Source organism: Primulina eburnea, chromosome 4, assembly GCF_022965805.1.
Source record: "Primulina eburnea isolate SZY01 chromosome 4, ASM2296580v1, whole genome shotgun sequence".
In the NCBI taxonomy this organism is placed as follows: Eukaryota; Viridiplantae; Streptophyta; class Magnoliopsida; order Lamiales; family Gesneriaceae; genus Primulina; species Primulina eburnea.
In genome coordinates, this window is record NC_133104.1 from 6,905,641 (window position 1) to 6,977,729 (window position 72,089).

Below are 72,089 nucleotides of genomic sequence, written 5' to 3' on the forward strand. Positions count from 1 at the left end.
GTTGCTCCCAATAGTGCGGCATCAATGGAGATGGATGTATCTCCTTGAGAGTGAACGATCTTTCCTTCATGCACAGTTGCCTTGGCATAGAAATCCAGAAGAGCATTTTTGTATATCACAGCTGGTGCTTCCAAGAATTTTCGAAGTCCTGATTTCTCAAGGACTTGAAACATTTTAACAAGGTTCTCATCTTTGACATTGAGAACTGAAGCAAAGTTGACTTGATATGCATTAAGAGTGTATGCTCCGGTCATTTCTGTACGAGGAAAGGATCAGATAAAATTTGCAGTAGATAGAAAATGATTAAGAGAAAGCAGTAGTTGAGTAACAACAGTTTTGAAACGGTAAAAGTGAAAAGTGAGAAGGTAATATTTTAAAATGAATGTACATCCGTCAAGTAAACATAAGGACACGTGTCAGTATGTTTATGGTTGAATGTTTGAAAAGACTTGCAGAGTTTGTCAGAGACGCGAATGATTTTAAAAATTTGAAATAGGCGAGCTGTCCAGACGGTTACTAAGAATAATCAAAAGAAGATTTGTCGTTTTATGATAACGTCTGCTGGAAGTTTCAGAGTGCTGAAATATTTGAGCACTTTGACAAAACCAGCAGACTCGTTGTTTTATCGAAAAGACAAATATTCTATCTGTTTTCTGAAAAAGGTATAAAAATCTTAGTCTGACTAAGATAATGTTCTCCCTCGGTAAATGCAACTAATAAGTGGATATTAAACACCAAGCGACTCTTGGCAATCTCTCAATCTGAACCGTTGAAAATGAACAGTCGCAAGGGTCTTTGTTTCTTCCGAAGATTACTATAAATTGCCTGCACATCTTAAACAAAGTTAAACATTCATAATCTAAAATGAAAGCTCAAGTTAAAGAAGAGTTAGAGTCTGATCCAGGAGCCAAAGTAAAAAGGTTCAGAAGGAAGTTTGTAGATGTCATTTTTCACGTAATGATCCTTGGATCAAACTCCTGGAGTTGTAATGTCAACAATCAAGAAGATTTGTTGCTTCCATTTAGTCTGAGATGTAGCATCGATCTTTTCCAAAAGCTTTCTAATGCAATAAGAGAGTGCTGGTTGATCGATGATACTGATATCTTCAGTTGTACCCCTGTAAGGCTTTTTCTAATACATTAGTGCTAACAAGACCCAAGCTTGCTAGATTCTTACTAGACCCAAGCTTGCTGGAATCTCTTTGAAGAAGACCATCCTTTTCCTGCTGAAGATACTACGATCTGCTGATATTACTGAATGCAAAAGTTTAATGTAAAGCTTCTTGTTAAAGAGCATTTTTTGATCTACTGCTTTTACTTCTGCATCGTTTAATGTACTGGAATGGTTTCTAATAAAGTTTCAGTTTAAGTACTTGATATTTCATTCTGCTTTTCTGCAAATAACTTACTGTTGGCTAAGTAAGATAAATAACTGATGAATAATGAATTAATTCAGAAGAAGAGAGGTCGTCTGTGATAGCTTCTACTGTAAGATAAGAAAAGCCCTGTTTTGTTAATGAAACAAATTACTTTCTGCATCTGACAGAAATCTCATATAATCAGAAAAATGTTCTTTCTAAATTAATGATAATTTTGATAAATGAATTGTCAATAGTTAGACATAGGACGTTTCAGTATCCTTTACTACGGGTATGATTATCTCGATTTTTGGTGCTTCTTGAGATCTATAAATAAGAACAAAGGGTTAAGCCAAATAGTCACAAAACAAAATGTCAAAAGAAAATAGTTCTGATCTGGCCGAGGAGTTCATGAAAGAGGTGACCGCTGCACGGAAACAAGTGATCGAAGACAAAGTGCTAGAAAAGACACTTTCTACCTGGACTAAGATCCAGGAGCTTCAGTCCGACTTTGAAAGTGGGTTGTGCGCTACTACCAAGCAGCTGGTAGTAATGGAGAAGTATTATCGACGTCTCCATAGTGCTGACATCGCAGATGTCTTTTCTGATAATGGTGTTTACCTCCTTATGCTCTTAAAGGATCATAGGACTCTGAAAAAGATTGCTTTTTCAGAGGAGTTTTTGCGTACCTCCACTGGAGAGCTAACTACTTGGTTGGCCTTCTGGAGAGAGAATGTTAAGGATGAAGTCACGATTGTACGCCCCCGCCTTTATCGTTAATGAAGTTTTATAATTTGTCTACTGATTTTTCTTTTTCATGTCTTTTATTTTCTGCAAAATAACTCTAAAGAAACATAGGAAGTCACAACACAATTTTGAAGATAACAGATAATTAATTTAAGTCTATTAATCCAAGAGAGTTTCGAAAATAAGAAAACTTATTTTCCGGCAAAGGTGTGAAGATATCTGCTGTTTGTTGATCAGGAGAAACATATTCCAGACGAATGTTCTTCTTCTGTACATGATCTCTGATGAAATGATGTCTGATGTCTATGTGCTTTGTTCTGGAATGAAGTACTGGATTTTGTGTGATTGCAATGGCACTGGTATTGTCACAGAAAATAGGTGATTCGGAGGCTTGAATTTCATAGTCTTTTAACTGTTGCTGAATCCATAATATTTGAGAGCAGCAGCTTCCAGCAGCCAGATATTCTGCTACTGCAGTAGTTGTGGCTATGGAAGTCTGCTTTTTACTAAACCAGGATATCAGCCTATCACCAAGAAATTGACAAAAACCACTTGTGCTTTTTCTGTCTAGTTTGCAACCTGCGTAATCAGCATCTGAATATCCAATGAGATTTAACGATGAATCATTGGGATACCATAAGCAGACATTTTGAGTTCCTTTTAAGTACTTCAAAATACGTTTAGCAGCAATATAATGAGATTGTTTCCGGTTAGATTGAAATCTCGCACTAATACAAACAGAAAACATGATATCTGGTCTACCGCAGTCAGATATAACAATGAACCAATAAGACCGCGATACTGAGTTACCTCTACTGGAATTCCATTTTCATCTTTATCAAGTTTAATAGATGAGCTCATTGAAGTCGAAGTAGCAGAGCATGCTTCCATAACGAACTTTTTCAGAAGCTCCTTGGTGTACTTGGCTTGATTTATAAAAATTTCAGTATCAAGTTGTTTAATCTGTAATCCTAAGAAGAATGTTAGTTCTCCCATCATGCTCATTTCGAATTTATCATCCATCAATTTTCCAAACTTTGCACACAATTTGGGGTTAGTTGACCCAAAAATAATGTCATCAACATAGATATGTACTAAAAGTATATGCTTATTCTTGACTAAAGTAAACAGAGTTTTGTCTACTGCTCCAATTGTAAAGTCATGATTAATAAGAAATTGCGATAAGGTCTCATACCACGCTCTAGGTGTCATACCACGCTCTAGGTGCCTGTTTTAGACCATATAATGCTTTGTGTAATTTGAATACATGGTGAGGTGAGAAATGATCGATAAAACCTGGAGGTTGTTCGACGTAGACTTCTTCTTGTAAAAGACCATTTAGAAAAGCACTCTTCACATCCATTTGATATACTTTGAAATTTTTGAAAGCAGCAAAGGCCAAAAATATTCTGATAGCTTAGAGCCTTGTTACTGGTGCGTAGGTCTCATCATAATCTATTCCTTCTTCTTGTCTGAAACCTTGAGCTACCAGTCTTGCTTTATTTCTGATCATTGTGCCTTCTTCATTGAGTTTGTTTCTGAATACCCACCAAGTTCCAATGACAGCTTGGTGAGATGGTCTAGGTACTAGAAACCAAACTTCGTTTTGTTTGAATTGATTCAGCTCTTCTTGCGTAGCTTCAACCCAACTAGGATCCAGAAGAACTTATTCAATTTTCTTTGGTTCATCCTGAGAGATAAAAGCAGCATGCATGTATTCATTAATCATTTGCCTTCTGGTTCTCAAAGGCGCTGCTGGATTACCAATAACCAATGATGGAGGATGAGATTTTCTCCAAGTAAAAGGATTTATAAGGATATCTTCCTGATTTGATATGTTGAGATTGTTCTCGACGGAACCAGTAGTAGGTTCTTGAGTGTCTTCTGCTGGTATTGGCAGATCTAATGTCTGTACTTCTGGTTCCACTATCGGAATCTCTGGTTTTGGATTTTGAAGATCCTTGATGTTTGCTTCTACATCATCTTCACTGTCCAGTTCCAAGTGGATCCTGTCTAGCATGTTACTTAAATCTGACGTGTTAGATATTTCAGGAGCACTACTGTCTTCATCGAAGATAACATGAATCGACTCTTCAACATTAAGAGTTCTATTGTTGAAAATTATAAAGGCTTTGCTTACAGCAGAGTAAACAAGAAATAGTCCAGCATCTGATTTTGAGTCAAATGCAGTTAAATGATTCTTGCCATTATTTAGTACAAAACATTTGCAACCAAACACATTAAAATAAGATAAGTTCGGTTTATTCCCTTTCCATATTTCATAAGGAGTTTGATTGTGCCTTTTGTTGACCATAGTTCTGTTTTGCGTGTAACAAGCAGTGTTAATTGCTTCAGCCCAAAAGCGCTGAGAGATGTCTGCATCTGCTAGCATTGTTCTAGCTGCTTCTTTTAGAGTTCTATTTCTCCTCTCAGCTACTCCGTTTTGTTGAGGTGTTCTGGCAGCTGAATATTCATGATGAATCCCCTGTTCATCTAAATATAACTCAAGATTTTTGTTAGTGAACTCAGTACCCCGATCACTTCTGATTTTAATGATGGAAGAAGATTTTTCATTTTGATTCCTTTTCAGAAGCTTGATCAGGAGGCTACTGGTTTGATCTTTTCCTGCGAGAAATATTACCCAAGTGAATCTAGAAAAATCATCAATAACAACAAGAGTATATTTCATTCCCCCTAAGCTCATGATAGGGATTGGACCAAATAGATCCATATGCAGTAATTCCAGACATCTTGAAGTTGATTTGCTATCTTTGTTCTTGAAACTAGAACTTATCTGTTTCCCAAGCTGACAAGCAGAACAAACATGATTTTTAACAAAATTAATATCAGGTAAGCCATCAACTATATTCTGCTTTTTGAGATGATTGATTGATTGACTTGAAATTCAGATTATTCAATTTCTTGTGCCATAGCCAGTGTTTATTACTAAGAGAGGCAACTAAGCATGTAGGAGTGTTGACATGATTTGAGTTCCAAGAGACTCTGTAGGTGTTTCCTTCTCTCTTTCCAGTTAATACAGTAGTTTCAGCAGAATCTCTAACTATACGCGAGTGCTTCTGAAAAGCTACAGAATAACCATTATCACATAGTTGACTAATGCTAATTAGATTTTAACAAAGGTTGTCAACTAATAACACATCATTAATGGTTATGTTACCATGGATAATCTTATCTTTACCCACGGTTTTACCTTTTGAGTTGTCTCCAAAAGTTATCTTTGGTCCAGTGCAACTCATTATCTCGGAAAGTAGGTTTTTCTGTCCAGTCATGTGTCTGGAATATCCATTGTCCAAATACCATGTAGAGTTACTGATTTCTGTTTTCTTCTGATGTTCCTGCAAACACAAATTTTAGTATCTGGTACCCAAATTTATTTGGGTCCAAGCCTTATCAGTCCTTTGGGGACCCAAATTTGTACAATTTTTGTACTTCGGGTATCCATGGAGGTGTGTGCAACAAAGGGTCTGTTGTTTTTAACATTGTGCATCCTAGTATGTTGTTCTTCCCTTCTGTTTCTGTTGTCCAGCTTGTATCTGTTCTGAACAGGTTTAGAATTGTAGTACTGGTAGTTTTTAACCTTCATAGGAGGTTGTGTTCCTGAGTTGAATCCTCTTCTGATTCTAGAACTCTGGTCAACTTTTTCCTTAGGTTCAACATAACCCAGACCATAATGCATTCTTTTGTTCATCTGATTTACATTCCTTTCTATTGAAGCAGTAGGTACATCTGGTTTCTGTACCACGCTGGATTTCACAAAGTGAATATACTTCCCTTTGCACATATCCAGTTTTGGCTTAGTATTTGATTCAGAGGTACCTTCATTATTACAAAAACTGAGACCACTCATGTCTCCAGATTGTTTTTGTAACTCTTGAATCTTTTCCAGTGAATTGGAAGACTTGTTCCAAGCATTTACCAGTAGTGATAACTTTTGGTTTTCAGAAAGCATCTTCTGGTAATATGCTTTTGCTCTTTCATTCTCCGTTTTTAATTTACTCATCTCAACTTGTAAATCATTACAGCTGTCTACTTGCAAGCAAGTGAACTTACTGTTCTGATCCTTTAAGTCCTGATTTTCGATCTTAACTTCTTCAAATGATTGAGAAAGTCTAGAATACTCTTCTACCATGTCATGTAATGCATTAATCAGATCAGTTCGTGTGAATTCGTTAGAATCAAAATCAAATGCATCTCCAGATGTCGAGGTTGAATCAGTGTCTGCCATGAGACATTTGACTTCTTCTGTATCACTGTCACTGGAATGACTATATGAATCAGATGACTCAGAGCTGGAGTCCGCCCATTTGGATTTGCTTTCTTCAGCAATCATTGCTTTTCGATCTCTTATGGACTTTTTGTCATTCCTCTTGTGATCCTTTCTCTTCTGGTCATCCTTCTTTGGTTTAGGACAATCAGCAATGAAATGACCTATTTTTCCACAGTTAAAGCATCCCATATCACCAGGTGGTGAATCTTTCTTGAAGTTGCAATTGGGACCCTGATAAGTTCGATGGTTCTTTTTCATGAACCTGGAGAATTTCTTTACAAACAAGGACATAGCATCACTACTGATTTGTTCAGCAATCTTTTCCAATGTACTGTCAATTATCACAGTAGGTAATGCTTGAGGTACAGCTGTAGCATCAGTAGAGGAGGTAGTAGCAGTAGCAGTAGCAGCAAGAGCCTTGGTAGGTAGACTTGAAGGCTCTTCTCCACTTCTTACCTCTAATTCGAACTCGTATGCTTTCAGATCTGCAAACAAGTCGTGCAGTTCCAACTTGTTTAGATCTTTGGATACTCTCATAGCCATTGTTTTTACATCCCATTCTCTGGGTAAGGCTCTCATCACCTTGAGAGCTATTTCTCTGTTGCTATGCTCTTTACCCAGAGCTGTTATCTCATTTACCAAGCTACTGAATTTTTCATCGAACTCATTTAGAGTTTCACCAGCTCTCATTTTTAGATTTTCGAACTTCTGCATTGCTACAGACAGTTTGTTATTTTAATCTTCCTAAAGGTGTTCTTGTCGAGAGTTTTATATAATATATCATTTGCAACATTATCAAGGTTGGCCTTCTTCTTATCTTCGCTGGTCCATTCACTTCTTGATTTTTCAACCATCTGTGGTGCACCCTCAGTAACAGCAACAGCTGTGTTAGGCTTTAATATTTTTAATGGACCATCTGTGATGACATACCACATGTCATCATCTTGTGCTGCAAGATGAGCTTGCATTCTAATCTTCCAATCATCAAAATCTTCCTTAGAGAACATAGGGATCTTGCTAAAGTATGCCATATGTTGTAGTTTTTCACGAACAAGAATAACCTGCTCTGATACCAATTGTTGAGGATCGAAGTTGAGTTTAGAGGGGGGTGAATAAACTCTTCTCGTTTTTTCTTTCTTTTGTAAGGTACTAAAATCCTGTTAGAGATAGTAGTTTATCTTGTTGCGTATACTTTCACCTAGATTACAATTATAGGTGCGGAAACAATCTGAAGAAGTAAGTGAAAGACAATAATAACAGTAGGCAGTAGTTGTTTATGGAAGTTCGAAGATGAAATCTTCTACGTCTCCCCTTCTCCTGTTTCCAGAAGGTATAATTAAAAGATTTTGGATATTACAGTACAACTCTTGTACACACCCACTTCAGAAGGACTTATACCTTTGCCTACTGAAACTCTTAGTTACTCGACTCAAAAAGAACGTGATCCATAAAGTTCTGAAAAGACACTTTCAGATTACAAACTCTTCCTGATAAAGTATAAGTGTTGTAAAAGATTGTGAAGAGTGTAAGAATCAGTAGCACAAGATGATCTTCAAAAGATCAGATATTTGCTATGAAGCGTGTGCTACTTTTCTTTGTGTTGAACTCAAAGTTATCAAGGAATTTCGAGGTTGTCTCGTTGAGTGAAATAGCGTTGATCCTTGAAAAGATATTATGCGTAGAGTGTTCTTTCTGTAAGGGTTTGTTCCATGTATATATAAGCGACTGAGTTCAACGTTTATGATCAGAAGATGTCTTCAGATCTCTGATAGAGTCAGCTTTATTACCCAAAAAAGGTTCCTGCAGAAAAGCTATAAAACAATCAGTCATGTTTTATACTAAACTCGGTAAAGTGAATTAAATAACTCCGTATAGTATTTAATGCTGCAATTAATACTAGTACTTGGTAACTTTAACGGTAACATTTAAAGTAGTCACGTTTGGCAACATCTTTTACTGATTCTGTTTTTCTATCCTTTCTACTGCTTTGTTTTACAAGACCAGTAGTTTCTGATTTTCTTGTTGTCTACTGTTTTCTTAAAGAGTGCTGCTGGTCTGCTGGTTTTTATTTTCATCGCCACAATTAATTCATGTCTATCAAAATCTCTTTTATTTGGTAATGGATGCTTTATCCATTTTAACGCTTTATTAAGCGGTTTATAATTGATAACAAGTCTTGGAGCTCCTCTCTCAATTTCTGCTGCATTTTCTACATAAAATGCTGGACAACTCCAATGACTATTACTTGGTCTTATCAATTCTTTTTTAAGAAGACTATCAATTTCTTCTTTGCAATAATTTAAAGGCTAGGTCCCATAGCTATAGGCCTAGCTTTAGTAGAAATTTTATCCTCAATAAAATCATTCGTATAAGGTAGACTAACTTGATGTTTCTTCCTATTCCAAAAGGCATTAGGAACATCAGCACAAATTTCTTTAGATATATTTTTTGAAATAATTTTATTTTTTCTTGAATTTTCTCAGAATTTATTTTTTATTTAATATTTTAAAAAAAACTTCATCTTTTAATGAAGTACAAAATTTTCTTTATTATTTACTATTTTTTGTAAAATATTAATAGATTTTGAAACATGTATAGTAGTAAATGGGAAAAATAAATCATTTCTTTTAATATTAGTATATAAACCCTTTTCATTAATTTTATTAATAGGAAACAACATTTGGAAAAATGGGGTTCCTAGAATCACAGGAGTAGAGATATTTTTAATGAGAATAAAAGTACTATTTAAACAAACTTCAGAATTACATATAGCTACATCAGACAATTTGTAATTGACTATAAGAGGTTGTTTATTAGCAGCTGTTATAAATTGAGTAGTCTTTTTATAATATTTAGAAGGAACAATTCCTTCACTGATGTAATTTATATCAGCTCCTGTATCCAGAAGTGCTTCAATAGTAATTTTATTAATAATTAATGTTACTTTTGAGTACCATTTTTGAGAAATGATTTGATCAATTTTATTAACCCATACCATTTGATTTATTTCATTATCATCTTTGGGTAAAATATTTTCTTCTTCTTCTTCATCAGAAGTAGAATCGTTTTCCCAAATATGATCATTTTTAATACTAAGAGTATTTACTCTTTCTTTTTTTAAATATTTTATCTCAGATTTTATCTGATCTATCTCTCCTTTTAATTCAGAGATAGTAGGCTTTCTTTCTTTTTGTTTTGCCTTTTCTAATATTTTATTATAAAAATATAATTCATGTTCTTGTACAGTATTTTGTACAAGTTTAGTAGGCTTATGATTTGCCATATTCAAATAATGTTCTATAGCTTTTCTTTTTTCTATAGGATCTTTTATTTGATCTATAAGATCTAAAATGAAAGTTTCTTCATTTGATATTACATTTATTTCTAATCCCATAAAGTTTATGAGACATGTATCACAATCACAGTCTGGATCACATATTTTATTTTCTGATATTTCAGAATCATTATCTGAACTACTATTAGAATATTCAGATAATCATCAATAATGTTGATATAAAAATCTTTTTGTTTATCTTCTTCTTTATTAAGAAGAATATTTATCAATGATTCTTTTAAATCATTGGTTATATTGAGATTATTAATCTTTTTCTTGACATAACACTTATTAGCTTTATGTCCAATCTTTCCACATTTCCAGCATACTGGAACATTAGTAGAATCATTTTTTATAGGTTTTTTATACCTTTTCTTAGAATATTTTTTAGATTTTTTTTATCTTTTAGATAATTTTTTTTCTTTTTAAAAGGAAATCTTTTTCTTTTCTTATCTCTTCTAGGATATTGTATTGGTTGAAAGCCTATTTGCTCGCAAAAATCACCAATAATATTTCTATTTTCTTCTTTTTGCATATCAAGTTGTCTTTTTAACTTGATGTCATTACAAAGAGTTATACCTTCTGCAGTTATTTCTGGAGATAAATCTCCATAAGTAAGAATACTCCAATCTATAGAATTTGTTGGAGATTTAGATTTTAATCTATTTTTAACTCTTTCAGCAAATAGAACTGGAAGTCCAGAAATAAATTTTTCTTTCCAAAAATTTGCATTACAATCATTTCTGGTTAAAATTTTTTCATAAACACATCTTTATACCATCTAAATTCAGATAGTGTTGGACATCTCAAATTCATTAATTGTTCTTGAGATCTATCTAATTGAAGTTCATTAGCTCCAATAAAATTAGATAGAATGGTATAAATCAATATATTAACGGCATCAAACTCTTCTCTTCCATTTAAATCAATTATAGAAGAGTTAAGAATTTTATTCTTTGCATCTTTTGAAAGATAAAAATCCCACCAACCTTGAAGTTGGCCAGTAAAACCAGTAATAATAGCTTGAGCAATTTGCCTATCATTAATACCTTTTATTTTTGCGGCAGAAGAGTATATTAACATTTGTTTAATTACAGTTTTAATCTGATATTCAGACTTTCCATCTATGTTCCATTCAGTAATGGCTTCACCATTAAACTGAACGTAATCTTTCTTTTCTTCAATCTGAAGATCTATAGGTGTTGCTTTTTTATAAAAAAAAAAGGTTTACAATTGATACTTTATGCATTTTATTAATCTTCATTTCATCTTCAGAATAACTTGAAGAATTTTCAAGTTGTTCATCTTTGGTAATTACCGAAATAGAACCTTTTTCTTTGATATTTATTTTTGGTAATCGGCCTATTAGACCTTCCATAAAATCTTCATCTTTTTTGGAACTTAAAAGAAATTTTTCTTGCTTAAGATTAGGGGGAGGTTTTATCATCAAAGTTTTCGAACTTTCTCCTCTAGAAATTTCTTGTTTAGATTTAGAAAGGATTTCTTCTATTCTAGTGGTTTGGTTTCTTAAAGAATGTAAAGTGAGATTAGTAAAATTATTTTGCTGAATTATATGGTCAAAATTACCATGTCCTATTTCAGATTTTATGGGAGTAGCATAAATCTCTTTATTACCCCTTTTAATTTGTAGAGTAGTAAATGGAGGATGAATCTCAAAGGATTCTTCTCCTGTTTCATGAACATATAATTTATATGTTGATTCAAGAGTATTTATAAAAGACTCATCTTTGAAATTTGGAAATATTTTATTTCTAGCTGGAAAATATAATTTTTCCATCCATTTGAAGAAAACCAAATTTAATTTAGTTTCTTCAACCCATTCGGTATATCTTAAAAAATATAGATTTTGTTGTTTTGAGTTTAAACAACTTAAAAACCATTTTTTCTTATTTAAATTTTTAACCTTTTCTAAACTTTTTTGAATAAGATTATTATGATTAATAACCATAACATTATAACCCATATCAGAGAAAGTAGGAGAATCTGATTTTCTGTTATTAACAGAATAACTTCTTTGAAAACGAGAAGTGCTAGATTCAGGAAGATCAACCTTATATTCTTGTTGAGATATATTATCCTTAGTCTTTTGAATACCAGATATACTGATTTTTTCAAAATCAGATATAGAAGAAGTAGAATTTCTACTTTCTTCTGGAACTTTAATAAATTAGCATGATGAGCTTATACTCTTACAAGCTCATGTTTCATGCTCACGTTACATTAATCTCATCATAATCCCGACAATCCAATATCATCGATATGACAATTTCAACTTCTTTGTCATTATGATGCACACTTTAGTTTCGAGATCACCAATGTCTAAATAAGGCATGTTGTAAGGCCCAAGAATTTAATTACCGTAATCTGAAAAGATTTGAGTACAATTACCGTAATTTAAGATTGATATGGAAAGATTTATTGATCAATCGACAAGATTTGGATTAATGAAGGTTATGGGAGCTCAAGTGACGAAGCCGGGCGTTGGTGTAGTTTACACCAAGATGTTGGACCGAACATCTCAAGATGTTCGACCGAACATCTCGCGCCCGAGCGGTAGAAAAGAACCGCCCGACCGCCAATGTTATTTTTTGGACAGAACATTTGGCACTCGAGCGGTAGAATATTACCGCCCGAGGCTGAACATCTCGACAGAATATGCCGCGCCCGAGCGGTAAAGATTAACCGCTCGAGCGCGAGTCATGCAACATGAAAAATTGCCACTTGGTCTGTATATGCGCGACGTGTATATATATACATATATCATACATATCAAACTTTGGTAAGAAGGGAAAAAGGGAGAAACGAAGGAACCGAGAAGGGAAGCTCTAATCCTTACGCCTTTTCACTTCAATCCGCCCGTCTGATTTTGAATCCGACTTTAGCACAGAGTTTCTATCAACGCAGGCTACAACTGGACGTAAGTGTTGCTACGTTTTGACATGTTTTGAAATTATGTCATTGTCAGAATTGAATAGGATTCATATATGATGTTCTTGTCATGTTAGACATCATAGAATCGAAGTCAGATTAAAGAACGGACTGTTTATGTAATTGTTATGATTTTCTGGAGTCGATTTGACTGCGAATTCATATCAGATATGTATGGTTATTGAGATTATGACTAGTATCGATATTGATTAGGAGTTCTGGTATTATATCTGTGATGTTTGGACTGACGGGGTTATCGAGACAGTATTGTTATGCCGTCGAAACATCAGTTGATTGAAATTGATCAGAGTCGGTATTGATTTAGATTGTATTGGTATACCGTATGTCGATTGACATTGATCAGATGTTATTGTGATTTGATAGTGATCAGAACAGGTATTGAATTGAGTTGTTTATTGATATTATATCTGTTCGATATTGTTATTACCAGATTGGGACTGGACCGAGATAGAGTCGGGATTTCTTCTTCTTCTTCTGAGCGAGAAGATAAAGGTATAAATTAATGTTGAGTTGGGATTGCACAACTCGAGGGAGGTTTGACTCGAGTTTCCCTAAATCACATACTTTACCTTATTGCATTGATATTTGCATTAAGTTGATTGATGTACTTGTTCTCTTGATATTAGATGACAGGTATTAGACGATTTATCTTGTGACAGAAGTGCCGGATAGTGGTGGTATCGCCACGGCACATTGCACGATGTCTCAAGATAGGATATTGGCGATAGAGCTACAGTCCTTGACGGTTAGGTCAGGACACTGGATGTTTGGTTATATCGAGTAATGGAATCTATTACGGAATTCGATATAGGAACACCATATTTGGTTATATCGAGTAAAGGGTATTGGAATTCTTCTATTACGGAATTCGATATAGGAATACCAGGGCACTGGTTATATCGAGTAATAGAGATTATGGTTCCATCCTTTACGGAATTCGATAGAGGAATACCACATCTGGAAACCGGGATCCCTAGACTAGGATTGAGTCTAGTCTAAATCGTAGAGTCACGAGCTTGAGTGACAGCTAGATTGAATGGTATTGATTAATACTGATTTATGTTCCTGATATTGGTACATGTTTAGAATAGAAGTATTCCTGTTATTGATTATGTTCCTGATATTGGTACATGTCTAGAATAGGAATTATTCTTGATATTGATTATGTTCCTGATATTGGTACATGTTTAGAATAGAATTATTCTTGATATTGATTATGTTCCTGATATTTGGTACATGTCTAGAATATGAATTATTCTTGATATTGATTAGGTTCCTGATATTTGGTACATGTTTAGAATAGAAGTTATTTTTGATATTGATTATGTTCCGGATATGGGTACATGTTGAGAATAGGAATTATTCTTGATATTGATTATGTTCCTGAATAGGACACATGTTTAGAACTTGATTTAGTATTGTATTGGTTCATGTTCTGATTTGATACATGTTAGAATTATCCGTTATATGCTTTTATATTGTTTATATGATTGCATGTATACATGATTTATACTGAGAATGTAATTCTCACCGGAGTTATCCGGCTGTTGTCTTGTCTGTATGTGTGCATGGCAACAGGTGGGATAGAAGCGGGGTCAGGACGAGAACGAGGCTGGACTAGATAGCGTGGAGATCCGGGCTTTGAAGCAACGTAGGATTCAGTACAGACTTGTAGTTGAACCTAGACGGATTTTCGTAGATCATACAATAGTTGTATGTGATATTTAATATGTAATTTGAATTTAATTACATTATGTTTCCGCTGTGTAATTTAGAAAAAAAAAATTTAGACCCTGTTTATTATACTTGATTATTTATTCTTAAAGACGATTAAGAAATGAATTAGCGTCCGGGTCCCCACAACAGGTGGTATCAGAGCTGTAGGTCCTTGAACTGTAGGTTCCTTAGCACTGAGATAGAAAAGAGTGAGCGGGGTAGACTGAGTTTTCTTTCCTGCTTTTGATTTCTAGCATGTGATATAGTATTATGTTGATTTACATTGAGTATGCTAGCATGCCAGCATGTTTTACTGCGTTTAAATGTATGTTACTTGAATATCTGAATTGATTTGGTAATAAATCTGATTTGAAAATGAATCAGAACCAATTCTTGATCAGAAGGTAAGCTGATCAGAAAGGGATTGAGATTGATTATCTCCTGTGATTACTGACTCCTGTGATCATCAGATATACCTCGTAGAAGAATTTCAGAAAGGGGTAGTACATCATCTGATCAGATAAATGTATCAGAAATTCAGATGAAAACTAAATTGAAAGAGTTTCAGTTATTTCAGCCGCCGATTCTGAGTGGTATCGGGACGTCTGAAGAGTATGAGAACTGGGTTGATGACATAGAAATACTGTTTGATTTACTCGATTGTACAGATGAACAGAGAGTTAAACTGGTTTTCCCTCAGTTACGAGAAGCTGCCAGAAGTTGGTGGATTACAACCAAAAGAGTACTAGAACAAAGAGGTTCCCGAAGATTTCAGGGAGCAGGATCATCTGGGTGTGGTGATCAAGGAACAGACCCAGGACACACTTGATGGTATAGTGACAGGTACTGATCTTTTATGATTAGATTGCATATGTATTGATATATACGAATGCATTCTTGATGTTTATCTTTGACTGAGTTGCATTGATAAATATTGTATCTGTTGGGTCTGTATTACTGTAGTATTGATCTTTGTATCTTTTGGGGAAAGAATTTGATATCAGTGATATTCCGTGATATATTGTATACTGCGGTAAGTTGAAAATGAGATTGAATTAGGACAGATTGTACTTGTATTGTCTGATGATGACTGCCTGATTGATATTGAGATATCGAACAAGTACAGAGCAATTATAGAGTCTTGCCAGGAGAGGGTAAGATTCGGACCTGAAATGGCCAAGGAATGAATGATATACGGTAAGGGATTTAGATTTTGAATTCCTTGATATCCGTATTATGTATGATTCGATGATTATCGAAAGGAATGGAATAATCCCTTATGTATTCAGTTGATGACTGAAGTTGAGTCTATCAGGGATTGATTTACTAATAGCAAGAAGTTTGCTATAGTCTTTCAGATGAGATTTCAGGTTGTCCTGTATCAGGGAAAGTGATTTCAGCTTTGATTTGATTCCAGGTATTGGTTTCATTTTATAATTTCTTATAGACTGATACTGATTGAATTGAAAGAATTGAGAAATCAGTTGAAAGAATTATTGTCTAAGAGTTAGAGTTACATTTGAATATATGTTTCTCTGGAAAGTACTTCAGTTCCAATTATTGGTTGATGGATCCTGTGTTCAGCAATATTCTGAAGACCTTATGCTCGTTTTATCTATGACATTTTGATATATTCGTAGCGTATGATTGAATTGAATATTCTGGGAACTGAGATTGTGGTATACAGAATTGTTCAGATATGAATCTCGATTGTGGCAGATTTTGTTCAGAGTCAAGGATATCTGAAGATAGTATACTGACTGAATTATAGTACTGTTGAGACAGGGATCAGTGACTGAGAATGACATTGAATATGGCAGAATTTCCGAGATGTCAGAAATGTCAGAGATTGTGTCTTATGCAGTCATTAGATCAGCATTGTGTACTGATATTCTGAATCTGATATGATATTATTATCACTCTGAGTCTGTGTTTGACATCGATTGTTATGAACCGTTGAGGTTATATACAGTTCAGTCGAGTCAGAACTGATTTTGAATATTAAAGCAGTTCAGAAGTTGAATCAGACTGTTCAGAACTTGATTTTGATAGTCAGAACAGTGTGTCAGAGCCGAATACCAGGTAGGTAATATTTTATTTTATATGATTAGCTGATTTATTTGTGTCAGATATTCGATTTGAATGACAGGTATTGTCAAATGCACACAGTAGTAGATTCAGTACTATTCTGGTAACAGGAAATGTGTGATAATTCGAATAGACAGTTGTGATATAAACAGATAAAATCAGTTATGTCAGAATTTGTATGGAAATGTCTAAATCGCTGACTGATGAAGACAGAAAGATAGAAACCAAGAGATTGATTATCTTGATTATTGATTTTTAAATAGAAATGGGAGTACATTTCTATGGATTTGATGATGGAATCACCGAAATTTTGCAACATTGTACCAGTAGGTGGTTATGATTGAACGATTGTTCAAATCTGCCTATGTCATATGGTACATGATGACGTACTGATATGACCAGACGACTGAGAGGTATGTCAGAAACGGAGGTCAGATTGTATTGAATGTCAAAGTTGATTTTATCAGACTGTGATATTCGTTTGATTTTGTACTTTTGGCAGAATAGATATAGCATGATTTTTCATCTATGAATTATAGATTGAAGGATAGTCGGAGCGAACTATCTAAATACTGGAGGATATCCAGGGACTGTAGTGCTGGATTTTAGCACTAGTTGACATGATTCATTGTCACTTGTGAATTATTGTACAATAATAGCTATCAGATGAATAACGCAATAGCTTTAGTCGAGATATTGTACAATGAGAACTGCGGATTTCCTTCGTATGGGAATGATATTGCGGTAATGCCTGAGATTGGATTTGATAAGATCGGGAATCTGATAAAGAAAATGAAACTGATTCAGAAGAAAATGAGAATAGCTCGGAGATTGACGTAAAATAAGCCAACGTCGGACGATGACTGTTGGGATTTGAAGCCGAAGATTGAATATATTTTGACTAGGATTAACAAATTTGGTAGCAGATGTCAATACTGATTTGTTATGAACTGGTGATTGGCATATACAGATGTTGTATAGCCATTGTTCTGAGATTGATTTTATCACGAGTGATTTCGTTGATACGAAGTTATTGTAGTTATATGTATCTCCTTCTTGAATCCGATTTGGTATCTGATATGATTACCATGATATATGAGTTGTGATTGCTTGTGATTTCGGGGACGAAATCATATCTTAGAGGGGGAGAAATGTAAGGCCCAAGAATTTAATTACCGTAATCTGAAAAGATTTGAGTACAATTACCGTAATTTAAGATTGATCTGGAAAGATTTATTGATCAATCGACAAGATTTGGATTAATGAAGGTTATGGGAGCTCAAGTGACGAAGCCGGGCGTTGGTGTAGTTTACACCAAGATGTTGGACCGAACATCTCAAGATGTTCGACCGAACATCTCGCGCCCGAGCGGTAGAAAAGAACCGCCCGACCGCCAATGTTATTTTTTGGACAGAACGTTTGGCGCTCGAGCGGTAGAATATTACCGCCCGAGCGCCAGGAGATGTTCGGCTGAACATCTCGACAGAATATGCCGCGCCCGAGCGGTAAAGATTAACCGCTCGAGCGCGAGTCATTCAACATGAAAAATTGCCACTTGGTCTGTATATGCGCGACGTGTATATATATACATATATCATACATATCAAACTTTGGTAAGAAGGGAAAAAGGGAGAAACGAAGGAACCGAGAAGGGAAGCTCTAATCCTTACGCCTTTTCACTTCAATCCGCCCGTCTGATTTTGAATCCGACTTTAGCACTGAGTTTCTATCAACGCAGGCTACAACTGGACGTAAGTGTTGCTACGTTTTGACATGTTTTGAAATTATGTCATTGTCAGAATTGAATAGGATTCATATATGATGTTCTTGTCATGTTAGACATCATATAATCGAAGTCAGATTAAAGAACGGACTGTTTATGTAATTGTTATGATTTTTTGGAGTCGATTTGACTGCGAATTCATATCAGATATGTATGGTTATTGAGATTATGACTAGTATCGATATTGATTAGGAGTTCTGGTATTATATCTGTGATGTTTGGACTGACGGGGTTATCGAGACAGTATTGTTATGCCGTCGAAACATCAGTTGATTGAAATTGATCAGAGTCGGTATTGATTTAGATTGTATTGGTATACCGTATGTCGATTGACATTGATCAGATGTTATTGTGATTTGATAGTGATCAGAACAGGTATTGAATTGAGTTGTTTATTGATATTATATCTGTTCGATATTGTTATTACCAGATTGGGACTGGACCGAGATAGAGTCGGGATTTCTTCTTCTTCTTCTGAGCGAGAAGATAAAGGTATAAATTAATGTTGAGTTGGGATTGCACAACTCGAGGGAGGTTTGACTCGAGTTTCCCTAAATCACATACTTTACCTTATTGCATTGATATTTGCATTAAGTTGATTGATGTACTTGTTCTCTTGATATTAGATGACAGGTATTAGACGATTTATCTTGTGACAGAAGTGCCGGATAGTGGTGGTATCGCCACGGCACATTGCACGATGTCTCAAGATAGGATATTGGCGATAGAGCTACAGTCCTTGACGGTTAGGTCAGGACACTGGATGTTTGGTTATATCGAGTAATGGAATCTATTACGGAATTCGATATAGGAACACCATATTTGGTTATATCGAGTAAAGGGTATTGGAATTCTTCTATTACGGAATTCGATATAGGAATACCAGGGCACTGGTTATATCGAGTAATAGAGATTATGGTTCCATCCTTTACGGAATTCGATAGAGGAATACCACATCTGGAAACCCGGATCCCTAGACTAGGATTGAGTCTAGTCTAAATCGTAGAGTCACGAGCTTGAGTGACAGCTAGATTGAATGGTATTGATTAATACTGATTTATGTTCCTGATATTGGTACATGTTTAGAATAGAAGTATTCCTGTTATTGATTATGTTCCTGATATTGGTACATGTCTAGAATAGGAATTATTCTTGATATTGATTATGTTCCTGATATTGGTACATGTTTAGAATAGAATTATTCTTGATATTGATTATGTTCCTGATATTTGGTACATGTCTAGAATATGAATTATTCTTGATATTGATTAGGTTCCTGATATTTGGTACATGTTTAGAATAGAAGTTATTTTTGATATTGATTATGTTCCGGATATGGGTACATGTTGAGAATAGGAATTATTCTTGATATTGATTATGTTCCTGAATAGGACACATGTTTAGAACTTGATTTAGTATTGTATTGGTTCATGTTCTGATTTGATACATGTTAGAATTATCCGTTATATGCTTTTATATTGTTTATATGATTGCATGTATACATGATTTATACTGAGAATGTAATTCTCACCGGAGTTATCCGGCTGTTGTCTTGTCTGTATGTGTGCATGGCAACAGGTGGGATAGAAGCGGGGTCAGGACGAGAACGAGGCTGGACTAGATAGCGTGGAGATCCGGGCTTTGAAGCAACGTAGGATTCAGTACAGACTTGTAGTTGAACCTAGACGGATTTTCGTAGATCATACAATAGTTGTATGTGATATTTAATATGTAATTTGAATTTAATTACATTATGTTTCCGCTGTGTAATTTAGAAAAAAAAAATTTAGACCCTGTTTATTATACTTGATTATTTATTCTTAAAGACGATTAAGAAATGAATTAGCGTCCGGATCCCCACACATGTACACTTCCTTTGACTGTCTTTAGCATTCATGCTCTCACTATTTCTATAAGCTTTTATAAACTTTATTTATAAGCTTATCGATTGATCATATCTGTCAGGGCCCATGCTCTTAATTAATATTTAATTACCAAACAACAAGGATTAAATGGTGTAAACAGCGAAAACGAGTTTAAAACGTTCATTTGAGCCTACAGAAATTTTGGTTTGATGTGAGGCCCCGGGTTCGACATTAATACTAATAATTATAAATATAACAAACCCAACGATTGAGTAAAATACTTAATTCGTGGTACACAATCCACATAAACATCGTCAAAATAATTTAAAGATCACAAATGTTTGAAATATAAATTTTACATGCCAAAAATAAAGTAGTGAACAAAAATAATCCAAACATCATCAAATAGCTCCTAAGACCCGAGAATCCCACTCTAACTCGTATCTCCTCGCCTGGAACTGGACTCTGGCATCCCAAGCCTCGCCTCACCTACCGTCAAGCACATGAAAACAAGATGTAGCCGACATGCCGGTGAGTATAAACCCAGTATGATACAATCCATAACATATGAGAATTTAAAATTTCACATAGTTTATATAAATTCATAAAGATGCAATATAATGCAATGCATGATCAGAAGCTGTGGGCTATCAATAAATTTCAAGATCAAGTGAATCATCTGGTCATAGGGTACCCGAGAGAATAGAATCATCCAGCAACATCCACCGACTCATCCACTCGGGGTGGGGTGCTGTGTTCTACAATCCCAGGACTATGGTGCGCCTATAGAGAGTGTTCAGGCCATAGCAGCGACCTCCGCATACACTATGCCAACTCAACTATAGCCCCATACATCCAACAAATCAATAAATCAAGGCGACCTCCGCCATATAAAATCTGAATCAAAAAGTGGCTCAATATGCAATGTAATGATGCAAATCAATATCATCATTTCGATATCAAAATCAACTCATCTCAATACAACAATCATCATCAAATCACCAATAGTTCATCGAGCCATAGAGTTTAAAATAAAAATGATACTTTTACCTCGTATGTTACAGACCGTAACATACCTTTCAAATATTACCAAAGGAAGATCGAAATGTGTAGGTGATAAGTCTTGAACCTTTGAATTCTACTATAACTCAAGAACATTGATCATCTATCAAAACAGAGTAGTTTCTGTTCAAAATTCATAATTAATTCAATACTGCTTCGAATCAAGATCCGTAAATTTCTTAACCGTAATATGCCATAAAAACATTTATTGAATCATTTTGTCCAACACGTGACGTGCGTTCTAAGGAGTTAGCACCTTTACTTTGCCCTTATCTTCAATTTCATTTTAAATTCAAACCAACACAATTACAACATCTCCAACATCTCAATATCTCAAATATCAACTCAAATATCAATTCTAACTTCAACCCATTTCCAAACATTAACAAAAATCGGAAAAACTTACATCCTTGTAAAGCCTGTGATGAGAGGATCACAAATCTACCTTTATTTCATAATTTTCTCGAACAAATCTTCCATAGATTGAAGAAGAAATGTAGAAAATGGAAGGAAGGAGGGTTCATTGGAAGAGGAGGAGGAGAAATGATTGGAGGAGGAAAAAGGAAAGAGAAATGATACAAAAACACTTCCCAAACCATATTTATTCATTCCCAAGCTCAAAACACGTTTTTGCACTATACAGGGCACTGGGGCGCTCGAGTTTTACCTCCCTAGCGCGGAACTCACTGTCCAAAACCAAAAAATACAGACCCAGGGGCACTGGGACGGTCAAACATTACCGCCCTAGCGCAGAACCTTCTGTCTCAGTACGCGCTCTGCAGTACGGTCAAACATTACCGCCCTAGTCTCAAAAGATTGCTCCGGAAATACCTCGTCCCTTCATAATTTGAAAAAGTGGTAAACTACAAAGTTGTAGCCCTATGTCTTTTCTTGAATCTCCCCAAATTGCAGGTCATTTGGATGTCGGAGTAAAAAGTTATGTCTATTCTCCCAACATGTGTCATTGTAGGAACGACGATACGCACGACACACTTCGGGGCGCTTTTGGCTCGTCTTCCCTAATGATTTGAACAAAACTCAAAACTGGAAAGTTATAGCCTTATGTCTTATCTTTCTAATGAAAGTGGCGTCACATCAATTGGATCAATATACAAAACATTATTCTAAAAACCACAACTTGTGCCATATTTTTCATACCGTTTCTGCACTTCCATTACCTATTTAGCTCAAATTCCACCTTTGATTCTACCCATCCATTATCTATTCCATTCTGTAACATCATTAGCATTCATATCATAACGTAAAGCCAAGAACCATCACAACTACTGCCATATTATATCAAAATTCGGGCATTACATATGACCTCCCCGTAAGTATGGCATCCCATGTAACGTCCCGAAAATTTGAAAGTCCACGTGAACCACATGCATGCAAGTTATTAAATTTCTTTGGTATTTTATTTAATTCATTTAAATCATTAAATGCATTTTTATTTCATTATTTTGTGTTTAATTATTTTGTGCATTTTATGCATAATTCATGCATGATAGGATTTAATTCATGTAATTTTAAAGGTTCACGCATCAGGGTTTCTATGTGCATTTCACGTCCGAACGAAGATCGGAGACCGGTGAATTTTGAGAAATTATTTTAAGTATAAGATTTACTTTATAAATTAAGTCGAGGTGTTTTTAAGGGTATTTTCCAAAATGGGAATTTTTAGGTATTTTTACCCGCATGATTTTATTTTTTAACGGTACGCAAATTTCATCGAATCGGGGGACTTTTTAAGGGTTCGGCCATTATTTTCAAAACCTTTTCAACACGAAATATTTTTCGAGTTTGTTTTAGGGTTTAATGGGCCTAATTTTAAGCCCATTGGGCTTAATATCATTTTTACCTTTAATTGATTAATTAACTATTTAAATATTATATATTAGCCCCTAACCTAACCCGGATCATCTTACAACCAGCCGACACCCTCATTCATCACTCCCTGCCCTCGGTTTCAGAAACATCAGCTGAAGGCCTCAGCTTTCCATTGTTTTGCAAAGGAAAAACTTCATCCGGGTTCTCTCGCATTGTTCTTGATCTTCGAACTTGCAAGGCATGCTTCATATCACCTTTGCTGCATCATTCACGTAGTATATATCTGATTTGTATGTATGATGCATGAAAGAATTCGATCTGTCCAGGAACATGAAGGAAGTTTCGATTTTCATCCATATTATGCATTCTTTTTATTTTACTCGCGCTTTTCCCTGGTTTTTGCAAGGTGCTGCGACCTAGGGTTGTTAAGAGATTGTTAAAGGTATCGAGGTTGATCCTGAAGGCAACACAAGACGTTGGTTGCTGTGAGTGGTAGGGGCAAAGGGATGAATCGTGGTAGGGGTTCGGGTTTGCTTGTATTGAGGGTAAAGGGGAGAACCATCGGTGCTATGGTGAGCCAGGCGGTGGATCTACTTCTGGTGGGTCTGATCCACGTCCTTGGAGGAACCTAGCACTGCTGGTCCGATCCTTGGAGCAGCACACGTGAACTGGATGCAAGGGAACACGGGTTAGGTGATGAACTTCTAGCGGGTAAGCTGTTGGTGTAGGGGCATGCATGGGAGCGGTTGTTTGAGTCGGTTGGGTACCTTAGGTTCTGATCTAAGTCCTTGGTGTGTGGGCTTGTGATTGGTGCGTCGGTTTGAGGGTATATGCGTGAGTTTTGGGCAAGAGAAGTGCACGAGGTGGGCAAATGGGATAGGACCGAGAGTTAGTAAATTTCTGGAAATGATTAGCCGTGTGTTAAGGGGCTAATGACATGGTTTTAAGAACATTTTAATATGTTTAAGATATGGTAGAAAGTTGGGAAGAATTTAGTAGATTTTCGAGCCGGTTCGGTTTAAAACCGGGACTCCGGTCCAAGTTTTAAAACGAGTCGGTTAAGTTCTGATTTTGGCTCGGGGTTTATGTCTAAGAACACTTTTAAAAATGTTTTGGGACATTTTAAGGAGTTTGGTAAGCTTCGAGTCAATTTTTAGAGGTTCAGGGTTGAAACGAAAATTTTTGGGTTTCTAGGTGCAAAATGAAAAATTTCTAGGGCAAAATGGTCATTTTGCACCCGCGGTGAGATTTTGGTCTTGGCAGCGCCCTGAACACAAATTATGATATTTTAAATGATTATGATTCATGTTTATGATTTTTATGCAATTATGATAAATACGTTGCATGCTTGGTTTAAAAGAAAAATTACGTATACGCATGCTTTTATTTAAGTGATGAAGATGTTGACAGGTTTTGAAGGAAGTGATTTAGTTGTGACTAACATGATGACACAATGACATGTAAAGCCCGGACTCAGTGGGCGGGTAATACCGTCGCTGATGATCCTCGCCGTCGGGTACAGCGGTTACACGTAGATGGATCCATCGACTGACATAATGACATGATGATACGAAAGTCACAGCTAATGAACGGAATTCAAATTAAGAAATTTAGCACGTATATGCTGATACGATTATACGTGCTATGATTTTTACAATGCTTTGACATGGCACGTTTATGTACACGATTTTACTGCCGACATTAAATGTATGTTCATTATGTTATTTACACTGCTGTGTGCTACGTATATGTACTCGTTATTACTGGTACAGGTGTGTTGAGTCTTTAGACTCACTAGGCGTGTGTGGTGCAGGTGAGCATTTGAGCAGGAGACAGGAGGTGCTGAACTCTGAGTAGGCATGCGGGATGTTCGGTGACACGACCCGGGGACCATTATTTTTCTGCATGTTGATTCATGTTTTTTGAGAGGAGTTACACATTTTTATATGTTGATGATATTACGATTTTTATACGTTTACGTTGATTTTGGATGACGTTAGTTATTTTTAAACTGCGTCATTCTTGTTGGCAAATAAATACGATTATTTTAAATGTTATTTTGTAATTGCGAGCTTTAAAAAAATAATAAAATATTTTTGCACTTTTAAAACGGTAGACGTTTCATCCCAAAAATTTAAAAACACAACAACAACAATATACGCTCAAAAATAACATCAAGTTCACAATCAACCAAACAAATATCCTATAGCCGCACTGCTAACACTAGACACAACATATCACAACTAAAATCCAAAACAACATAAAACATCACCATACAGCTACACAGGGCATCTCCCTGGCAAATATATCAAAACAGTATAATATATAGATATCTGGGAACTTTGACACAAACCAACTGACTACTGTGTACCACTCGCTGACGCTCCACCAAACGCGTCAAATCCCCTGGAATGACCTGCTATGGCATCAAAAACAACCACAACATAAAAAAAACAGGGGTCGGACCCCAATACGACAAACTAGTAAAATCACGACGTATATAAAAGACATGTAATAATATCAAGTAAATGCAATGGCATGCGATGCATGAATGGTGACAATGAAATAACAGATACCAAATGGAATCCAAATGGATAACATCACCAACAGTAACAGTGGCCACCCGTGCCAGGAATGCAGCATCAAACCGCCGCTCGTCCATGCACGTAGCATCGGGAATGCGAGTAGCTAAGTCCCTCGTCCTTGACTGTCATCTGGGAATGTGGCTAATCCTAACCCACTCGTCCCTCTGATGACTCAATATATCTCAAGAGAATCAATATAAATCGCCATCAAAGGAGTCAAGGCTCAATATGTTATGCCAACACAATTTATGCATGAATGCAACAGAATAAACATTCAAGGCATTTAATAGCAAACAACATTCACCGAATATTCTTACACGCCAATATAAGCGTCATAATTATATAGGTTTGAGCGTACCTCAACTACAACTTACAATACCACAATAATTTCTTAAAAACTTCTTGATGAAACTTCTAACGTACCGTACTTTTACTATTCAAAATTTGCGGAAAAATTAAAAATTTTCTTACATAAAACGCGAGCCTTCAAAATCCGATAAAAATAAACTGTATGTCCCAAAAGTTGCAACTGAAGATAAAGTTTGACAAAAGTATTTGAACATTTTCATAAAAACTTAAAACATGGCGGTCATCAGGTTTAGCCTCCCGCACAGTCCAAACCAGCTCACTGGTCCACATCTCTCATCTCCTCAACTGCGTCCTCACCTGCATCGATCAAGTCTAGTGAGTCTAAAGACTCAACACATATAAACTGGGAGCAACAAGTACTACATAATAAAACCACATGCAACTTCAAAATAGAGCATACATAACTTGAAACTTGAACTTGCATTTAAACTTGAACTTACATACGTACATACGTAGACGTGCCATAAACATAAAATTTTTCTCAAACATGCTTGCATATTTGTACATACATGAACATACATAAACTTCATCATTTTGTCGTAGAGGCATGTTTCAAAGCAAGTGACCCATAACATAAATCGCCTGATCAGAATAAACCACAGTACTGAGCTGACAGGGAAGAATCCACTGCCACATACACGAGATCTCCGTTCATGTTTTAACGGGTGGATTGGTCCCCGTTCATGCTTAACGTTTTCCAATCCTGCTCTAAACCCGTTCATGATTTAACGGGGTGGGTTGGTCCTCGTTCATGATTTAACGCTTTCCAACCCCATACATAAAAATTGGTCACAAGACATTTAGCATACATCAAAAACTTGAAAGTATTTTCTTTGCACGTCAAACATACTTACTTGACGTTGAGGAATTCGTTGGACAAAACTTGTGTGAGACGGTCTCATGGGTCGTATTTTGTGAGACAGGTTTCTTATTTGGGTCATCCATGAAAAATATTATTTTTTATGCTAAGAATACTTTTTATTGTGAACATTAGTAGGGTTAACTCGTCTCACAAATAAAGATTCGTGAGACCGTCTAATAAGAGACTTACTATTTTAGTTTTATATCTTTCAAATTTTTGAAAATTTTAATTATATCATAAGGTACACATCACTGTCACATATAAACACTACAAAAAGATGTCGACAAATAATTAAAATTATAAAAACAAAAAATATAATAAATCAAGATTAAAATATAACAATATAATAAATCAATATATATATATATATATATATATATATATATATATATATATAAAAGCAGAGTTTTTGTCAAAAATAATAATTTCCCGCCAAAATGTCTTTTCTAAAAAAGGAAAGATTTATGATTAATATTGACATATGTGTACTGCAATAAATGATCACTTCAATTATTGTTTGCATTGATTATATCAATTCATTTAATTCAATTTTGAATTTAATTAATTTTTATATTAATTCAAATGTAATTTATGTATTATATGTTTTTTTATTTTTTTACTCAAATTAAAACTAAACTCTATTGAAAACATAAACTATATTAAAAATTTTGTATTGATTATCAATCAGTTTAATTAAAAACTGTATAAATAAATTTAAAATATAAATGATTACAATGTTCAGTATCACTCATGAGGTAAATTATTCAAAAATAAATTTTTCTGTTTTAAATAATTTCCTTCCCAAATTACTTACAAAAAAAGTAATACAATATCTAATTAGTTTATTTAATTTTTCTAAAAAATAAAATTGGTTGCGTGTTAAAAGTTATCACTACAACACGGTTTTCCAATAAAAATTAATTTACCATTTAATAATCATAATTTTTTTTATCTCAAAAATATATTATTTCGAAATTAGTTTAATTTGAAAGAATTAATGTGTTGTAGTTTTTTTTCCAAAACCATATTTATATTGTATATATTGAATTGTCTTTTTAAAAATTCAAATAAGATAGCACAAAAAAATTAAAAGAGATAGATTCAAAAGAGTTTCAAATGGACATTAAATTACTCTTAATAAACATATATATTATACTCAATAATCAGAAATGTTTGACACCCAATACTTAAAATGATAAATAATGCAATATTGCATATTATATTAGAAATCAATTTTATTCTATTTATCTTACTAAATTTATCTGCTCCAAAATTGAATTCTGGAATGACTCGTTTTTTCAGCACCATATATGAGTTGAATCTTTTCAAGATGTAATATTCGTTTAAAATTAGATTTTCTTCATTGTTATGAACCAACTACATATGGAAACAACGAGAACGACGAGATACTTTGAAATCTGTCTTTCATGATCAAAAAGTAAAATATATTATTCATCTATTTGTAAAAAAATTTAATTATTATGTATTACTAATGTGATAATTTTTTTTATATTACAAAGTTCACGGATAGATGGTAGTATAAAATTTCCTGGAATGGAAATGATTAAACCAATTCTAAAGAAAGTAAGTATCTTATTATAAGACACCTTATAAAATTTACTGACATTCTTTTGGAATACACATAATAACTGTTAATTAAATAACTTTTTTGATTTATACATAATTTACTTATGATTTCATGTTTCATTTTTCTTCGGAATAATAGAATGTTGTGTATATTATGAAGATATTTTGTAAATAAAATCACAATCTATTTGAATAAAGATATTGATGAAACAATTATTATTATCATTCAAACGTATCAAACATGTGTCATCTCACAAAATTGTTTGTGAATGTTGATTTAGACGAAATTACTGAAATTTTAAAAACGTATTTCTCATTAATTTTGTTGAATATGTGTTAAGGTTGGTGGCCGACATCAATACACTAAATACGATAAACATCATGTCATTGCTTTAGACTAACACAATCTAAAATTTTAATATATTATAGAGATTATTAACCAAAAAAATTAATCGACATACGTTCTATTTAAGAAATTTTTTAAAATTAACAAAATATTTTATTTTTATTTTTTATAATTATATTGTTTTTTTTCAATTTAAAAATCTATTTATTTTTAATAATATTAAATACTAGTTATAATTAATTATAATATAAAAAAGTAAATATTTAAGATAAATATTACGATTTTCGATAAATAAATTTATCCATTTGGTATACCGCCACTGCTCATAAATAAAGTGAATTACTAGCATGCATTGTAACCACAAAGAAACTATATTTAAATGGGCGAAGGAAGAATGAGACAGCGCGGCATGGTATGTAGGTGCCACGCATCGGGGACACATACGCTCAATCTCCTGCGTATATATCCTGATCCACTATTCAAAGCCTGAAAAAGACTAATCAAATCATTTGTCTTCCGATCCATTTACATCTTTCTTGATCTTTTCTAACTTCATCATCGCCTTGCCTCCAAGAAATGGGTAGCCAAGTTATATCCTCACACGCATCAAAGATCCAGCGCCGCCTCTCGCCATATCTCCCCGTCTCCATAAGGGTACGTTGATCAGATCCAGATTTCCAGTTACCGGCCTTGAAGTTTAATGTTAATCTGCAAATGAATTGAAATGTTTTATGGGAATATTCTGATATATATATATATATGCAGAGATTCAGCGAAGGGAGCAAAACAGACATCAAGAAGAGTGCGCATGGGAAGTTGATCGATGAGGAAAGAGCACAATCGACGTCTGAAGTGTTCAGGAAGGTGGCGGAGGAGAGAACCGGGCGAGGAGTTTCGGGAGACCGGAAAGCGGATAAAGCTGAATCTGGATCCGACAACGAAGCTGTGAAGGAAGCTTACAAGGAGCCTCCTGGGAATGTTGTATCTGGGTGATGTATTTCAAGTCATCCTTTCGATTCTGTCGTCTGATATTGCTAGCTATTGGTTTTTATCTGTAAAATGGTAATGGAAGATAAAATAGTTTAGTTTGCTAGAGTATGTATGTACGGATCTTTCTTGATTTTGAATCTTCTAAACATCGTTTCCATGATATTACGCGAGTTTCTGAGATGTTTTTCCATTGTCAGATGATGTTAAGCTTTTAGTTTGGATTTTGTGATTCGAGACTACTTCGTACGAATTGTTCCTGTTGACTGGTAACCTGTAATCAAGGAAAACTACCAATAATTTTCTCGCTTTTCTAGTTTTCAATGTGATATTCAATTTACGGGTTAATTCAGAGTTTATGTTCCATCAGTTTTGGTGGTGAAAATCGAAAAGACTGATTGATAACATAATCCAAATAATGGAAAATGGTTGTAATAGTAAATATCAACTTTTTTTTTTTAATCATGGATCATGCTTCTGCATTTCTTTTATGACATGGTAGATGTATCAAGATTCAGCTGTCTCCGCACATTCTGGCCTAAGATGGATATGTTGAAACACCCCAAAAATGGTTGAAATATTTTGGAGTTCCACAATTGGTATCCTGGAATTCTAAAGAGGCAACGAACATGACTTGGTAGGCAGCATGTCTCTAATTTCAGTCATGAGTCTTCATTTGAAGGGCTCCAGACAGACTAGAAGAACATCTTTGTTCCAATGTTTTACTATACGTACACTTTCAAGATGCTACTTCCACCCTATAATAGTGAACTACTCCTGTAATTAAGTCCATAGTGATGATGGTAAAAGTGATTAAAGGCTGTTTTACACATTTTGGTATCAGTATTTCTTGAATGTCTTGGGATTGTTTATATGTTTTTTCATGTAAGAATTTTGACATTATACCGAGTCTCAAGTCTTGGAACTGTATTGAAACAAGGTCCACGAGCTGAGCATAGTGTGTAAAACATGAGCTGAAAGAGAAGCTTTAGTAAAATAAGTCTGAAATCAAAAACCATTATACCAAGTTTTCTCAAGGTATCTAGTGGAATATATATGTATAACATGTTATCGACTATATTTTAGAGGCAGCATGCAGCACAAAAGTTATACATATCTCTAAAAAACATTGTGGAAGGGTATATTTGTGAAGAACAGGATTCAAGAAATCCAAAATGCATGGTCATACTTGAAAATTTAAAGAAACCAACTAAGTATCATGATGACTAACAATTCATATACCTAGTTGAGTGGATTAAATAAGAATAGATTAATAGTCAAATATTTATCTTTAAAATTTTAAGATGTTTTAATAATCATTTTGACGATTTCAATTTTATAATCAAATAGTTATCCATAAAGTTGGGATCTTAAATCGGGTCAAAATGATTATTAAAACAACTTAAAATTTTAACGATAATATTTGATTATTATATCTTATTATACATACTAGGTCAATACGTCATAGATAAAGAGATGAACAACATTGTCTCATATAAGTTTATGCTCCAATTACAATGTTTTTTCATGTCTTGTTTCGAATTATGTTTGTTTCGTGTCTCGATTCATGTGCGACATGTTCTACGACATGACACGTTTGAACTCATATTTATGTCTATTTCAATATTTTTTGTGTGTATGATTGGTCCTCATATACTGAATGTTTCTTCAAACACTCCCTTTACTTCTTTTTCCATAAAAAGACAAAGATCAATTGGAAGATGATTAACAACACATGTTTTGGGGTTGATGATCAAGTTCGAGATATGAAGTTTCAAGCATCAGTTTTAGATTTATTTTTAGTACGTTATCGCTTCCATATTTATGGTATGCACTGTAAACATAGGCATGATTTATGTAATAGACTTGATTTTTGTTATTTTATGTATTACGTGGTTTATTGTTTCATGATTTTAAATTGTTAAATAAAGCTGCTATTATACGCCTCGGTCTAAGACTAGGAGTGTGCTTGATTGGAAAAGCCAACATACCAAAAAAAAAAAAAAACTTTCTTACAATGCGTGCTTTTTAAATAAAACATTAAAAAAAATAAACTTATTTAAGTGCTTGAATCCTTAAATCCCAAAACAGACCAATTTAAAAAATTAAATTAAAATTTTCCACTAAGGTACAACGATACGGCACATAGTCCACATCCATAATGTAATCAAACAATTACCAAACAAAAGCAACCAAATGCAATCATTTTGAGCACAACATGGTAGACACCAAATACTAGCAAGCATTGGTCTGCGGCACCTTGTGCTTGGTCCATAGATGGATCTATATCTTGAAACGTATGCTCAACATGCCTTGTGGTGGTTACCTACATGCATACTCTTAAACAGCCACATATCCATGTATAATTTGTACCAATCTTATTTGAGTTAAAAATGATTTGAATCCCCATTAAAAGCTCTCAACTAGTTGATTTCTTCATGCTAACTGTTCATGCTTTGAATCTTTTTCAAAAGCTCTTATTTTATCTTTAAGATGTTATATTTATAAGTTCCAACAATAATATATACGTTAGATACAAGAATATGACCGTTGGGAAAGTTTTTGTCCTGTTTCTGAAATTCGTCTTGCTGGATTTTTTCATGAGCTTAAACTGGTCAATTCAGGTGGTCGTTCAGTTCAGTTGGTCAGCAGCTGGTTCAGTTCAATTTCAGTTGGTCAGCTGCTAGTTTAGTTCAGTTTTAGCTGGTTTGCTGAAATCATTCTTGCTGATTTTAGTTTGTGCATAACTAGGAGCTTCATCGTCGTTTATCATCTTAAGTTTTGATTCAAACTTTGACTTCTGAAGATGATTAATATATCATCGTCTTATCTTTCCAGCGCATACTGAATCACTTCCTTCCAATAATCATGCTGAGATATGACCAAAATACGGCAACTGCTCATACCCAACTGATTGTTGTTTCGTGCAATCAGTTCGGTCATTCAGCGACCCGTTTGACCTAGATAACATCTTATTTTGCCCAACAGATGTGAAATATGACTTGTTTCAAATTGAGTTTTCTGATTAGTCAATTTGGCTGATTGTCATTTGAATCATCCAATTGGGAAATATCATCAAAATACCGAAACTCGTCAGAAATTCAGTTTGGCTAAATTCAGTTTTAGTTTGTTTCTTGTGTTTGCAACTTGGGTAAATACATTATAAATACAATAACAAGTTTTGTTCAAATCAAATCAAGATTACGAACATGAAATATTCCAACAGATAAAATCTTTGGTACTAATTGACCTTGTCATAAAGTGCATGGACAATGTCTTCTTGTGCAAAATTAGTTGAGCTAAAATCACATACCTACTCACTAGTAGATTTCAGCTCAACATCATTAATCATCAAACACTTCACTTCATCATCAATGGAACTAATTAAACATAAATAAAGATGAAAACTCACTTGGTTTATATCCTATCCATATAAGATATAATCATTTTGCTGGGTATTGCCTATTGGTTATGCGGTGTTTCCAGCATCTATTCAACACCCGTTTGGTTATTTGAATCAAGTTCTACAGAGAAGAGATGTAATAAATCATGTTATTCATATTTGTTGTTTATACATTCTTCGTCATTGTATTATTTCAACCAAATTGTGTCTTCGAATTAAAAAGGAAAAAGAAAAGCTCAGGTAATTTTATTGATTCTAACATGAATTCTACATTTTTTCGGGTTAGAACAACTCCAAGTTCCTCAACCCAAAACCCGGGCATGAGGAAAAGATTACAATCAAAGAGTACTCTCTCCTAAGCCAAACCAACAAGTTTCTCGCTGACCTCCCACACTTTTCGGGCTTTGTCGCCGTCACTGGCTTCTTGAGACAACTGGTTCTCGAAGGATGCCGAGTCCTTGTTCCAGCTCCAGTACACACCCGACTTTGTCAAGCTAGGATCACTCACAACCTGTATTATATATACATGATTCAGAAACAATTGGCATAAGGTTGCACATGTTATATATACACAAGAATTGTTTTAGTACCTGTGCAAGCCTCTTGCCAGAATCCTCCTCTGATACGAATCCCTTGGTGATGTACTTCTGGAATGGAGGGAAAAGGAGTCTGAACAAAGGAATGTGCTCTCTGAATAGCCCTGTGGTGGCTATGCACCCGGGGTATAGGGAAGCGAATACGATACCGGTTTCCTCGTGGTAACGGCGGTGAAACTCTTGCATTGTGAGCATGTTGCAGACCTTGCTGTCCTTGTATGCTTTTGCACCAGTCGAAGCGTCCTCCATCTATCATGGAAGAGGTGTTGAGGCCAGTCAAACCACCCTGCAGGCCCCTCAGGTCCCCAAGATTGGCCTTGGGAGGCACATTTCCAGCCAACGTGTTTGTGTTACCTGAACATATATAATTTTGAATTTAAGATTTCTATATTGATTGGATGAAAATGATAAGGGGTGGGTCTATAATTACTGTACCTGTGATGGAGCCAACAATTATGAGTCTCTTTGAAGGGTAGTCGGATTTCTTCATCTCATCAAGAAGCAATCTTGAAAGAAGAAAGTGACCAAGATGATTAGTGCCGACACTGAGCTCGAATCCCTCGGCCGTGAATGATGCCTCGCTGGCTGTTGGTTGATAGACAGCAGCATTGCAAACGAGGACATCCAGGGGTCGGCCGGAACGCTTGAAGTTCTCAACAAATTGCCTCACACTCTCGAGGGACGAGAGATCCAAATGCATGATGGTGTAGTTTTCCTTTGCCATTCCAACGGATTTAGCTGCTTTCTCGGCCTTGAGAAAGTCCCTGCAAGCCATAACAACGTCCCATTTCCCACTCTCGGCCAAACATTTAGCCGTGGCAAGGCCTAAACCGGAGGAGGCTCCAGTGATCACCACGGTGCCCTTTCTTAAAGTTTTCTTCCCTTGGGGTGTGGAGGGGGTGACAGTTGGGGTGGTTGTGGCAACTGCCTTAACTCCCAATGCGGATAGCATTCTTGACCCATATTCTCTCTGCATTAATAAATCCAACTGTCAGAACAAATGAACAGTTGTTGAAGAATGAGTCATTAAATGACGGTTAGTGGTTACCTTGGCAGAAGAGCTATATTCAGCTTTGACATGGTCTGCGAATGAGACTCCAAAGAGGCTAGATTCCTTCAAACTTGCACTGATTTTTCCCTGCAGTGGCAGCATAAAAGCTTAGCCAAGAACAAAGGCAACTGAATCCAGAAAATTATGTTAATTTATCAACATACCTCCTTATGAATGGTGAAAGCAGAGGGAACAAAAGCAACTGCCTGTAGAGCCATTGAGTATCGAGCGAGTAATGGCTGTGGATTTTACTTTTTTGGTTGCTGCAAATCCAAGAAACACTTGATACTTTCGAGTTTCTGTGCAGTGCCACTGATAGCAGTATATATAGTGAGGATTTTGGATGATTTTTGACAAAGATCTACTGTTGTACCGGTACAGGATAAGATAATATTTTGTGGAGGTACATGCCAATTGGACTGTGAAAACCAATCAGATTCTGTGGTTGAGATTTCCCTCGTGGTATTTTTAATACCTTTTTCTTATACAGCCAAGAAAGAGCTAGTGTGGGGGTTATTGGGTACATTCCCCAACGTGTCGTTATGGGCTGGGATATGGAAATGTAGATAATGGGATAATATTTTGTTAAGGATTATGGCTACATTCTGGGACGCACAGAAACTGTTTACAGTTCTTTTAAAGTCGAGAGTATTTTTTACATCTATGGAAGCACAACTCAAAATCCGTATTTTCAAATGTTAATTTTCCAACAATATGGACACGATCCGTATAGTTTCCATGGCCTATAGCAACAAATTTTTTCACATCTCATAACTTCAGAACAACCAATCATATATTACTTCTAGGAATGTAAATGAGCCGAGCCGAACAGTATCAGGCTCGGGCTCGGGCTCGTTAAACTATTTGCTCGGCTCGGGCTCGGCTCGAGCCTTTGGTTTGAAGCTCGGGCTCGGCTCGTTCGGAAGTTATGAAGCTCGGGCTCGGCTCGAACTCGGCTCGTTAATGGCTCGTTTATCTTGTTTAATGAGCCTGGCTCGGGTTCGGCTCGTTAACAAGCTCGTTAAGCGAGCTTGTTTCTGCTCAGACTCAAGAATGGGACTAATGGGGTAGTGCGGCGCATATGCGCGAGGAGGCCAGTAGCTACGATGCGAGAACAGAGGCACTCGCGCATATGCGCTGAAGTGTGCGCGCATATACGCGAAAAAACAGTCGCTATAAGCGACAGATTGTTTGAAAAACCGTCGCTGATTAAATCAGCGACGGTTTGTTAGCGACAAACCGTCGCTAAATGTTCAGTATAGTTTAGTTTCTTTTGTTAATCTGCGCGGTTCATCTTATTACTCCAGCATGAACTTATTTTTCTTATTTTTTTACTTCGTCAACATTGATATGTCGAAGTAAAATATAATAAAAAAATATAGTGAAGCCCGTGTTTTTAAACATCCGAAGTAATCGTTTGTGTTATTACTAAAGTTATTGGTAATGTATTACTTCGTAATTTATTATTGCCGAAGTAAAGTCTGCCAAAGTAAAATCCGATTTTTCTACTAGTGTTATAACATTGTAATTTCTGTAAGATACACTTTAGAATTTTGAATAAATGAATATTATTATATATATATATATAAATGAATTACGTGGGCCCTATATAATTTTGGACCATATCATATTATAATATGATACTATTTAATGTATCACGTACGTGGCCTTGTATTTTTGGACCTCACAATGCTAAGGTTTCTTCTATGCGGCGACATTAGATATCTAGTCGGTTGTCTTTGATGTCTGATATTCAGTTTATTATATTAAAATATTTTAATTTTTTTTATATATTTATTTTAAAGTATAATTATTTTCAAACCATGATATTTTTAAATAATAAGATTATATACGTATAATCATATGTAGAATTAATTAGGAGTGAGAGTGCATACGCTAGATTCATTGCCGTAGCAGCAATAACAGATTGAAACTTTTGAACTTTTGTCTCTACATACGCTAGAATTAATTTCTACGGAGTGAAAGTGCATACGCTAGAATTAATTTATATCATTGCATTAACAATCCAACAAATATGAGTTTCTTAAGTAGACTAAATTCATTGTCGTAGCAGCAATATTCAAACACACCTGAGAAGCTGAAACTTTTGAACTTTTGTCTCTAATTGTTTTGTCCATTGTATTTGGAGATAAAACCATACCAGAATCAGAGCTAGGGTTCGCGACCTATACGATCTCCAAACTCTCGATTCACGCCTCAATCAAAGTTAACCCAGACGGTACAAGGATTTTCAACCCTCGGTGCCGGCGGAAAAACGGAGAATCTTCGGAAATCGTACGCGGTTTAGAGGTGGATGGGAAAGGGGTCTCGCTACCTATACATGCTCAAATCTACCGATTTCTGCTTCGATAATGGTTGATCGGACCTGGGCTACGACCGGAGACCCTCGGCGACGGCGGGCGGAGGTCGGGAGGCGCGGATTCGGGGGGAATAGGTGAGGTTACGGGAATAGCCGAATAGGGTTTGGGATTTGGAATAGTTGACGATGAGGTTACGGGAATACGCCATAATTGCCATAACATTCACATTTTTAATATAATTTTTAATTTATTATTATTTATCATACATAATTATTTTAATATTATAACTCATTAATTATCTCAAATTCGAGCTCACGATCTGCCTAAACGAGCCGAGCTCGAGCCCGAGCTCGTGAACCACTTAAACGAGCCGAGCTCGAGCTCACGAGCCAGCTAAACGAGCCGAGCTCAATTTTAAGCTCACGAACCTATTATCGAACATGTTCACGAGCTAACGAGCCGAACATCATTAATCTCAAGCTCGGCTCAACAAAATTGTCGAGCCCAAAATAAGGCTCGGGCTTGGCTCGATGAGCTTAACGAACGAGCCCGAACGAGCTTTTTAACGAGCCGAGATCCGAAAAGCTCGCGAACAGTTCGATTCATTTACATCCCTAATTACTTCGAACTAATCAAAAAGTAAAATAACAACAAAGAGAGACTGGCCATAGAAACAGCGCTTTGTAGAAGAGCATAAATCATAATCACTCTTGCCAGAATCAAAATCAAGTCAAGATACTTGCAAGACCACGATCTAAAGAAATCTTTGCCTTTTTACCATAGCCAAGTGGTCAGCAGTCCATTAACCATAGTTTCCTCGGAGAGCAAACCAAGTCTGGTTAATGGTGCAGAAGATAAAAGACTAAATATTGCAAAATATAGAAACGACCATGTCATGAGAAAGAAAAATAAAGAGATGTCACAAACCATAAATAATATACTTCTTTTTACTTCCGAAAATTTCAAATCAAGGATACACGTATAAATAGGCGATGAAACTGCCCATATCTTTAATAGCAGATATTCCACTTTCTTTCAGCCTTACCTCCAACAATATGTATACAAATTACCAGTATAAAATTGAATGAACTTTAACGAATTTTGTATATATTACGACATTCGTCACTCTACACTTGCCCCGATAACAGAAACAAAAAAGTTTCTAAATCTTTCAACATCTTCTTTGCTCCTCGCCGCCAACAAGATGCTCTAACATTACCTTCTCACAGAATCTGTACAGTTTAGGAAATGTTGTCATTATGAATCCATTAGGCACTTCACTTAATCACTGCCTTTTGAATCCATTGCTGCTTAATTTTGGCATAGTTCTAAGCTACACCAGGTGGTAAACACCACGTGTATTGACATTGTTGAAGCATTCGTTTGACAATGATAAACCATTCGGAATTTACGTAGAACCTATGAAATCCGACACTGATCAATAAACACGTCAATATACATCACGAGGTAATAACCCTATATTCGAACTGGCAACCCGAAATTCTGAAAAATCCTGATCTCTCCTCTAAGACCTGCAGTTACTATCACCATACCCACGGCTGACCTGTTTTGGCAAAACCCATTGGAGTAGTCAACACTAACACGAGGACTATGGTACTTAGTAGCTGTGAAAAGTTTCTCCTCGGACCATGTTCTTGAGATTCTATCAAAAAGGTGATTATTTGTAGCACAAGATGGAGTTCCATTAAATGGGCTACTACTTCGATCAGATGCTAATGGCGAGCTCTCACTACCATTAGCTTCTTCAACAGGTGTACTCAGATGATTGACTGTTGCATCTTCCTCAAATCGATCAACCATACCATTTTGCCCCCCAGAACAACTATGTTGAACCTCAGATTGATCCGACATGCTAGGCCAAGGGATTGCCACAGATACATCTAGACAATGGAAAAGCTCATAAGATTGGGTAACGGAAACACCTTTACTTCTGTTTGGTTGTGATTCAACTTCATGCCTCCAAACATAAACAAAGGAATCTTCACTCGCTGAGATGACATATTTCCCATTAGATGCAAGGGAGGCTGAGATTTGACTGTGTGTGTTGCGGAAACCTGTCAGAGAGTATTAATTTCTTGGCGATAAAAAAATTATGCAATTTAAACCAAAGCAAATGTTTCGATTAGGTCTACGATGTTAAAGATCAAATGATAAGGCAAATGCTAACCCTCATCAGGGGGGCGAAACAAAGAAAAATGGATAGAAGTCGCCCCGAATCAAACTTTAACGTCGTCCATTTATTTGTTGACTTTTCAACATGATCCTTCTAATAACTTTTGCAATGGTTTATTTATCATGATGAATTGATAAAATACCCTTGTATTAAATAGCATACACATTTAAAAGCTCATGCATCATCTAATTGAAGTAACCTATTTCAACTTTCAAGTATTAATCAATGCATACTAACTGGTAAATGAATTTCAGTAATATTAAAAAAATACTAAAAATGTTTGGTTTGCAAAGACAGGCAGAACAAAAAATCAATATCCCGATACAAAAATATCGATAAAGCAAAAATAAAAATTTGTATCCCACAAAAAAAATCTAACAACATATGTAATACTAACAGAATAATGATCAAATCTTCTGATTTAACAAATTCCAAATAGGTGTCATGCATTCCATATTAATTTTTCTGATAATTAAATTAGGATATGATTTGGCTGGGTCGATCTTCTACAAGTTGCACGTCACTTAGGGACTCCATGACTCCTCCAACCCGCGTAATAACAGTAACAAGTGAATCTTCTCAACCAATTTTCATCTCACAACTTTTCCCGTCATCTACAACTTATCCTCCAAACCTTCAACTCAAGCTCCACCGAGTTGATGTATCACAATCATTACAAGGTTTTAAAACTTTCGAATCTCCATCCAATAGAAGTGGTTCGCTTCCATAGCCGACTACCGCAATTTAATAATGTCAAATTCTGTATATTATTATCTTTATTTGAGTATTTGAGTGTGTAATGGGGAATTCATGATTCTTATCAAGGTTATGATAAATTATCACCACTTGAAGATAGGAGTGTGATGCAGAGATACGGTAAATTACACAGGGCTGAGGCCTGAGAGATTAAATTCGGGCCTAAAACCAAACATGAGATGAAGGTTATTTGTATCAATCCTTTCTATCAATCACACCAAATGCCGCCTTATACAAGTTTAATTATATTGAACTCAAACGAATTATTACTTTTCACAAAAACTGCAAAATAAGCATTTGGTTAAAAGGGTTAAAATTCATATTCATCCCTGTATTTTCTTTCAACCATCAAAATTCAAATCCATCCATGTCCATGTCCCTATAATTTTTCTTAAATTTGAGAAGGAAATACATACTTTCGGATATTCTTTAAATTTTGGTGTTAAAATTAATAGAATTAACACGACAATTTTCACTATTTTTTAGTAATTGTGTACTATTCAGATAAATAAAAATAGTAAGTCAAAACTTGAATTTGATAGACTAAATTACATGTGTTCCCATAATTAGAGGGGTATTTTAGTAAATTAATTTAAAAAAATCGCACGTCATATCATAATGACATGCATTTGTGTAAGACATATTTCCAGTTGGCATTTATAACAAGCTCAAGCACAAGGAAATCGGTCAGTCTTAGAGTTCTCATGAAGATTGGTCTTCCAAATTACATGAATATCTCCAATATTTTGAACATCTTTGATATCTTTGACTACTTTTAAACAGGCTAGCAGTTTTCTTCCAACAATTAAAACTCAAGGACGAGTTTTTTTTCCTAGAGGAAGAGCTTGATGCAGCACAAGTATAAATTTTCCACATTATTTATTTTCTATTTTAAGATTATTTTATTTTTGATATTAGGATTTCTATATTTAGTTTCATTCGCTCGTAAACATTAATCAATTCAACATTAATAATATTCCAGTTTTATATCGTTTACCCTCAATTTCATTTTAAACACCACATAAATTTAATAAAAGGATTAAATTGAAGAAATATAAATGTAGGAAGAATTTGAGGAGTGGAGGAAATGTGAGGGATAATTATGAAATTTACCAGTCGAAAAAGTGCACTGGCAGACACTGGGAAATAAGAAAGAAGTAATACTTTGGCAAGTACTTTAAAGCGATACCATCCAGAATTTAATAGATCAAAATCACAGTCTTCATGAACTTGAAGGATTGCTAAGACACCCGTCATACCTTTGAATTTGTGAACAAGATCAACACCATCTACGACTCGAATTCTTGAATCGGCAGATGTGACAAGCACTTCAGATGTACTTCCAGGTGCAAACTACAAAATATATGAAATCAGAATCAAGTTTCTAAAAAAAAAACAAAAGCTTTCCAAGGTAGAGATGCTTCAACAATTTGAAAAAAAAATAGAAGAGCAACCGGCAGTCCCCTCCTCTCTCATTTCATTTCCCTGAATAAGTGGACAGTGGATACATAGTTGAGTGTGTGTTTTTCTGCAGTTACTAATGGCAAAGTTTACCTGGAAACCGGTTATTTTCTTCTGATGGGATTTCTTCTTCTTATTCTGCAAGTTTATCTGGTTTTTTGGTTGCAATTTATTTTCTGGACACAGAATGTAACATGCATAAAAACCTAATCAAGAGAAGTTTGTCTCAGCTCTTATGCAACTAATTTACTGTATCATACCAGATGTGTTGTATATGTGGCAGCTACCCTTGTATGAGCCAACTAGAGCCCCCTACAATAATTTATAAATTTATTTTATAGAACAAATTGAGTATGCGCAAAATCATATGAATTTCTCCATACTATGCACTAAAAAAATGAAACAATTAAAACTACAGTAATAAATATAATATATGCAAGACCTGTCCATCTGGTGTATAGCAAGCTGCAGTAACCATTTCATGCAAATCACTCCAATCAATAACTTGGCGATCAGGGATGCTCCATATGCGTACCTTAGCATCCAGGGATCCACTGATGAAATATCTATCATCGACAGGATTGAACTGGATGCAGGTTACTGTTAAATCCAGAAGATTTGTCAGCAGATTAACAATATTTTAACTCTTTTAATTAAAAGAAAGTGCTTGAACTCAGATATCGAAAACTAATACGAGAGAACAGACAACTTTCATATGCACTGACCAAACAACCCATGAACAAACTGGTCGATTACACTAAATCAATAGTCAAGCAACTAGACTCTCAACCCCCCAAGAGCAGCTTCCTTCCCTTACCCACATTGTTAGCCATATCCACGCTCTCTTACTGATTTGATTTTAATCTCATCATAAACAATCAACCACTTGAACATATCTTTATTGTTAATTATACATAAATTGCTATACTTTCTCATGTGCATCCTTTCCATTACCCAGTCTAGTACAACCATGCAGCAGATTATGACAGCAAGGCTTGTTTCTAAGAGGTTTTACTCAATGGTTCAACAAAAATTCCATGTAGAGGGTAGACTAAAATCACACATGGCCATGAGATCCCTTTGTATGCTTACGAAGACTACCGCAACGTCTTTTAAGGGAATCAATTAACACCAAGTCCAATTTTGACAGTCCTCTCAGTTTGCCTATTTCTGCCGTTGTCCTTCGCCTTCCCTACAGTCCTTGTGTTCCATCCTTTATTGGCCCAAGCATTGATTAGTGTTATCCCACCAAAGTCAACCAAACTATCATCTTTGCTCCATAAAGATTCCAGCCTAATGCAGCTAGTCAGTTATCAAATGCAGCATAACATGGCGAATTGGTGGTTCCATATTTAGGAGCTTAAGCAGTAAATTCATTCAGATTTAGAGTGGTATATTGATTCAAGAAGTCCCACAATCACAACCAAAAAGGAACTCTAAAGGCATTCCCGTCTCCAAAGTGGATAAAGAAGTTTGACCAAGATGGTAACACGAATATAAAAAATTACCATAGTCGCTGTGTGAAAAGATCTTTAAGCAACGCTTGGTTGACAAATCCCATAGCCGCACTGTTTTGTCCATTGAAGATGATAGTATTTGCTGAGACAACATAGGACGGTTTGACATGTGTTAATTTAATGTCTTAGTTGCTAAAAAAATCAAATGCAAATGATAAATCTTTACATGGCAACATAGATTGGTAAAAGATTACAAGAAAGAAAAATTCGAGATTGTGACCGAAATACTTCTTAAAAATATTTACAACAATATAGATTAGAACTGCAGTAAAGTAACCTGAGTAAAATTTCCAAGTCATTAAATATGTAGAACAAAAGACCTTGCAAGTTCCAACATTTCACTGGAAAACAAAGATTGGGTCATTAGATTTTTACAGGGTTAAAAATTTGACCCTCATGTCGCTTTGAACCATCAAGAGAAGTAGCTCTGACAGTGAATAGAAGCAAAAAAAATGACCCACATTCATCCTTTTTATTTATAACTCGAAGAATTTATCAAATAACATGAATTTTATTAGCTTGTCACTTATATGGAGAACTGTTCGGATATATGCTGCTCTCTGACTTGCTGCGTCACATACGTGACTAAGATAAAATCTAGGGATCACGATCTCAGAGGGTATCCCAACCACAAAAGGAATTGAAAAGGAAACATGAGAAACTACTCTCTTCCGCTACAGGCAGCAATCAAGAGTAATAGTAAAAGATGTACACTGCACATTTGGTGTCACAGAATTATAATCGTAGAAATCTATCGGTCACAGAAGGAAGAACGGTCTTACATGAGATTTGGACCATGAGAGATCAAGAACATCATCTGAATGTCCTTGAAACGTACAGATGGGCTTATCTGAAAGAGAGAAAAGGGTCTCTGGTACCAACACTTGCTCAACACTCAATGATTTTCTACTTACAGATGACCTCCCTCTTTTCTTCTTCTCCGAGTGACTATCTATAATCGGTGACATTGAAGAGGGCTCTGGAGAACCATTAGCTAGAAACAGTAAATTGAAATTCCCATCTTCAAATTTATCAAGCATGCAATCTCCCTTCTTCTCCGTTTCCACGACCTGCCACACATGAACCACACGGTCCTCACCAGCACTAGCCAAATACCAACCATCCAAACTAAACTTAATTGTCCAAATTGACCCATTGTGCGCCTGTATCTCCTGGCTCTTATACATTGCCGTAAGCTCTTTAACTGTCTTGCCATACTGCCTGACACGAACTCTTTCCGGCCCACGAAAGGAGACATCTTGGCTATCATCAGTGGCGGAGCTTGATCTCCTTCCACCCTTCTCAGAAGAAGTCTCCCTCTCATCACTGCTCCGCCTATCCTTAATCCCTGCAACAGAACTAGCCATATTCTTGATATTCCTCAACCAACTTCCTCTTCTCTTCATCTTAGATCCACTCCCACAGCTACCATCAGTCTTAGAATCCGAACCTTCCTTGTTCCTCTCCTCGACATTCTGCCTCCTCATCAACTCCTGGACAATGGGTGAAGTCCCAACCGACATCTCAGAGGAGAACTCCTCCATGGTGAATTGCCTCCCAGTTCCCACTTCCTCGATTTTTTCCCACATCCCATCCTCCCTCAACTCATTCACCACAAATTCCTTCCCATTATCCAGGTTCTTTATCATACAGACTCCACTTTCGTCATCACACTCCAAACTCTCATACAACTCGTTCTTAGAAGCAGGCATTGGACTATTCAAACTCCCGTATCGTGTCCCATCCACGTCAATCTTTTTCGGCAGTTTACCTGGAGAACTGGAAATGTTCACCGGTGATTCACAGCCACTACTCTGATTACCATTATTTACAGTAGCATCAATCCCACCAGCAGAGTCATTGCCAACGGAATTATCGCACCGAGCTTCCAAATTTTGACCTGATTCGCAGTTTGCATCTGACTTCGATCGCACAATTCCAGTAACAGATACTCTACTACTAAGATCACCGCTAATAACGTAATTCCGAGAAGAATCGAGGGTATTGGAAATATCACCACTAAAACTCGGAGATTTGTCACCAGGTTTCAAGTGATCGGGTGAAAGTAAGACAGTTTGTGAGGGGCAGTGGCGCAGGAGAGAGGAGTTCCGACTGAGACCCATCTGGCGGAGGAGGTGTAACCGGCGCTCCTCCACCGACAAGGGTTGGGAGGTCCAAAGGTCATAGTTTTCGCACACGCCCATAGGGAATCTTGGAACGGGGCCGGATTGAACGGCATTGTGATCTTCTGAGCTGTAATCAGGGTAATGATCATACTCTTCCTCGGGCTCGGAAGAGTAAGGCGAGCAGGAACATGAAGTGTTGGAGGAAGAAACGAGGCGATCGAATGAGTCGTGGAAGCACTCATCATCATCTCCTTCTTCCCAAGATTTGCTCATGGTTTACCTTCTCCCATGGAAAAGCGACAGCCCGAATCACATTCCCTAACGGATCCGGCCGGCCACCGGCTCTCGCACCCCACCCCCCCAATCCCGTACGAAAAAAGCGTGAGGTTGAGTGCAAATGGGTTCGGCGAGTGCGTGTTTGCAGAGCTGTTTAAGAAAGTGCAGATCCGATGATGGGTTGGAGAGAGAAACAGAAGAAGTGTAGAGAGAAGAGAGAGAGTGAGGGAAGCAGACGGTGTCGTGTAGTGGCGGTGCTGGGTTTTTGTGCGTGTGGGAGGGAAAGAAGATCGGGGGGGAATTTTCCCTGGCTTTGGCAAATTCAAGGGTGAGGAATAAATAAAATAAAAAAAAATCCATCTTTGAGAATAATGCTCATTTTATTATTATATTATATTATATTATATAAAACTAATAATCTTTTTTACGAATTTTATTTTTGATTATATTTTAAAAAAAAATCATTCTATAATTATATCATATAATTCGACATTGTCAATAATTATATCATATATTTCGACATTATTACAATTTTTAAATAATATGTTTTTTTAATAGTTTCATGGATTTTTATATATAAATAGATTGATTTGATTCATAATTATTATGATAATTAATATTTTTTAACATTAAAAAAATTATCATTTTTTTGAGTTAAGTCGGGCCGAAGATCCGTCTCCCGAAATTGACTCATAAGATGGTTTCATTAGAATTTTTGTGATTTTTAAATTGTGCACTTTAAGAACATTATTGAATATACAGTGTAATATATTTGTCACGATATAAAAAAAATAAATGTCGTCGTGATTAGCAAATATAATTATTATGATTTATCAAAAAATCAAGTATTAAGTTAAAATAATAAATTAGTCGGATCCACAACTAAACATGAAGTTTTGTTTCTCAAAGTTTTATGTAGATTGGTGTTAACTTTTTAACAATGAACGAAAAATTAAATAGATTGTGTATTGAGCTTTAAATCACATCATTTAAATGGTTAACTCGACCCTACCCTGTGGACAGTGCCTCCACAGGATCTCAGCCATTGATTTTACATGGTGATTAAATTTAGGCCTTTGATCACCTCATGGGGTGTATGTGTGTTTAAATCTGGGCCTTTGATCACCTCATGGGGACAGTGCCTCACAAGGTAGGGTGAAATGAACCGATTTAAATTAAATGATATATATATATATCATAAAGTGAGTTTCAAATGACTTTTGACTTTCTGAAAGGTCAAATGACTTTTGATATACCAAAAGTTCAAATAATATTTGTTTTTTTGAAAGATTAGATAACATTTGCTTTTCTGAAATGTCGAAGAATCTTTGTTTGTTTGAAATGTTAAATAGCATTTGTTTTCTGAACATTTGACATTCGACATTCTGAAAAGTCAATATTTTTCCTATATATACATATCTATCTTAATTTTTTTAAAAAAAAAAAACTTTGAAAGAAGTCTCTCAACTTTCTTCTTCTCTCGACTTTTGTAAATGTTACTTTTTCTAAATCGTGTAAAGTTTAGGTATTATTCAGTTCGTCTGTATCGGACTTTGTGCTAAGTTGTAGTAGATATCACCATTGTATCCACATTGAACCTCGGAGGAACGTAGGAGAGGGTGAATATATTTTAAGGAAATTGTAACATTTTACGAGTATCGGTTTGATTTCATTTTCATTTAACTTTATTTCTGTAGCATCGATATCCATTGGTTCAAATATTATACGAAATATAATTTATTTTACTCTTAATTATATTGTAATTTTTAATTGTTACACAAGTTCATCTATCATCAATGTTTCGATAAATATCCCAATTTCCCCCCACAATTTTAAAACATATTTTGTTTTTGAAATATTTGCTATGCGATTTGTGTTTTAGATATGGCAAGTGGTTCAAATGACTCGAATGGACCAAAAGTTACTCCCTTTATTTCTAAGGTCACTGGTCTGCGATGCCAGTGAACCATGCTGATAAACCAGATAAGTTCGATAGGTCGAATTTCAATATGTGCCAATAGAAGATGTTACACTATCTCACTACCTTTAATCTAACGATGATTATGACTGAAGATGCTCTCAACTCTACTGAGGGCGAGAGAGATATGCAAAATATTATTTTTGCTGATGCTTGGCACCATTCAGATTTCATGTGTAGACATTATGCAATGAATGGCCTTGCTGATACATTATATGACGTGTTCAGCTGAAAGAAAACAGCTTGAGATATGTGAAAATAGAGAGATAAATATGGTCCAGGCCAGGTGTCAAGAGGTTTCTAATATAAATCTATGTTATATTATTTCTGAAGAAAATTTATCTATGGATAGATTGACCTGATTCATAATTCTTATGAAAATCAATATTTTTTAACATTAAAAATTATCATTTTTTATGAGTGAAGTCGGGCCGAAGATCCGTCTCCGGAAATTGACTCATAAGATGGTTTCATTAGAGTTTTTGTGATTTTTAAATTGCGTACCTTATGAACATAATTGAATATACAGTGTAATATATTTGTCACGATATAAAAAAATAAGTGTCGTCGTGATTAGCAAATATAATTATTATTATTATAATTTATCAAAAAATCTAGTGTTAAGTTAAAATAATATATATATATATATATATATATATATATATATATATATATATATAAAGTGGGTTTCAAATGACTTTTGACTTTCTGAAAGGTCAAATGACTTTTGATATACCAAAAGGTCAAATAATATTTGCTTTTTTTGAAAGATAGATAACATTTGTTTTTCTGAAATGTCGAAGAATTTTTGATTGTTTGAAATGTTAAATAACATTTGTTTCTGAACATTCGACATTCGACATTCTGAAGAGTCCACATTTTTCCTATATATACATATCTATCTTATTTGTTTTTTTAAAAAAAAACCTTGAAAGAAGTCTCTCAACTTTCTTCTTCTCTCGACTTTTGTAAATGTTACTTTTTCTAAATCGTGTAAAGTTTAGGTATTATTCAGTTCGTCTGTATCGGACTTTGTGCTAAGTTGTAGTAGATATCACCATTGTATCCACATTGAACCTCGGAGGACCGTAGGAGAGGGTGAATATATTTTAAGGAAATTGTAACATTTTACGAGTATCGATTTGATTTCATTTTCATTTAACTTTATTTCTGTAGCATCGATATCCATTGGTTCAAATATTATACGAAATATAATTTATTTTACTCTTAATTGTATTGTAATTTTTAATTGTTACACAAGTTCATCTATCATCAATGTTTCGATAAATATCCCAATTTCCCCCCACAATTTTAAAACATATTTTGTTTTTGAAATATTTGCTATGCGATTTGTGTTTTAGATATGGCAAGTGGTTCAAATGACTCGAATGGACCAAAAGTGACTCCCTTTATTTCTAAGGTCACTGGTCTGCGATGCCAGTGAACCATGTTGACAAACCAGATAAGTTCGATAGGTCGAATTTCAATATGTGCCAATAGAAGATGTTACACTATCTCACTACCTTTATTCTAATAATTATTATGACTGAAGATGCTCCCAACCCTACTGAGGGCGAGAGAGATATGCAGAATATTATTTTTGCTGATGCTTGGCACCATTCAGATTTCATGTGTAGAAATTATGCAATGAATGACCTTGCTGATACATTATATAACGTGTTCAATTAAAAGAAAACAGCTTGAGATATGTGAAAATAGATAGATAAATATGGTCCAGGCCATGTGTCAAGATGTTTCTAATATAAATCTATGTGATATTATTTCTGAAGTAAATTTAGTGGGTTCAAACCCACGGGAGTGGTAGATTGATACTGGTGTCACTCACCACATTTGCTCTGATAAGAAGATGTTTGTGAATCTTGATGAATTAGAAAATTGTGAAACAGTGTACATGGAAACTATGTTACATCTGATTTCAAGGGTCAATTCCTCTCATCCGTTGAAAGAGAACTGATATCAAAAATCCCTAGGACAGTTTCTCATTGATATCGACGAGGGGTACTTAATCCATATCAAGGGTAAATCTCCCTGACCAAGGACACAACCCTCCTCATCCGTTGGAAGAGGTGGTTATCGGCGATCCCGAGATAGTCTTGCTTAGTGATACCGACGAAGGGGCTCAAGACCCCATCTGAGAGTTCTTTTCTTCCACCTGGGTTACCACGGAGCAGCATCAACCCAGCCTCCCAGGATCCCAGGCCCGATTTTTGCACGAAGAGATCTCGATAGGGCTACGGACGACCTCGGAGGCAGCTTATCAACATTGGAGGAGGCCCTAACGAGTCTGAAGAAAACCCAAGTGGAGGCTAGGGCTTCCTGCACCAGGAAATATATTATAAAGTTTGAGTTGGAAGCTTCTAAAGCGATGGCCCGAACGGCTATCGAGGAATCCGAAAATTCAAAAGCTTGGGTTGATGAAGCGACTGTTGCCCTGGATGCTCGTCTGCAATCCAGGAGGCATGGCGGGCTTCCTTACTCATGCCCAAAGAGTTCACGGTGGCAGTTGAAGATAAGGCTTACTCCTTCCATACTGATGTTGTGGGTATTGAGGGTCAGAGCAATGTAAAATAGACTTACAAAATTTGATATATTTTTTTGACCTCCAAGTCTTGCTTTGTACTTTCCAGATGTGTAAATAAAATTTTTTTCCCAAATTTTTCCAAGTTTCCTCTGTTTTTTATAATATATAAGTTTACTAAACTAAAATAATCACCTTCCCAAAAAATTTGAAGTGATGAAAAGTAACCGAGCTTTCTCAAAGCCGAGATTACATAACTCAGACATCTTTTTAAAATTTGTGAAAACTTTTTAAGTGTTAAAAGACAACTTAGGCAGGTTTAGCCCACTAACACTTGGTTGTATAAGAGTAAAGTGGTTCTATAAGAGTAAAGTGTTGGGACCTTGAAATCCCAAGCTTTCGTACGATAAGACGCAGGGGCCTCGTATCTCCCGGACCTTGATATGATAAGGTGTCGGGGCCTCGTATTCTCGGGCTTTGATAGGAATCCGGGGCCTATAATAAAATGATGGGGCCTCAAATCTCTCAGTCTTAATGAAGATGAGTTGCAGGGGCCTCGTGTCTCTCAGGCTTATATAAGATAAGATTTTTGGGACTCGTATCTCATAGTCTTTGATAGGAAGTCGGTGACTCATGCCTCCCTGACCTATATAAAACAAGTTGTCTAGGCCTCATATCTCCCAAGCTTAAATAAGATGAGGTGTCGAAGTCTCAAATCTCACGGGCTTAAATTAGATTTCACACATATTGATACGAAGAAAATGAAATTTATTGATAATTAAGTGATCAAAACATACTTCTTTAAATGAAAAGCATTTCAGGGTCTTTTGAGAAATCGGCTCTGGTTGTCCTCTAAATACAATGCTTATTAACTGATTTTTTGAATGACTTTGTCAGGTCCATCTCGCATGACTGTTAATTTACCCACATCTCCGACTGGATTGGCTTTTTTCAGACCAAGATCACCAAACTAAAAATCCCAGGGTCGAACCCGCTTGTTGTAAGCTCTCATGACCTGACTCTGATAGGCCTCATCTGAATGGCAGCCCTTTATTTTTTCTTCCACAAGTTCTAACTCTTGAGCACGAGCTACATCATTTCTTCCGAGTAGGCTTCGATCCAAGCTGAAGTTTTCCCTATCTGGGTAGGTAACATAGCATCAGAACTATAAACCAAACTGAAAGCGTTTCACCAATAAAAGTACGAGGAGTAGTCCAATAAGCCCATAAAACTGTTGGCACTTCTTATACCTAGTATCTTATAATTTCTTGAAGCATAGCTCTTAGGTCTTGGACAACGGTGTGGTTGGTAACCTCGGTCTCACATTAACTTATGGGTAGGCTATCGAAGTGAAGGATTGTGCGATTTTTATTTCTTCACACCAGGCTGTTACTTTTCGTCCCTTAAATTGATGGTCATTTTCAGATATCAACTTTCTTGGTAGTCCGAAATGGCACATTATGTTTTGACACAAAAATTTCAACACTTATTCCTATGCGATTCTAGCCAAGGGCTCAGCCTCCACCTACTTGGAGAAATAATTCACTGCGACCAACATTAACTTCTTTTATGCCCAGGCTATTGAAAAGGGTCCTATAATATCTAGACCCCACTAATCAAAAGGACAAGACAATCGAACAGCTTTCATAACTGAAACCGAGTTATGACAAAAATTGTCATGCCATTGGAATCTTTCACAAGATCGCACCACTTGGATAGCATCTGAGTTCATAATGGGCCACCTAAATCTGGCTAGAAATGCTTTCTGAGTTAGCGCTACAGCTCTGATATGATCCATACAACACCCTTTATTAATCTCTTTAAGTTATACTTGACTTCTTCCCCTGCCAAGTACTTGAGGATTGGGCGATGATCGTCGATATAACACTACATTCAATACTACAAAACGAAGAGTTGTCTTTTGACCTTCTGCGCTTGGCATGGGTCCTCGAGCAATTTAACAGTTAGGATATGCTCGAGTATGGGCGTTATCCACTCATCATCTCGAGGATTACTGAACCCATCTTTACTTCAGAGATGAGCTCGGTTTGATGAATAATATGCCCCTAATCTATCCTGGTTAACAAGGATGTCATTTTAACTAGGGTATCAGCCTCTGTAGTCTCATCTCTTGGAATATGTTCCACACTTCGATCTGTAAATTTCTCTGACAACTCCTAAATAGTCTTCATATACTTCATCAGTCTTCTTTCTATGACTTCATAAGATCCCTTCATATGCTAAGCAACCAACTGCGAATCCGAGTAAATGATGATTCGGCTAGCTCCTGCTTGCTTTCATCTTGGCTAGAACAGATATGTACTCAGCTTCATTATTTGAAGCTTGTAGATTCAATCTTACAGCAACTTTAATCTTACAGCAACTTTAATCTTCTCCCCACTTGGAAAAGTTAGAACAACTCCCGCACCACTACCCTCCTTACTGGCGGCACCACACAAAAATCCTTCATACTTCTTCCGCCCGAGCTGAGTCATCTCGGTCAAGAGATCTGGCAAGGCATGAGCCTTGATGGCAGTCCTTGGTCATTATTCAATGCCATACTCCCCGAGATCTATCTTTCACTTTACCATTCTCCTCGAGATATCCGGGTTGATCACGATCCTTCCTATGGACTGCTGGCGAGGACGATAATAGGATGAGACAGAAAGTATGATCTTAACTTTCTTGTAGTGATTTACCAAGGCCAGGGCTACCTTTTCGAGCACAGTATACCTCAATTCAGGTCCTCTAAGAGCAAGACTGACATAGTTGATCGAACTTTTCTTGCACAGTAAATCCCTAATCAAAAACTTGATCGAAATTTTCTTGCACAATAAATCTCCAATAAAAATAAAAATAAAAATTTATGCTCGATTGATTCGCAAGTACATGAATCAAATTATAATATAGTGTATGAAAGTACGAGTATCGTCACCACAGATATTGATTAGACAAATTTAACTTAAAAACAATTCTTTAGTTAACTAAAACAAAAATTTTAATAATTAATAAATTAAATTAATGATAAAAAAATAATTTAACAAACCACATAAATACTATAAATCAAACTAATAAACAAACAATTGTTAGAATCTTAGTTCACCTAATCCTGAATCTTTTCTAATGATTAAATTTCAATTATTAAATCATGCTTTTGACGGAATTCTTTAGTATATCTACATATTATATCGAGATATATTAATCTAATTAACAAAATGCAGAAACCAAGTGTCATTGTGTTATTTAACCATTGCAATCACATTAACGAACCTTAGAATTTTCTAGCTTTCGACCTATTAGACTATGACTATCAATATGTAGCCAACCTCATATATCTATGCAAGTTGTAGATCCATGAATTATGTTATCATATCATGTTATAAAATCTCCTATCAGTTTCAATTGTAACACAAAATCTCTTTGAATTTGATCATACTCCAAAGTTGCAAGAAAAATCAATAAAATAATCAAGTATACTTAAACCAAATTCAATCTTCTAAAAAATTCACTACATAAATGTTTAGGGATAGGATCCCCTTAATCCCAACTAAATAAAATAGAAAAGACGAAAAACTATTATGAAGTTCTTATTCTTCGGTTGAGTTCTTTTGCTCTCCTTCTTCTCCTTGCTTTCGACTCCTTCTTCTATGCTACCATGCCTAACAAAAATCCCTTCCATGTATTAGGGCTCCTATCATTTATTTTTGTTCAAAATTCCACCAGAGAAGGAAATAAATCGTCCACGCAAATGTTTCAATATTGTATCGCGTTGGGGCGTGAAAAAACATCCTCGCTAACGAGAACTCCTGATATTTCATTTTCAGTCAGATGCGTTTGGGCGGGCAAAAACACCCGTCCTAGTGCGAGATCCTCGCAGATCTGGCTTGTTTTCTCTCTTGCGAGCTGGGGTGAATAAAAACACCCGCCCTAGCATGCCCTGCTCGTACTTTTGCCAATAATTCCCTTCTTTTTTTAATCAAGTCCACCTACAAATCAATCAAAACATGTGAAGGACAAACAATATGCATAAATTATAACTAAAATAAATAAAAATTCAGACTTGATACCCTAAACTTATACAATAATAGATTAAAAGTAAGGTAATAAAATATGCAAAAACGACCATTATCTATAGTATATAGGTTTTTGATCGGATTCTTCTTCCCTTATAGGGACCGAGCTGATAGCATGCTCGTTGGCTGGCAGATAAACTCACAACTTCTCTCCTAGCTCGAGCTTTACTAAAATGGGTAGCATGGCTAGATGACATTTCAGATCATGGATGGCTTGTTCAGATTTATCATCCCATCCAAATTTCTGGGCTTTTCTCAACATTTGAAAGAAATTATAATTAGATGTGTCAACCTAGAGATGAATTGGAACTGAGCATCGATCCTTCCGCGAGCTTCTGTACTTCTTAATAGATTTTGGGGAAGTCATTTACATGATAGCTTTACTTTTTATGGGTCTACCTCAATTCCCCTCTTAGTAACCATGAACCCGAGAAATTGGCCACTCTTGAACCTCAAAGTACACTCGACTAGATTTAAATTTACCTCATATCCTCTAAGAATTGCAAAAAGTTTCCTCGAGATCGGGAATGAAACAAGATTCTTCCCTAGACTTGACAAGAGTATCATCCACATATACCTTGATATTCCTCCAGTATCGCTTCTCAAATATCATATCCATCAACAGTTGATAAGTGGCCTTCGCATTATTCAACCCAAACGGCATAACTGTATAGCAGAATGCACCGTCTGAAGTGATAAAGCTGGCTTTGCTTGATCTTCTTGGGCCAAAATAATTTGTTGGTATCCTTGATAAGCATCCATAAAACAAAACAACTTATATCCCATGGTGGAGTCTACCGATTGATCGATCTCGTTAAATGGTAGCGATCTTTAGGGCAGACTTTATTCAAATACCTGAATTCCACTTGCATTCTCCACTTACTGGCAGTTTTCTAAACTGTGACTATGTTTGAAAGTAAAGTAGGGAACTGGAATTCTAGAATGTGTCTGGCTTTAAGCAATTCTTATACGTGCTCAGCAATTACCTTGTCATTCTCGAGCCCGAATGTCATTTTTTCTGTATCACATGTCAGGAACCCGGGAGAATGTTTACTTTATGCTCAACAACATGGACCTGAACCACGACTAGCTCTGAAATGGACCAAGCAAAGATGTCAGCATTGCTATGTAAACAAGCCAACAACTTGGTCTATGTAGAAGGTTCAAGATCCGAGCGACCTTGGTAGTTGCCGGGAACAAAATCCACTTCTTCCTGCTACCCCTCCACCACTTTCTGCACCTCCCCAGTCGAATGCACCTCTTCTTTACTCATTTTCATATCATCTCACTTTCTCTTTTCTCTCTTCTTCTCCACCCGGACCATTTTATCATAGACTTTCAGGAGAATGGCTGATCTCCTTGGATTTCTCTTACTCTATTTACAACAGAGAACTTAATCTTCTGATAGTAAGTTGAGGTGATGCCCATGAATGGTCGGCCACCCAAAGATGATGTTATATACGGAAGGTGCACTGTACACACCTTAGATCCCCATTCTCGACTGTCAAGGGAAGCGTGATTTATCCTTTTGGGTACACAGTGTGACCAAGTCATCATTGTGGGGTAAGTTGATGTCTTTCAAATCTTGGGGACCAAAACTGACCACTAGTCTATCTCTCTGTCGTGTGTTCTCCACTCCCAAACTTTCTCGTCAGCTCCACACCCTATGAGCCCGGTTAGAATCAGCATCTATGGTTCCTTCAGAAATCATCTTGATTAGCCGCAAAGTGGGGCACTTTCCACGACATTTCTCCACTTGGATTCTATCAGATGGGGAAGTTTTATCCCTCCCTCCTAGTCTGGACTAGAATTCTTGAGCGTTGGCAGGGGATGGATAATTGGTTCTTGGGCACCCATGAGAGCCCCCGAGCTTTCTCTATTGATGGATAGATCTCGACAAGATTGTCAAGAATGAACCTTATTCAATCGCTTACATTCATTAGTATCGTGATAGAACTCTTTTTGGTACATGTAAAATTTTAAGTTTGCCCGCTAGTCCTGGGAGGACCGTGAGGGATGTAGGACAACATTCTCCTCGACACCAGATATGCAATGCCCGATCTTTCAGGACCTTCAACGGCGTGTATTGATAAAACCGCCCGAGAGGGTTTCCCTTTCATGTCTGGTCCTTTGTCCTTCCTGGCCGGTCTCCCTTCTCTCTTCTGTCTTTGGGTTTCCTCTATATTGATATACTTTTTTGCTCAAAACGACAGATCTTCAAAACTCAGGGGCAACTTCTTCACTAGGGACCGGAAGAAATCTCTTTCCCGAAGTCTCTGGGTGAAAGTTGTAGTCTTGGTTTTTGGAGCACAGCTCGGTACCTCTACGGCTGATTTGTTGAACTTGTGGATGTACGCTCGCGGTGACTCATTCCCAATCTGTTTTACTTCAAACAAGCTAAAATCAGTCTTCTTATATCGTTTGCTACTATTGAAGTGATGCTAGAAAATGCTATTGAAATCATCAAAAGAATAGATACTATACGGCTCGAGTTTGTCAAACCACTATTGGGCCGAGTCTACCAATATTGTCAAGAAATATTTACACTTGATCTTATCGTCGTAATAATGTAGCATGTTCATGTTCTCGAACTACGCCAAATTCTCATCGTGATCAGTGTTCTCATCGTACTCTCTGATCTTGGTTGATTTGTAATGGTTAGACGGGGAGTCGTTTATTATTTGGGCGGAGAAAGAACACCCTTTCAGCGGAACTCCAAGAGCTCGGGAAGATCAGGTTTGTCCTTCCAAATTCTTTACTTTCTTCCTTAATCTTTTAGCTTCTCGGCCATGGTAAGGGCTTTGGAACATTTTTGGGAGCTTTCTTCTTTTTTTTGCCTGGCCCGAGGATGAGATTCATCCTCATAACCTCTTTCTCGGGGTATGTGGCTACTGGGAGGTAAATTCTCAGCATTTTCTTTTTGGACAGACACTTCTATCCACTAGGTCAGCTGCTCTGGTTCAATTGCGAGAGTTTGCTGGTATGGTGAATTTCCTTCGGGGGGTCTCTGAGTCCGTGGTCGCCTTTCTGGAATCATCCATTCGAACATATTTTCGAGTGGAAACCATACATATGTCTATAGATCCGATTTCCTACAAACAGTGTCAATATGATGGTCGAGTAAATCAGACGAGCTGTGTAGACGATTTATTCGGGCTGAGCAGGTGTTTTTCTTGATAATGCTGGAGTCCAGGCAACTAGTACCCGAGCTGAATGATCTGCACACTTTAAAACCAAAGAGTGTTACTGGAGCGCCAATATTTTTTTCGGTGTGGTCACTCCAACACTCATGTCAATCAAGTGTTTATGCAAAGGAAAACGCAATATAGAGAGTATATATCAAGTGCTCATGAAAATGTTAAGTGAATTATCATTTTTTATGATCAAGTAAACTTTAGCATTTATAGGGGAAATGTAATTATTGACTTGTTTTCAGTGCCGGATATTCCTCAGATCAAGTGGCGCCCATGCTCTGCCATCCTGAGACTATCACTACTGACAACCCATAATGCTCTCATTCTTGTCAAATCATCTCTATGCACGCTGAATGACATGCCCGTGATTTCGGAGTATGATCCTCCATAATTATGGGTCCAAGATTAGCGATGTTCCGAAGTGCTTGGGCAATGATCTCGATGTGAGGAGACAAACATGGTCACCATTTCTCATAATGCTCGGTATAAAATGAGAGTTCGGGCTAAGTCGAGAACTCGGACTTATTTGTGGTAAACTTCCCTGGTTGTTGCAAACTCAGGACTTGTCTATAAAAGAGTAATCTTTGTTCTTGGGCCGATTATTACATCATATTCTCTTATCGGCCTGGTTTATCCTCTTACCTGAATCTTAAAATAACCTAAGCTCTTCCTAGGATATCACCAAACACTAAGATTTCTTTCATCCTGCTTGATGTGATCTCGTTGAAATGGGTGAACTGGGTATGGGGCTCCAACGGACTAAATCAATAATTTATAGTGTTTGGGAATTTGAGTGAAGATAGCTTAGATCAACACCTGCAAACAAGAGAGTAACTCGTGAATGGGCGCCGGAGGGATGTCCGGCGTGGCCACTCCGATGCTTAAGTCAGCAGGCTTTTTTAGATGAACACAAGCAATATTTGAGGGAAAATATGTAAATGCTTTTAGTTCAAAGATTTCAGGATCATTAAATGAGATTAATACATGCTATTTATAGTGGAAGAACGGGTAGTTGCCTCGACTTTCGTGTTATCTACTAAGTCGGCTTACCATACTAGCTTCTGATGACTTCTCGGACACTCTAAACCCAAGTTGTTCTGACAGATTAGACTGTCTGTATCTATTACACTCGAGTGTGGTTCGTTTATCGAGGTGGTGCAGTTCTCAAGGTTGCCCAAGTGGTAATGTTTTCGGGAACTCTGCCCGGGAAGTTGAGAAGCGCGCGGATGGTTCCGTGACGGCCCGGGTTGTCTCGCAGAGAGCTCGGGTAAAGCCGAAATGCTCAGGAAGAAAAGACTTGCCCCGGTCTTCAGGAAACCTATAATGCATACGGGTCGTGACCCCGGATATCCAAGTAATGACCGGGTTAATGTTGAACCGGATTCTTACGGGGGTATCACCACCCATCCCTAAAATAGTCGGGCTAGAGCTTGTCTCGCTGTCCCGATTATTCACATTTGTTTGTCCAGCACTCTCGGGAAGTCCAAGAAGTGTTACTACACATGAGTATTGACACTGCCGAACATCTATTCGTATTCCGAGGTAATAATGAATCTGCCTTCTCGATATCCGCGCACGTCTTTTCATCTGCCCAACACAACTTCCAGAGTTTATCCTAATCGTTCATGTGCTTCTTAATACCTGCTATTTATAGTGGAAGAACGGGTAGTTACCTCGACTTTCATGCTATCTACTAAGTCGGCTTACCATACTAGCTTCTGATGACTTCTCGGACACTCTAAACCCAAGTTGTTCTGATAGATTGGACTGCATGTATCCATTACACTTGAGTGTGGTTCGTTTCTCGAGGTTGACCAAGTGGTAATGTTTCCGAGAACTCTGCCCGGGAAGTTGAGAAGCGCTCGGATGGTTCCGTGAGGGCCCGGGTTGTCTGGCAGAGAGCTCGGGTAAAGCCGAAATGATCGGGAAGAAAAGACTTGCCCAGGTCGTCAGGAAACCTATAATACATACGGGTCGTGACCCCGGCTATCCAAGTAACGACCGGGTTAATGTTGACCCCGATTCTTACGGGAGTATCACCACTCATCCCTAAAATAGTCAGGCTAGAGCTTGTCTCTTGATCTTCTGAGTCGGGCTTTATCCTCGGGGAGCTCATGGTTTGTAATGTACGCGATCAGTGGTGTCATCCATGAGTCTTCCGGCACGGGTGATGCTTCTTCCTCCGTGGAGAGGACCAACCGAGTAATGTGCAGTACTTCCCGGGTATTAACTTCTGATAAAGAAGCAGCCATTTTAGCCAAAGCGTCTGCCTCACTGTTCTCCTCCCGGGGTATTTGTTCAATACTCCAATCCATGAAGCTTTCTGCTTGGGCTCGAATGAGCTGTAAGTACTTAAGAATTCTGTCATCCTTAGCCTCATAAATTCCCTTTATTTGTTGAGTGATGAGCTGTGAATCAGAATATAGAATAATTCGGGAAGCTCCAACTTCCCGGGCAGCTCGAATACCTGCAAGAACAGCCTCATATTCAGCTTCATTGTTGGTTATCTGGGAATCAATCCTTAATGCTAATTTGATTTTTTCTCCCAGGGGAGACACCAACACCACCCCTACTCCACACCCCACCAGGCTAGATGCCCCATCAACCGACACTCTCCATACCTCCTCCTCGCTGGGCTGGATCATTTATGATAAGAAATCTGACAAAGCCTGCGCTTTGATGGCCACTCGGGGTTTGTACTCGATGTCATATTCTCCCAACTCTATTGTCAATTTTATCATTCGCCCGGATATTTCAAAGTGAGTCATGATCCTACCCAGAGGACTATTGGTAAGAACAATAACTTGATGTGACAGAAAGTAAGGTCTTAGCTTCCGGGCGGTCATGACCAGGGCCAAAGCAATTTTCTCCACTTCGCTATACCGGAGCTCGGGTCCCCTCAGAGCGTGACTTATATAATAGACTGGTTTTTGATCGTTTCCTTCCTCTCTTATTAGAACCGAGCTGACAGCATACTCTGTAGTAGACAGGTAGACATATAATTTTTCTCCGGGTTTTGGTTTCACCAGCACAAGGAGCCCTGCAAGATGAATTTTCAAGTCCTGGAAAGCCTGTTCACATTTCTCATCCCATCCGAATTGCTGGGCCTTCCTTCAGACTTGAAAGAAAGGATAGCTCCGATGTGCTGATCGGGAAATAAATCTGGAAAGGGAAGCAATTCTCACGGTTAGCTTTTGTACCTCTTTGACAGATCGGGGAGATGGCATGTTCAGCACAGATTGGACTTTCTCTTGATTCACCTCGATCCCCCGGTCTGTCACAATGAACCCCAAGAACTTGCCACTCTTCACGCCAAAAATACACTTGGCCGGATTAAGCTTGATTCCATAATGCATGAGAGTGGCAAAAGTTTCTTCTAGATCATTAATAAAGCTGGCACTCTCCTGGGATTTAGACTGAATATCATCCACATAGACTTCCACGTTCCGCCCCAATTGTTTCTCGAAGACTTTGTTCATTAGACGCTCGTAAGTTGCCCCTGCATTCTTCAACCCGAAAGGCATTACAATATAACAAAATGTACCTCCCGAAGTGATGAAGCTGGCTTTATCTTGATCACACTTGGCCAGGGGGATTTGATGATACCCCTGGTGCGCGTCCATGAAGCTTAACAACTCGAAGCCTGATGTGGAATCCACCAATTGATCAATGCGGGGCTGAGGATAATGGTCCTTGGGACAGGCCTTGTTGAGATTGCAGAAGTCTACACACATGCGCCACTTCCCGGTGGATTTGGACACCAAAACCACATTCGAAAGCCATGTAGGGAATTGAATTTCCCGAATGTGGCCAGCTTTCAGAAGCTCCTTTATTTGCACATCAATCACTTTGTCTTTTTCGGGGCCAAAGTGCCTCTTTTTTTGTTTTACCGGGCGAGATCCCGGGAGGATGCTCAATTGGTGTTCCGCTATCAAGGGAGAAATCCTTGTCAACTCCAGTTGAGACCAGGCAAACACACGAATATTAGTTTTCAAACACTTAATCAGACTAACCCGGGTGGATATATCGAGATCTCGGGCCACCCGGATTTGCTGGCCTGGTCCAACTTCTATTACTTCTTGCTCTTCTTCTGCCACAAAATGCACCTCTCCTCTCCCGATCATTCTTTCTCCTTCCCCGTCCACCCTTGCCTTCTTCTCCTCCCTCTTGGTTTTGCTCTGATCTGCCCTGACCGCCTCCACATAGCACTTCCAAGAAGATAGTTGATCTCCCCGGACTTCTCCTACCCGGGCTCCCACGGTAAACTTTATTTTCTGGTGGTAGGTGGACGCCACGGCTCTTAGTTCATTCATAGCCGGCCTTCCTAGAATGATATTGTACGATGATGGAGAGTCCACCACAGTGAACGAGGTCATCACCGTCTTTTTAAGATCCTGGGAGCCTAGAGTTAATGGCAAAACGATCTCCCCTTCTGGGTATACCATATGACCAGCAAAGCCAAAGAGGGCCGTTTCCACAGCCTCCAAATGATAGCCCTGCAAATCCATCTGCAAAAAGGCATCCTTAAAAATTACATTTAAAGAACTGTCCGAGTCCACGAAGACTCGAAGAATATCATAATTTGCCACTCGGGCTTGGATCACCAGGGCATCGTTGTGGGGCAGATTCACCCCTCTCAAATCTTTGGGGCCAAAACTGATGACCGCCTCATTCCTTCTTGGTCCCTCCACCTCCAAACACTCCCTCCTACTTTTCGACTTCCTCGCCCGGTTGGAGTCTCCATCAGTGGATCCCCGGATATCATTTTGATCAACCCCGTAGCAGGGGGAAAGTTCTTCTTTCTCTCGGGCTCAGGCTCCCTTCTTCTAGCGGGCTCAATCCTCGGGAAATTCCTCACACTTCCTCCCCGGGCACCGGATCCTGGTGGCCGAGATGTCCAAGGTGGCATCCTCGGCCTCTGGCTATTGTTACTGGGTCCCGGGATGGAAGGTGAGACATATTTCCCCTACAGTGCCTTGCAATTTTCAGTGTTATGGTGGCACACTTTGTGAAAAGAGCAAAATCCGCTCTTTTCTGGCCGGGATAACTGATGATCCGGGGCCAAATCTCTGCTGCACTCCTGCACTTCCCTCTCCCGAGCAATTTTCAGAGGCACGTGGTGAGAAAAGTGCCCTGTATTGCCTCTCTTCTGTCCCCTCTCCTCGGGTTTAGACACCCGGTCTCCTTTTTCCTTTCTCACAGCCTCCCTCTTTTGCTTCTGGGCCTCCTCCATATTGATATATTTTTTCTGCTCGTGACAATAGATCCTCGAAATCTCCCGGCACCTTCTTAGTAAGTGATTTGAAGAATTCACCCTTTCTCAAACCCTGGGTGAATGCAGTAGTCTTGGTTTCAGTGGCACAAGTAGGGACGTCTAGGGCCACTCTGTTGAATCTTCTGATATAGGCCCTTAAACTTTTTTCCGGGCTCTGCTTAACTTCAAAAAGACTAAAAGCAGTCTTTTTTGTACTTTTTACTGCTGCTAAAATGGTGTAAAAACACCTTCTGGAAGTCTCCAAAGGAACTGATACTTTGGGAAGTCAAGCCCTCGAACCACCTCTGAGCTGAATCCACCAGTGTTGTTAGGAACACTTTGCACTTGATTCTATCAGTGTAACAGTGCAACATGGCCATATTTTCAAACCTGGTCAGGTGTTCCTCCGGGTCTGCATTGCCATCATAGTCTTTCACCTTCGCAGATTTGAAATTTCCAGGAAGAGGTTCCCGGACAATGATATCAGTAAACGAGCATCCTTTCGGGACTGCCCGGGGAACGCTCGGCCTTTCCAACTGTCCTTCCAGGACCTTCATCTTCTGCCTTAATTCCAACAATTCCTCTGCCACGGTAGGAGATTTGGACCCGGCGCTGGATTCCTCATCTTCTCCTGCCATCTCATTCTCCTTCCTCCCCTGTTCCTGCTCCTGCTCAATCCCCTGTTCATGTCCCTGTTTATCACCAGGTGGTGTAACAGGATGGGAGACCTCCTTCCTGGTCATAGCTTGCACGATGGCATCACCCATCATTTTCTTTAACTCTTCAGGGGTCAGTGTAATGAGGTTTGGTCCGGTGTTATTAGCACCAGCTTGTCTTGAAGTCTGTCCACCATCACCCTATGCGTGCGAATTATCCTGGTTGGTTCTTCTCGTACGAGCCATATCAACGTCTCGAACTCAGTATTTCCCATAGACGGCGCCAATGATGTGATCTCGTTGAAATGGGTGAACTGGGTACGGGGCTCCAACGGACTAAATCAATAATTTATAGTGTTTGGGAATTTGAGTGAAGATAATGGCTTAGATCAACACCTGCAAACAAGAGAGTAACTCGTGAATGGGCGCCGGAGGGATGTCCGACGTGGCCACTCCGATGCTTAGGTCAGCAGGCTTTTTTAGATGAACACAAGCAATATTTGAGGGAAAATATGTAAATGCTTTTAGTTCAAAGATTTCAGGATCATTAAATGAGATTAATACCTGCTATTTATAGTAGAAGAACGGGTAGTTACCCCGACTTTCGTGCTATCTACTAAGTCGGCTTACCATACTAGCTTCTGATGACTTCTCGGACACTCTAAACTCAAGTTGTTCTGACAGATTGGGCTGCCGGTATCCATTACACTCGAGTGTGGTTCGTTTCTCGAGGTGGTGCAGTTCTCGAGGTTGCCCAAGTGGCAATGTTTCCGGGAACTCTGCCCGGGAAGTTGAGAAGCTCTCGGATGGTTCCGTGAGGGCCCGGGTTGTCTGGCAGAGAGCTCGGTAAAGCCGAAATGCTCGTGAAGAAAAGACTTGCCCCGGTCTTCAGGAAACCTATAATGCATACGGGTCGTGACCCCGGCTATCCAAGTAACGACCGGATTAATGTTGACACGGATTCTTACAGGGGTATCACTACTATATCGTGAAAATATTGTGGTTTACTTTGTTTGGGTCATTTGAATCCTAATCAATGTTCACTTAATTTTTTAACTGTTATTTGGATATCGGTCCCTCGGAATTTGACTAATGTATATTGAACCTCATGTTATCTTTCCTACCCTTAATTATTATTATTATATTTAATTATACATCAATCAAGTTCTCTAAGTCACATAGTTACTCAAATATTTAAATTATATTATTTTTATTATTCATTAAAAACAAAAAAACTTGAATCGTAATCGGTTAATACTCCTTGAAAATGATTTTTTATCCGACATTGGATTAATCGCACCAACCCTTTTGTGAACAACCTAAAGACATAAAATCCACTAAAAAATATATATTAATAGGCTTATATTGTTGTGAAAAAGTAAAAATTTATGGTAAAAAGTAAAAATCTCAAACTCTCAAAATTTACCAAACTACACACTTTATAATATTTTTCTCTCTACTCAATTGTGATTTTCTTCACAAATGAGATATCTATTTATAGGAAATCTTTACAAATAATCCAAAAATAAAATACATCATTACCTACATCATCACACACTAATTTTCAATATTTACAACTCTTATTTTCAACATTCAAATATTCAACATTCAAATATTCAATACACACATTTTAAATATATTTTTCAACACTCCCCCTTGTGATGATGATCATAATGATTGTCTTCATTACGTGTTTTTATACTGCCTCGTTAAAAACCTTACTAGGAAAAACCCATTGGGATAAAAACCATAGTAAGGGAAAAAGAGTGCAGTCACGTAAACTCTCCCTGATGTTGACATGAACAATTCTTCACAAATTTCGTAGATTGCGCATCCCAATATTATATATGTGCTTTCTGAATATTCTCGTAGGTAGTGCCTTTGTGAAGAGATCTGATGAGTTTTCACTTGATTGAATGTGACGAACATCAATACATTTATTCTTCTCTAGCTCCTTGGTGAATGCGAAGAACTTAGGACGAATATGTTTAGTTCTGTCGCTTTTTATGTATCCCTCTTTCATTTGAGCAACACATGCAGCATTATCTTCATATAGTATCACAGGCTTCTCGTCGAATGATAATCCGCATGAGATTTGGATATGTCGGGTCATTGATTTTAACCACACACATTCACGACTTGCTTCATGTAGTGCAATAATCTCGGTATGATTTGATGAAGTTGTTACAAGCGTTTGTTTCTGTGAACGCCAAGATATTGCAGTGCCTCCACTAGTAAATACATATCCAGTTTGGGAACGTGCTTTGTGTGGATCAGATAAGTATCCAGCATCAGCATAACCAATTATACTTGGACTAACATCTTTTAAATACAAAAGTCCCAAGTCTGTCGTTCCTCGTAGATAACGGAATATATGTTTAATTCCGTTCCAGTGTCTCTTTGTTGAATATGTGCTAAATCTTGCCAACAGATTCACGGCAAAAGATATATCAGGCCTTGTACAATTTGTAAGGTACATAAGGGCACCAATGACACTTAGATATGGTACTTCTGGACCAAGAATATCTTCATCATCTTCACATAGACGGAATGGATCCTTTTCTATGTTTAATGATCTAACAACCATTGGAGTACTTAAAGGATTTGCTTTATCCATATTAAAACGTTTAAGGATCTTTTCTGTATAATTTGTCTGGTGAACAAACATTCCACATTCTTTTTGTTCAATTTGTAAACCCAGACAATACTTGGTTTTTCCAAGATCCTTCATTTCAAATTCTTCCTTCAAGTAGGACACAACTTCTTGAATTTCCTTATTCGTTCCAATGATGTTTAAATCATCAACATATACAACAATAATTACGCATCCGGATGTTGTTTTCTTAATGAAAACACAAGGGCATATTGAATTATTTACATATCCCTTTTTCATCAAGTGATCACTTAGTCGATTATACCACATTCGACCTGATTGTTTTAACCCATATAATGATCTTTGTAATTTCACATAATAACATTCCTTGGGTTTTGAACTTTGTGCTTCAGGCATCTTAAATCCTTCAGGGATTTTCATATATATATATTACTATTGTAAGGACCGTGTATTGTATTATCGTAAATTTTATATGATTATCGATAATTAATGAAATTGTCATGTGATTATGTATTTGATGTATATCATGACAATGGAACTGAGAAAATGAATATTGAATATGAATTGACGTTGTAAGAGCTCGATTGGAGAGGCCGGACGCCAATATAGTACAAAACCAACAAATTGTACAGAACATGTGGCGCCCAAGCGGTAGAAAATTACCGCTCGAGCGCCAGGGTATCTGAAATGAATATTCGGGCAGAACACCCCGCGCCCGAGCGATAATATTTGACCGCCCGAGCGCGGCATAAAGATTTCTCGGGGACAGAATGTCTCGCGCTCGGGCGCGATAATTCTACCGCCCGAGCGCGAGAGCAGTGATGATAAGAATGAGATTTCTTCTCTTTCTTTCTTCAGTTTACGTTTTAGAAAATACGGGAGACACGAGAAATTCGAATTTCTTCCGTCCAAATCGACTTCGAAACGCCGTTTAAACGCGAAACAAATTATATATTTGTTATCTGCGCGTCGAGGGCTTTAGACTGAGGTAATTTTCTTCTGATTTCAGCAATTTTAAATATCAAAGTGCTGGAATAGCATGTATTTGAAATTGAATTTCTGATATGTAGTAGAATATCCGACAATAAACTTATATTCGAAGTCGGGATTGAATTATGTTATGATTTGAATTTGATATGAATTATTGAAGTTTCAAATGATATTTGAAACTCATATTAATAATTTTGGAGTATGTTATTGATTGGAATGAATATGTTATTGATGTAGATAAAGTGTAATATCAATATCTTCAGACTACATCAATTGGAACGAAGAATTGAGGTATGTTGCGACCGGGTAACATACGACTGGTATCTGTATTATATGATATATGTCGGATTGATTTGATTGATTGGAATGAGATTATGTGTCTATATGCCTTAATTGTTGATTTGATGTGGCATACATGACATTGAGATTTGAGTATCGATGTATAAAATAAATGTTTTAACACACATCATTTTATGCATACATCGATACATGACATGCACGTTGAGCTATGATCCTTGGATACCCTGATATGATTTGATTGGACTCCGGGGTTTGTGAACACAATCGCTATGCAGGTATTATATGACCCGTAAAGCATAGACAATTGTGGCCCCATATGATTGGATATGAGATGTGGGATTGATGGCGCTTCGTCGACGCTATCATACGTGTATTCCCATATCGGCCGGTGTGCCAGCTCGAGCATTGATTTGATTTGATAGCGATTCGATTGATTCTGACATGTGCTCAGTGGATGGGCATTTGACCTGATACCTCCACGACATACATGCATTGCATACCATATATCATTGTTTAGATATCTGTGGTATATATGATTGGTTGTTCCATACGGAGCTTTGCTCACCCCCAAGGGGGGCTGTTGTTGTCTTTGTGTGTGGACAATGGCAGGTACTCCAGGATATCAGGAGACCGGAGAGGGTACTTCTGGTGGGAGCCACAGCTTGGGCTGAGGTTTATGTTTATGTCTTGTTCCCAGTATATATGTATATGTATCTATATACCGGGGCATGTCCCGAGGATATGAGATGTTTGTATGCGATTGGTTGTGATTACGTGTGGGCGTGTTTTATGAGTTGAGATTAAATACTATTTTTAGTATTTAAATAAGATGATTTGGGCTCATCGTAAAGAATTTTTAAACTCGTTTTCCGCTGTAATTACTTAACCCTAATCAGATTGTATTGTAATAACGATTAGGAGCTAAGGGCCCCACACAGAGTGGTATCAGAGCATAGCTGGAAATGCTCTATTGAATCTTGTGTACACTTGAATAGGCACAAATGAATTGTGCGTATGTGTTTGATTTATCTGTATTACTTGCTCTTATGTGATTTGATTTGAGTAAGTATCTGATGAGATTGATGATATGAGATGATGAGATTATGAAATTGATATGAAATTGTGATATTCATCTTTTGATTTGTAGATGGATCACACAAGTGAAACTGCGAGTAGCAGTACTAAGAGGATTGTTGGGCAATTTGAAGGGTTTTCCATGGATGTTGTGATGGCTCGATTCCAGGATCTGAAACCACCGAGGTTCTTTGGCACTGAGAGTGCTGAAAGAGCTGAGGCCTGGCTGAAGGATATCGAGCACTTGGTTAATATTGTTGAGTATTTCAAGGCTCGGAGACTGAAACTTGCTTTGTATCAGTTGAAGGACCGAGCTAAATCTTGGTGGGAAGCCGCTGAGATTGGACTGAAAGAGGCCGGGATTGAAGTCACTTGGGATGTCTTCAAGGCCCAGTTTTTGGAGCAGTATTCCCCTCCTTCTTATTATACTGCTCAGGAGAATGAATTCAATAATCTGCAGCAGGGAACGATGACTGTTGCAGAGTATGCTTCGAAATTTTCTACGTTACTGAAGTATGCACCTTACGTAGCTGGGAATGCGAGGGCAAAATAAAACAGGTTTGTAAATGTTTTACATCCTGCTATTTATACGTTTGTCATTCCGGGTTTGTCTACGAGCTACGCAGAGGTAGTTGAATGAGCCAAGGCAGCTAAAGCTGGATTAAGGCGAGGAGGTCCACAGTATGTTCCTCAACCTTAAGTGTCAACTCAGCAGCCTGCCCTGCGACTCAGAAGCAGGAAAGATTATTTTGTCTGAGCAAGTTGTGCAGAATTATGTATTGATATATGAGGATAATGTGATATTTCTGAATTTGATTGTCCTCCCTATGCACGACTTTGATTGTATTGTTGGCATGGATATCTTGACGACAAATCGAGCTACCGTTGATTGTTGTCACGGAGTGGTTCGATTTCGACCGATTGATGGACCCAAGTGGAATTTTTATGGCAAGGGTTCCCAAGCCAAAATTCCATTGGTATCTTCCTTGGAGATGTCTCGATTGTTGACTAGCAGAGATGAGGGTTATCTTATCTACGCTATTGATATTTCGAAGAAGGAATCTTCCTTGTCTGAGATTCCTGTTGCGAAAGAGTTTCCAGATGTATCTCCCGATGAGATTCCTGATTTTCCTCTTCATCGAGAAGTTGAGTTTAGTATTGATCTTGTGCCGGGGACTGCTCCCATGTCTAAAGCTCCCTATCGCATGGCACCATTGGAATTGAAAAAATTGAAAGAACAATTACAGGACCTTCTCGATAAGGGATATATTCGACCGAGTGTATCACCTTGGGGAGCTCCAGTTTTATTTGTTCGAAAGAAAGATGGTACGATGCGAATGTGTATCGACTATAGGCAACTGAATCGGGCTACTGTGAAAAATAAGTACCCACTTCCTCGTATTGATGATTTATTTGATCAGCTTCAGGGTACTTCTGTATACTCGAAGATTGATCTTCGTTCTGGGTATCATCAAGTACGAGTTCGAGACGAAGATGTGCCCAAGACTGCTTTTCGTACGAGGTATGGCCATTATGAATTCTTGGTTATGCCTTTTGGTCTTACGAATGCTCCTGCTATTTTTATGGACTTAATGAATCGGGTCTTTAGAGATTATCTAGACCGATTCGTTATTGTTTTTATTGACGATATTCTTGTGTATTCGAAATCGAAGAAGGAGCATGTTGAACATCTGAGACTGGTACTTCAAACCCTTCGTACTAGTCATTTGTATGCCAAATTGTCCAAATGTGAATTCTGGATGGACAAGGTTGTATTTTTGGGCCACGTCATTTCGAGACATGGCATATCTGTTGATCCTGCGAAGGTCGAAGCTGTATTGAATTGGCCGAGACCTACGAATGTTCCTGAGATCCGTAGCTTCATGGGTTTAGCTGGATATTATCGTCGTTTTATTGAAGGATTTTCGAAGATAGCTAAACCTATTACTCAACTGACACAGAAGAATCAACGATTCATTTGGTCAGATGAATGTGAAGCTAGTTTTCTTGAATTGAAGACGAGACTGACCACAGCACCTGTGCTTACTATTCCCTCAGGTACCGGAGGATTTGTGGTGTGTACAGATGCGTCTGGTAAAGGTTTGGGCTGTGTTCTGATGCAACATGGCAAAGTGGTTGCTTATGCGTCTCGTCAATTGAAATCTCATGAAACTCGTTATCCTGTTCATGATCTTGAATTTGCTGCCATTGTGTTTGCTTTGAAGATTTGGCACCATTACTTGTATGGAGAAAAATTTGTTAAATATTCAGATCATAAGAGTCTGAAATATCTCTTTTCTCAATCTGATTTGAATATGAGGCAACGCAGGTGGATGGATCTCCTGAAGGATTTTGATTGTAAGATTCAATATCACCCGGGATCGGTGAATGTTACTGCGGATTCCCTGAGCCGTAAAGTTTATGATTCTAATTTAGCTTCTGTCAGTGTCGCCAAGGTACATGAGGATATATGTACTTCTGGTTGGACTTTTCACTCAAATTGTAATTCTGTCACTGTCTCAGCATTGCAAATTGAGCCGAGTTTGATATCGAAAATACGAAAGGCCCAACGAAGCAATGCTCAGATCCAAAAGTCGAAAGAACTGGTATCTGCTGGACATCAGTCTGGATTTCAGATTTCTTCTGATGGTTCTTTACGACTTAATGGTCGGCTGGTAGTTCCTGATGATTCTGATTTGAGATATGCCCTTCTTCGAGAAACACATTGTAGTAAATACAGTATTCACCCTGGAGGTCGAATGCAACGTCCCATGTTCTTGTGTTTTAAAATGTACTAATTTTTTTTTTTTAAAAAATTCGGTCCTTGTAAAAAATATTTTAATAAAATATTTTTGTCCATGATCTAGAACATTCGCTAGCTAGCATTTAAAATCAATTGCAATCGTCATAAAATAAAATAATCGCATGAGTTACCAAACCTAAAAAGCAATAATCGTGAAACGTATTTTCCTCTCCAAAACCACTCTAAAACATAAATAAATGGTTTTAAAAATCTTTTAACGTGAAAACGTAATCGTAATCATGAGTGCGGAAAAACAATAGAAGCGCTGGTCCTCGGGTTGTGTGCACCTTCAGTCCAGTCATCTCATACGTCAAGCCCTCCCTCAACATCACCTGCATCCAACACACCTAGTGAGTCTAAAGACTCAACACACCAAATCTTTGTAACGAGTAATACATGTATAAAATCACATGCAGCAGTGAAATTACTTGTACTTAAAATAGCATTTCATGAAAATGCATAAACTTGAGCATGAACATTTTCGTAAATATTTTCATGAAATGCATAACAGGAACATGAACCTTTACCTCTTTCCTTGAGCTTAACATGACATAATAACATGATATAATAACATGACGTGATAACATGACGTGAATCTTTTCATGATCATAACATTATATTTTTCTTGATTGAATTCAGATCGTTAATTGTGACTTTCCTGACGTGACATGACATGACGATGGTACCATCTACGTGAAACCACAGTACTGGGCGGCGGGGACATCAGCGACACAAGATCGTCAACTGAGCCTTGGCCTAATCTTGATCATAAACTTGAATCCTGAATTCCTCATAGTCACAATTACTTCACTTTCCTCAATATTTTTCATGTTTTCATCACCTTATAAAATTATGCATGAATATATTTTCCTTTGAAACCAAGCATGCACCATGCATTTTAAATGTCAATTTTAATTATAAAATTTCATGGACATTTAAAATAAATCATGAATAAATCATAAATAAATCATGAACAATTCATAAGCATTTAAAAATTCACATAATAACATAAAAACTGCATTTAGGGCACTGCCATGACCGTTACTAATTTTAGGTGTAAAAAGACCGTTTTACCCCTGGACTCGACTTTTTACAAAAATCGACTATTTCCTTGATTTCATGACTCTAACATGTCCC

General features: G+C 37.1%; 1 protein-coding gene, 1 long non-coding RNA gene and 1 pseudogene across 2 annotated transcripts; 1 reads left to right on the forward strand and 2 right to left on the reverse strand.

Annotated features, from left to right (window-relative positions):
• Positions 1 to 29,146: 29,146 nt before the first annotated feature.
• On the forward strand, positions 29,147 to 29,975 carry LOC140829749 (uncharacterized). Its single transcript, XR_012117515.1, has 2 exons — positions 29,147 to 29,443; positions 29,555 to 29,975. It is a non-coding gene; the product is annotated as an uncharacterized lncRNA (long non-coding RNA).
• A 3,427-nt stretch (positions 29,976 to 33,402) lies between these two features.
• Positions 33,403 to 35,187, reverse strand: LOC140830813 (protochlorophyllide reductase-like; annotated as a pseudogene).
• A 2,884-nt stretch (positions 35,188 to 38,071) lies between these two features.
• LOC140830814 (2-deoxy-glucose resistant protein 2-like) lies at positions 38,072 to 45,796 on the reverse strand. The gene is made up of 7 exons (XM_073194305.1): positions 43,858 to 45,796; positions 43,067 to 43,157; positions 42,001 to 42,158; positions 41,819 to 41,870; positions 41,652 to 41,734; positions 41,357 to 41,450; positions 38,072 to 39,222 (listed from the first exon to the last, which is right to left on the reverse strand). Exons 1-7 carry the CDS (start codon positions 45,472 to 45,474, stop codon positions 38,624 to 38,626), a joined length of 2,694 nt encoding a protein of 897 aa, XP_073050406.1. The 5' UTR covers positions 45,475 to 45,796; the 3' UTR covers positions 38,072 to 38,623.
• Positions 45,797 to 72,089: the final 26,293 nt, after the last annotated feature.

Bases quoted from the DNA above. Each gene is read 5' to 3' on its own strand.
- LOC140830814 (XM_073194305.1), bottom strand. From the start codon at position 45,474: ATGAGCAAATCTTGGGAAGAAGGAGATGATGATGAGTGCTTCCACGAC. The intron at 41,735-41,818 runs GTATGATACAGT...TTCTGTGTCCAG, and splicing joins CCACATATACAACACATCTG to AAAATAAATTGCAACCAAAA. The intron at 41,451-41,651 runs GTAAACTTTGCC...TATATTTTGTAG, and splicing joins AGAAAATAACCGGTTTCCAG to TTTGCACCTGGAAGTACATC.